At 48.9% G+C, this 70,107-nt stretch overlaps 2 protein-coding genes and 1 pseudogene across 10 annotated transcripts; 1 reads left to right on the forward strand and 2 right to left on the reverse strand.

The window, feature by feature from the left end:
• The first annotated feature begins 13,416 nt into the window (after positions 1-13,416).
• Positions 13,417-38,872, forward strand: APBB1 (amyloid beta precursor protein binding family B member 1). Of its 9 annotated transcripts, none has more exons than XM_070074330.1 (15): positions 13,792-13,902; positions 15,705-15,808; positions 21,206-21,943; positions 28,574-28,764; positions 28,864-28,920; positions 29,006-29,076; positions 29,187-29,250; positions 29,681-29,830; positions 30,201-30,328; positions 30,727-30,841; positions 30,990-31,074; positions 31,345-31,428; positions 37,753-37,868; positions 38,035-38,211; positions 38,294-38,872. In XM_070074330.1, exons 3-15 carry the CDS (start codon positions 21,220-21,222, stop codon positions 38,459-38,461), a joined length of 2,130 nt encoding a protein of 709 aa, XP_069930431.1. In that variant the 5' UTR covers positions 13,792-13,902; positions 15,705-15,808; positions 21,206-21,219; the 3' UTR covers positions 38,462-38,872. The 9 variants fall into 9 exon arrangements, with proteins under 9 accessions (XP_069930430.1, XP_051707222.1, XP_069930428.1 ...); XM_070074334.1 differs by having other exon boundaries at positions 13,794-13,902; positions 28,589-28,764; XM_070074329.1 differs by lacking the exons at positions 13,792-13,902; positions 15,705-15,808 and adding an exon at positions 13,417-13,567.
• Positions 38,873-38,999: 127 nt separating this feature from the next.
• SMPD1 (sphingomyelin phosphodiesterase 1) lies at positions 39,000-43,376 on the reverse strand. The gene is made up of 6 exons (XM_002708758.5): positions 42,869-43,376; positions 41,652-42,424; positions 40,607-40,778; positions 40,286-40,362; positions 39,922-40,067; positions 39,000-39,759 (listed from the first exon to the last, which is right to left on the reverse strand). Exons 1-6 carry the CDS (start codon positions 43,172-43,174, stop codon positions 39,350-39,352), a joined length of 1,884 nt encoding a protein of 627 aa, XP_002708804.3. The 5' UTR covers positions 43,175-43,376; the 3' UTR covers positions 39,000-39,349.
• A 16,421-nt stretch (positions 43,377-59,797) lies between these two features.
• LOC100359267 (neugrin-like) lies at positions 59,798-61,175 on the reverse strand (annotated as a pseudogene).
• Positions 61,176-70,107: the final 8,932 nt, after the last annotated feature.

A 70,107-nucleotide genomic window follows, 5' to 3' on the forward strand; every position in this document is an offset into this window, starting at 1 on the left:
GACCTTAACAGACATTTTTCAAAAGAGGAAATCCAAATGGCCAACAGACACATGAAAAAATGCTCAGATCCCTAGCCATCAGGGAAATGCAGATCAAAACCACAATGAGATTCCACCTCACTCCAGTTAGATTGGTTTACATACAGAAATCAACCAACAACAGATGCTGGCGAGCATGTGGAGAAAAAGGGACACTAATCCACTGTTGTTGGGAATGCAAACTGGTAAAGCCACTATGGAAGACAGTCTGGAGAATCCTCAGAAACCTGAATATAGCACTACCACAGGACCCAGCCAGCCCACTCCTTGGAATATACCCAAATGGAATTAAAGGGGTGAAAAAAGCCATTTGCACCTCAATATTTGTTGCAGCTCAATTCACAAAAGCTAAGACATGGAATCAACCTAAATGTCCATCAACGGATGACTGGATAAAGAAACTATGGGATATGTACTCTATGGAACACTATACAGCAGTAAAAAACAATGAAATCCGGGCATTTACAACAAAATGGAAGAAGCTGGAAAACATCATGCTGAGTGAAATAAGCCAGTCCAAAAGGGACAAATATCACATGTTCTCCCTGATCGATGGCAACTAAACGAGCACCTAAAATGATACCCATTGAAGTGAAATGGACACTATGAGAGACAATGACATGAGCAGCCCTTGTCTAGACTGTTGAGGAACAACTTACTATTTTGTTCCTTTAGTATTTTTGTTGTTGTTGTTGTTGTTGCTCGGTTTGCTCTACACAAGACCACTAGTTGAACTCTGCAATCAATGCACAACCATTCTTAAGCGTTTAAAAATTAACAGAAAATTGATATCTGTGAAACATAGGAGTGGGAATAAGAGAGGGAGGAGATATATAGGACGGCACATACTCACTCAGACCTACCTCCAAAAGTGGAACTAGAAATGTGCCAGGGGATTTCAACTCATCCTTACCAAGGAGGCAGGTACCAAGTCCAGCACACTTGGTAAAGTGATAAGTATAAATACACAACTGATCAAAAAGATAGGGTAAGTGTCGAAGAGATTACACAAATAAGACCAGTGTAAGCAAATAATGAAAGATAGAATCAAAAGGGAGAGAATGATCCTGCGGGGGAAGCAGGACACACAGCAGACTCATAGAATGGCAAATGCCCAAAACAGCACTCCTGCCTCAGAATCAACCCTTGGGACATTCGGATCTGACTAAAAGGTCCATGAGAGTCTCACAGGCATGGAAAGCCATGACACGGTGGCAAAAAACAATCTAAATGAAGGATTCTGGTGAACAACACCCCAGCAGAAGGATCAGGCCATCAAGGAGAGAGGCGCTTTTCTCTGAAGGGAGGAAGGAACCTCCACTGTGATATGGCCTGGACTAAACAAATTCAGAGTTGGTGAACTCAAGGGGCTTCCATAGCCTAGACAGCTCATAGCAAGTCTCGGGTGATTGCTGACATCATAAACAAGAGTGCCAATTGTTAAATCAACAACGGGAGTTACTGGGTTCATGCTCCCCACGTAGGATCTCTGTCCTTAATATGTTTAACTATGAAACTCAAAAACAACACTACTAGTCGAACAATACCCTATATCTGGTTCGGTTGTGTGAGTGCAGCCTGTTGAAATCCCTGCTTAGTATATACTAAGTTGATCTTCAGTATATGAAGGTAATTGAAAATGAAACGTGATGAATGGCGGGATGGGAGAGGGAGTGGGAGAGGGGAGGGCCACTGGAGGGAGGGAGGTGGGGGAGGGAAGCCACAACAATACAAAAGTTGCATTTTATATTCTACCTAAAACTATTGGTTGAACTCTGTAATTAATACACAATTACTCTTAGGTGTTTAATTAATGCTATAACTAGTACTCAAATAGTACTATACACTTTGTGTTTCTGTGTGGGAGCAAAATGTGGAAATCATTACTTAATATATGCTAAATTGATCTTCTGTATATAAAGATAATTGAAAATTAATCTTGATGTGAAGGGAAGGGGAGAGGGAGTGGGGGAGGGGAGCGTTGTGGGTGGGAGGGAAGTTACGGGGGAGAGGAAGCTATTGTAATTCATAAGCTGTACTTTGGAAATTTATGCTCATTAAATAAAAAAAAAAGTGGCCCAGGTGCTTGGGCTCCTGCACCCACTTGTGAGACCTAGGTGGAGCTCCTGGCTCCTGGTATTGGCCCGGCCCAGCCCTGGCCATTGGGGCCATTTGGAGAGTGAACCAGCAGAAGGAAGACTTCTCTCTCTCTGTACCTCCCTCTCTAATTCTGCCTTTCAAATAAATACATAAATCTAAAAGAAAAAAAAATGTTGTGGGGAGGTTTGGAGACACATAAAAGGAAAAGCGTAGTTACCCAACAATCAGGAAGCTACTAGCTATCTCAGTTACAGAAGCAAAAGAGAGAAAGGCATTACCCAAAGATCAAGAAGCTGGAGCCCACAAATCACCACTGATGCTACTGGAACCACCTCCACTTTCGCTAGGCATGGACCACTGCTACTGATGTTGCCAAAGGCATTGCCAGAAATGGAAGGGCTTTTCCCTTCCTCCTACCTTCAGACCAAGCCAGAACCCTGCTGACAGTGAGTCTGAGAACTGAGGCTTTCAAATTGCTACCCTTGATAGAACAGGGGCAGTATAGAAAGAATAGTGGATATAGAAATTAGTACCAACTAGCAATATCTGCCACATGTATTCTATTCAACGTAACTCTTGGTTGCAAGTGGTAAAACCCAACTTAAAATGGTAAAAACAGGGGCCAGTGCTGTAGCGTAGGGGGATAAGCCTCCACCCCGCGGTGCCAGAATCCCACATGGGCGCTGGTTCATGTCCTGGCTGCTCCTCTCCCAATCCAACTCTCTGCTATGACCTGGGAAAGCAGTGGAAAATGGCCCAAGTTCTTGGGCCCCTGCACCTGCATGGGAGACCCAGAAGAAGCTCCTGGCTCCTTGCCTTTGGATCAGCTCAGCTCCAGCCATTGAGGCCATCTGGGGAATGAACCAGCGAATGGAAGATTTCTCTCTCTTTCTGCTTCTGCTTCTCTCTGTAATTCTACCTCTCAAATAAATAAATAAAATCTTTAAAAATAAACAAAATGGTATAAACAAAAATGGAATTTACTGACTTATGTAGCTGAAAAATCCACCTTTGACTTCAAGCCAAGCTGGAAATTGTTAAATTGGTGTTAGGAAGCATCTGTTTGTCTACATCCCTGAGCTCTGCTTTTTTTGAGTTGGCTTCATTCGCTGGAGGGCCAGCCTTCTAATGGTAAGATGTCTATCAGGCTTATACTAGCACCTCTTGCCCAATAATTCCAGGAAATTTCATGGATTTGCTTTCCACTGGCAGAGAAATAATGCTGGGCATATAACAACAATGGCAACAACACAGATATTCACAACAGGATAGCATTTATCCTTGTTTTTCTTCTTCCCCATCCAACACTCCATCCCTCCCTGAGCTAAAGACTTTGAAAATATTGATATTATTAGACATGGAATATACCTTCCCAGCTTCCATATTTTAAATTACCTATTAAACTCCTGCCCTTACCTCTATCCCTTCTCTCTACAAGGTTAAGTCATCCAGTTCTTCCAAGTGAGCTGTGATCCCCCCCATTGTCTCCAGCATCTCATTCACTCATCTTCTTTATCTTAAAATGCATCTTCTCTACTGTTGTTTTTGGTAATTCATAGCCATGTTTGAGTCTCAACCATCTTAAAAAAAAAAAACGATAAAAAGAAAATTTGTGGAACTGAAAGATAAACTTCATTTAATTTTTCAATTTTAAGTTATTGATATTCTTTTTGGTTAACAAATCACTAATTGTACACATTTATGGAATACAACTTGACATTTGATAAATGCAGAATGATTAACTCAAATTGATTAATATATCCATTACCTTGCTTACCTATTTTTTATGGTGAGACAATTGAAATTTATTCTTGGTTATTTTGAAATATACAACACATTATTATTGTAAGGTCCCGGGTTTCAGCACCAATGTAAGGCCACCACAAAACACACCAGACACCGTAAGGGGAAGGGTTTATCGGGGAAAACCCAGAAGGCCAGAGGGAAGGGGTGAGGAAGGAAAAAGAGAAAGGAGAGTGTAAAGGAGAGAGAGACAGAGAGGAGAGGAGCTATCGAGGAGAGGAGAGAGCAGAGAGGAGCCGAGAAAGAGAGGGAGAGGAGAGAGGGGAGTGAGGGAGAAGCCAAAAGAGAGCAGAGAGACAGCGAAGGAGGGGGAAAAAGAGAGAAAGAGAGAGAGAGAGCAAGAGACGAGAGGAGAGAGAGAAGCAGAGAGAGAGCCACGTGTTCAAGAACAGGTCCTTTTCAACTTTGCCAGAGGGCGGGCAGGGAAGCAGGAGCAATGAATCCCATTAGGATGGGGGTGGAGCTTGACAGTGGTGGTTGGGCCATGTGGCCACCTGGCTTCCAGCAATGGCGGCGGGGGCTAGAGCCTAGGATGGTGTCAGGGTATAGATCACGCCATAAATAAGACTGTGCCACTTTCCTAACATTCCCCCCTTTTGTTTTTTATAAAGCAGGAGTTGTATGGGATTACATTTGTCCCAAAAGTCAAGGAGGGGTAGAGGGACAATGAACTGTCTTTAGAGCTACTTCCTGCTGATATGGGGTGACGAGGCACTCTTCGCTGGCATGGGGTGATGTCTCAAGCCGCTGTCTCTTGGGTGGGGAGCCGAGTATATCCCTGTAGCAGCATTTGGTTGACTGCCTGGTTGCCGAAGGCCTTGGTTTGTTCCATTGTCACCTGCTGTAAACACTTAAGCAGACATTGTAGTATAAAAGACAGGGTGAGAATAGCAACCAATGATCCTAAGAGTGGCATTAACCAGGTAATGAGAGGATTTCATAAAGGAGAGGAAATGAGGGGGGAGGTCTCTGGACCCTTGTGGGGACTGTTTGATGGATGTGGTTTAAAGCTGATCCCAACCAAGACTGGGAGAAAGGCCACTCAACTTTTGTGAGTAGAGGAGTTTGTCTGCAGAGAAATTCTGAACAATCATACAACGTTAAGTGGAGGAGAGGTACATCAATATACAGAGGTTGGGGGTAGAGTCACTGATGTTAGAGTAGAGGCTATGATTACAAAGGAATGAGGCCCAAGTGGGCTAGATACAAAGGACAAAGTAATTATCAGAGGACCTAACAGAGGTTCTGTCTAAGCCACGAATAAGTTCTCCAATTGAGAGGCAAACATAAACTGACATAAGAGGCTTGATAATAATCTGGTGGGCTTTGAGGCCTTGTATGTTATGAGGCCCAGACTCATCTATGTCTTCACATGAGGTACATCCTAAGGGAGGTATGAACCTCCTTGGGGAGGCACCCTGTTGACATCCATTACCTCTGGCCTGGGAGGAGAGCTGACCAGGTAAAGGCAGGTGGCATCTCTAACAGGAAATTTATAGTTCTGCTTGCAATGTTGCTGACCCTACTTGGTCATCCACTCAGCAGCAGTGGTCACCTTGGAAACTGGGCTGAGTGAAGAAGGGCTTTTCAGTTTGGAGCCAACGAGATCTGTGGCTCTGACCTGAAGTCTTTTGACTCCAGGGCAGTTTCATTTCCAGTGATCCAACTCTTGGCTGGCAGAGCTGCCAGGGCTCTTCACAAGCTGACTTCTGCTGAAGCCCAGGCTTACCACATTGAAAGCCATTGCAGTGGACTGGCCTGTTGGGTCTCCTTGATGGCAGATCACTGCACAGAGCTACATTTAATAGGCCTGCCACCTACCTTTACATTTCTTCTGATGCCTAGCTTTCTTTTCCTCCTGGTTTTTATTAAAGCAGACCAGAGGATGCAAGTCAAGGGGGTGCACAAGTCCCATGTTTAATCTTCGGTGGCCTAAACTAGAAATCTGTAGTCACAGGCGTGTTTTGTAGTGGTTTTTCTGAGGTAGACATGCCCATGAGAAAAGCCATGTCCTCACTTAAAGCTTTCCCTTTTTTGGTCTGAAAGAGAGATTTTGCCTGTTTACTGTGCCCATGGAAAAGTAAACCTGGCTGTGAAATTATAATTTAAGCTCTCATTTTGGCTATGCTATTACAGAAAATGTTAGCCATCCCTTTTCTAAGATATAAAGATCAAATTTTGTATCCTGGAGAGTCCTTCAGAATAAAATTAGTGTCCTACCTCAAAGAGAATAGAGAAATGGGAGAACCAGTCGGGTTTAGAAAAGAGAAATGTGGGAGCAAATCCCAGATCACTTACTGACAATAGCAATGTCAAGTGAAAACTTAGCAAACAATTTCAACTATTAGATAGCAACTTAGGAAAACATTCACCAGAAGGTCCAATGCCTTCTATAAATTTTAAGAATACATGTAGGCCGGCGCCGCGGCTCACTAGGCTAATCCTCCACCTAGCGGTACCGGCACACCAGGTTCTAGTCCTGGTTGGGGCGCCGGATTCTGTCCCGGTTGCCCCTCTTCCAGGCCAGCTCTCTGCTGTGGCCAGGGAGTGCAGTGGAGGATGGCCCAAGTGCTTGGGCCCTGCACCCCATGGGAGACCAGGAGAAGCACCTGGCTCCTGGCTTCGGATCAGCGCGGTGCACCGGCCGCAGCGTGCCGGCCGCGGCGGCCATTGGAGGGTGAACCAACGGCAAAGGAAGACCTTTCTCTCTGTCTCTCTCTCTCACCGTCCACTCTGCCTGTCAAAAAAAAAAAAAAAAAATACATGTATTTAGAAACATCTCTTAAATATCTAACATGGTGTAGCTTGTTAAACCAGCAAATTTAAGCACAAGCATATAAAATGTTTTTAGTTTCTTTCTACCAACAAATTTAAAACATCTGATACAGACATTCAGGTCACATGAATCAAAATGTATCTTTGATCAACTTTAGCAGTTTAAATTTATGAGCAATCTTTTATCTATAAGCCAATTAAAATAAAGCTCTTAATAAATTTTCCCTTGTAGACATACAATATGTATACCCATATAACATAACAAAAAGAACAATAAAGCAGTTTCAGTAATTGCTTTTTTTTAAAAAAAATCTTTAACTCCTTTTTGTAAATTACCAGATGATTCAAATTACTTTCTGCTCTTAGTAACCTCAGTTAACCATACTTTCTCTCAGTTGGTACCTGTAATACATTATTGGCTTCATCTGGTTACAGAACAATCCCAAAGTACTGAATACAATAGATGTGGCTGGAAAAAGTCCATCGGAACCTATACAAAACTGTAGATAGCAAAAGACTTTAAATAGCCATGTTTAAAATTATAAACTCATTAACCCACAAGAGGTACTTGCTTACTTCACACAGTATTTTTGAAAGCACCTGTAGGATTTTACAAAGCATTTAACTCTTTAGGCCTCTGGGCCTTTCTCATTAAGATAACCATTGCATCTAGTAACACAAGATCATTAGACTTTTAATTCTCAGACATTTGTATCAATATCATTTTATATTGTAGAAACTTAAAATTTAGCACTACTTCACATCTTGACAGTACTTCTAATATAGTCCAAATAGCCTGATTAGTTGGTGTCTCTACAAGATGAGAGACATATATATGTCCTTCAATTTTTTCCAGTTGGACCCAAACCAGAAAAACCAAAGTCCAAATTTACTGGAAATTTCAGAGTCCAAATTCTTTGGAACTTTGATTTTTTGAATGCCTGTCAAGGATGCCAAGAGGGCTTAAAGTATCTGGTTGAAATAAGATTCTTTAACATCATGACATAATATAGACCAAATCTGATCATTGTTACAAGGTGATTATTCAAAGGTTTGAAAATAGGCACATATTTAGATAACCCATAGTTCTTAATAAAAAACTCAGCTATTTTCAAACAATTAGAATTACTTAAACTCATTACTTTAACAGAGAATCAGATTCTAATTCTATGTCAAAGAGAAATAGATTAGTATACTTGTGATTTTTCCCATCTGCCAGTGTCCTTGATTTACATATTGAAATAACCTGTTAAAAATCTCCAAATTAAGATAATATTTTTAAGGGAAAGTGTTTATTGGGGAAAACCCAGCAGACTGAAGGGAAGGGGCGAAGAGGGAACAAAGAGAGAGAAGGAGTGTGTAACAGAGAGAAGGAAAGAGAGAGAGGAGAGGAGCTAGCGAGGAGAGAAGAGAGACGAGAGAAGAGAGAGAGTGCAGGAGAGAAGAGAGAGCAAGAGAGAAGAGAGAAGCCAAGAGAGAGCCACGTGTTCAGGAACAGGTCATTTTAAAACTTTGCCAGAGGGCGGGCAGGGAAGCAGGAGCCACGAATCTCATTGGAATGGGGGTGGAGCTGACACCAGTGGTTGGGCCATGTGGCCACCTGGCTTCCAGCAATGGTGGCAGGGGCTAGAGCCTAGGATGGTGTCAGGGTGTAGATCGCACCATAGATAAAACTGTGCCACTTTCCTAACAATTATTATTATATAGTCACCTTGTTGTACAACAGATCTTAAAACCTATTTATCCTGGGGCTGGCACTGTGGCATAGCAGGTAAAAGCCACTGCCTGCAGTGCCAGCATCTCATATGGGCACTTGTTCTAGTCCTGGCTGCTCCACTTCTGATCCACCTCTCTGCAATGGCCCGGAATGGCAGTAGGAGATGGCCCAAGTCCTTGGACCCCTGCACCCATGTGGGAGACCTGGAAGAAGCTCCAGGACCCTGGCTTCAGATTGGCCCAGCTCTGGCCATTGTGGCCACTTGAGGAGTGAACCAGCAAATGGAAGACATCACTCTCTGCCTCTGCCTCTCTGTAACTCTGCCTTTAAAATAAATAAATAAATAAATCTTGAAAGAAAAAAACCTATTTATCCTTTCTGTCTTGAACTTTGTGCCCTTTGATCAACAACTCCTTCTTCACTGTTCCATCTCCACCCCTTAGTCATGAGTATTCTATGATCTACTTCTATGATTTCAAATTTTTCTGGATTCCATACATCAGTCATACGATGTGGTGTTTTCTGTGCCTGACTTCCTCCACTTAGCATAATGCCCTCCAGGTTCATTTATTTTGTCACAAATGACAGTATCCCCTCCCCCATTTAGGGCTGACTAGTATTTCATTGTGTATATATACTGCATTTTCCTTATCCATTCAACCACTGAGGAACACAAATTGCTTTTGCATATCTTGGCTATTGTGAATAATGCTACAACAAATAGTGGGGGTATAGATATTCCCTCAACATATTGGTTTAAGTTCCTTTAGATTTATACCCAGCAGGAGAATTCCTAGACCATATGACAGTTCTATTTTCAGTTTTCGGAGGGAAGTCCTTGATATAAAAACAGAATCTTTAACCTCATAAACTTCTCAGCAACTGTCCATTCTTTGTTCCAAAATTCTAAAGAGGGTAGGTGGGTTCTGCACTTATTGTACTTCCTCTTTCTCTATTTGCTTAGTTCATTGCATATGGCTTCTACCTCTATTTTCTGCTAACACAGATTAATTCATAAAGATCCATGATGTCCATGTTGCCAAATTCAAAAGATACTGGGGCCAGCGCCCTGGCTCACTTGGCTAATCCTCTGCCTGCGGCACCAGCATCCCATATGGGCACCGGGTTTTAATCCCGGTTGCTCCTCTTCCAGTCCAGCTCTCTGCTGTGGCCCAGGAAGGCAGTGGAGGATGGCCCAAGTGCTTGGGCCCTGCACCCACATGGGAGACTGGGAAGAAGCATCTGGCTCCTGGCTTCGGATCGGTGCAGCACCAGCCTTAGCGGCCATTTGAGTAGTGAGCCAACGGAAGGAAGACCTTTCTCTCTATCTCTTCTCACTGTCTATAACTCTACCTGTCAAATAAATTATATATATATAAAAAAGATACTTTTTTGCCTTGACTTTATTGGAAATATTTGCTACATTTGCTGCTGATGATCAGGCTTCTTCCTTGAATCTCTCTTCTCTTAGGTTTCTTTCATGATACCACTCTCTCCTGATTCTTCTCTTACCTGTTTGTTTCTTGTCAGTTTTCTTCCTGACTTATTTTCCTTTGCTGGCTCTCTGCACATTGGCATTCCTAGAGCTCAGTTCTCAGCTCCTTTTTCTTCTCACTCTCTGTACTGTTCTTAGTGGTTTTTTTTTTTAAAGATTTATTTATTTATTTATTTGAAAGTCAGAGTTACACAGAGGAGAGGCAGAGAGAGAGAGAGAGACAGAGAGAGAGAGAGAGAGAGGTCTTCCATCCGATGGTTCACTCCCCAGATGGCTGCAACAGCCAGAGCTGTGCCGATCTGAAGGCAGGAGCCAGGAGCTTGTTCTGGGTCTCCCACATGGGTGCAGGGCCCAAGGACTTGGGCCATCTTCTAGTGCTTTCCCAGGCCATAGCTGAGAGCTGGATGGGAAGTGGAGAGCTGGGTCTTGAACGGGCGCCCATATGGATGCTGGCGCTTCAGGCCAGTGTGTTAACCTGCTGCACCACAGTGCCAGCCCCTTTAGTGTGTTTTAGAACAGCTCTGATGAAGAAGACTGTTGAAGTTCTTCTCAGGCTGTGAATCTGACTTAGGAATTCTACTTTATGTCAATGTGTGAAGATTTTTTTGTTAAAGATTTTCTTTTATTTATTTGAGAGGCAGAGTTACAGACAGAGAGAGGGAGAGACAGAGAGAAATGTCTTCCATCTGCTGGCTCACCCTCCAAATGGCCACACCACCTGGAGCTGGGCTTATCTGAAGCCAGGAGCCAGGAACCTCTTCCAGGCCTCCCATGTGGGTGCAGGACCCAAGCACTTGGGCCATCCTCTGCTTTCCCAGGCCATAGCAGAGAGCTACATGGGAAGTGGAGCAGCTAAAACTAGAACTGGTACCCACATGGACGTCTGCACCACACGTGGAGCGTTAGCCCACTTTGCCACAGTTCTGGCCCCAATGTGGGAAGATTTTACTCCTTACAGATCTTCTAAATTAAAAACCACCACCCAGAAGAAGGGAGGCCTATTAGATCAACTACCCACAAAATTGCAATATCAGACCCATACTTATATGTGGTGAAGGACAGATCTGCCTTTGCTCCAGAAGTGTTTCTGTGTTAATGGTGATGACTCCTGCGGCCTTTCATATAGCAGACTTGAGTATCAACTGCCTGATAATGCTAACTGGCTGGTCTAGCAAACCAAATTGCCATTCCATTTGGTAAGTGACTCTGGAGCGATTTGCTTTTAATTCGAGTTTTACCTGATACATACAAAGTAATAATTTTAAAAATCGCTGCCTCAAGTGGAGCCACATTGACCAGAACCATGCGTAGCATCTAAGGTGGTTCCTAGGCTGTTGGTTGCTCCTTTGCCATACACAGCATCAGAAGTGAGGAGAGCAGGGAAAGGATAGGTGAGGAGCATAGCTGGATTCTCCATTTGTCCTAGGATTTTCCAATCTAAGAGGAAGTCAGGAATTCAGGAATACTGCCTGTGGGTCAAACATATCAGGAAGATGTCCCCGTGCACTGCACATCTTCCTTTTGGCATCCTAGCTAATTAAACTCCTCTCCAGATCCTGGCTGCACTGTCTCATTCCCACGTATTGCCTGAAGGTATTTTCCTGAGTACTGCAATCTTTCTGCCCAGTAAGATTGAGAAGACAAATATTTTGATAGGTTACCTGTAAATTGGTGCTGTATCTGAGGTTTTTTTTTTTTTCATTTCCTCAAGAAAAATCTGGAAGCCATTCTTTTCTCCACAATTCCTTAGCTAACCAATCACTAATTGCTGTAAATTTTGCCTCCTGGATATTTATTGAACCTATGCAGTTTTCTCCGTCCCTAGTCCCACCAGTCCAAGTCATCACCTACCTCACCATTCCTGCTTCCTCTCTGGTCTCCAGGTTTGCTTTCCTCCTATTTATACTCCCTCAGAAGTCAGAGTGATCTTCTAAAATGCAAGGGTGAACATGCCATTCTTCTACTTTAAACTGGTCAGTGATTTTCCATTGCCCTTAAAATAAAGGTCAAAAATCCTTAGCCTAACAGAAAAGGCCCTCCTTGATTTGGCACCTTCCCACCTTTCCACTCTGCTCTCACATAAATACCAACCATCCCGTGCTGCTTCTGCTACTTGGAATCATTTGCTTTTCCCTCATCCGACTTCTGCTTCTTTCATCCCTTCCCCTCACTTAAGTGTCATTTCCAGCAAAAGCTTCCCAAACCTTCCAGGCCAAATGAAGCCCACTCAGGTAGTGGCCTCTGCATCTCCTTCAGGATATCTGCCACATTTCTAATTACCTGTTTCCTCTGTTCAATTTCAAGCTGCACAAAGACAGGAACTGAGTCTTGTTTCTTTGCATGTCCTTAGCACCCAGGACAGTACCTCACACATAATTATTGCAAGAGAACACACAAATAAAGGCAACTTCCTTCTGGGTAATGCTTGCTCATCCTTCAAGAACCCAGGTCAGATCTAATCTCCCCCGTAGGTGGGTTACACTGAAATCCAATTCATCTTTGGATCCCTAGGGCCAGGCTGGGGGTGGGAGGGACATGGTTCATATATCATAGCTGATTAGCTGATTGTGAAATTGTAATAAACTCTTGACCATGACTTGACAGTTGTTGAAACTGAACAATGAATATATGAGGGATCATTACACACGTCTGTCTCCTTTAGTGTATATTTGGAATTTTCCATAATAAAAAGTTAAGACTTGTATATTCACTTTAAGTCAAATGAAAATCTATCCAAAGATGACATTGAAGCAGCTAGTGCGAATTGGCGGTGGGGGAAGGTGGGGGATGAATAAATGTTGGGGATTCTTTCTTGTTCTAGTAGTGAATGTCTTTAGAAGGCCAATAAAAGGGGATGGAATACTGAATTTAGAGGTGGACACCTTTAGTTTTAGATGCTTCGAAGGCATCTCCAGTCAATTGTTTAACATGTTTACTACTTCAACAAATTAAACCCTCCTCCTGAGGGGGGTGAGCCGCAGGAGGATTTCTGGATGCTAACAGCCCCTCGTTCTCCGGGATGCCCCCTAGGTTCCTGAGCTGACCCTGGCATCTGACCCACTGCCCAGGGAGGGCTTGCAGCAAGGCCTGCTCCCCACCATGCCTTCCTTGGCATTTTCCATTCACCACGTCCCCCCTCTGCCGTCCTTCTTATGAATGGCTACGGGGAGCTATTTGTTCTTGACGTCTGCGAGGCCTTAGCGTCCCAGCTCAACGGCCAGCAGCAGCGGTAGGGTGTTAAAGAAACACTTGTGTTCAGTCTGGTTTCAGCATTGATTGTTACTGCGGACAAGTCTCTGTACCTTTCCGAATCCCAGCATCTGCCTTTGAAAAACGAGGCTAACCACTGTGGCGATTCCACAGGGGTGATGTGAAGATAGATGCCCGCGAACGGTTTAACACAGAGCTTGGCACCGGATAAGTGGTCAATAACCACGAGCTATTATTATCACCAGCGCCGCGTCCTCCTCGCCGCCCCACCAGGACGTCAGGCAGTGCTGCCGCAGGAGCCCGGCCGGCCGCCTCCTCCGCGCCCCTCCCGCGGCCGCGGCCCCCCCACGGCCTCTGCCTCTCGAGCTCCAACCTCGTCGGCGCCTCGCCCCGCGGCTGTGTGGGGCCAAAGCCCTGCAGCTCGCAGGGTGAGTCTGTGGCATCGTAGTGGACTGTGGTGTTGGGGTCGGCAGGGGTCCCGGGGAGCCGGGTGCAGGGACGTGGGCTGGCGTGGGGGTGTGGAAGGGTGGAGCCCCCCAAGGCAAGCTGCTGCAAGTGCAGCTCCGCTGGGACTCGCGCGCTCGTGCCCGCGCCGGGCCCAAGATGGCGCCCCTCCCCCCCGCGCGCCCCCGCCGCTCGGGGCGCGGCCCCGCGGCCCGCGCGCTCCTGGGCGGGGGATGTTGTGATGGAGAAGCCGCGGCAGAGCCCGAGTCCCGCAGCCTGAGCCACCTCCACCACCTGGGTCTGGGGCCTCGCCGCGCAGGTAGGAGCTCCCCCTGCCCGGGCCCAGCCCCTGTGGCAGGATCCCGACCCCAGAGGCAGGCGACGCTGCAGCCCCTTCCCCGCGGCGGCCCAGGTCCCCCGGCCAGGCCCCATCCCCCTCTCCCCCGGGGCTGCCCTCCCGCCGCGCGCCTTCAGGACGCCCTCCCGGCCCCCTCGCCGGATCCACCTCGGTCTTCACACCACCCCCTCCCCGGCCTTTCCCTTCCTCTCCTCGGAGCTAACCAGCCGGCGAGTATAGGGGACTCGCAGCGAGGGGCCGATGGGGGGAGGGGAGGTCTAGGGCTGGGCCGGGGACGTGGGGTGGGGTGGGGAGGCGGCCGCAGGGATTCCAGCGGGGGTCCTGGGCCGGGGATCTGTCAAGCGGCATTCCGTTGCCCTCGCTACCGAGGGGTGTGCCTTGGGGCCGGCTGTGCGTCCAGCTCAGGCAGGAGGCCTAGCACTCAGGAGCACTCCCTAGGAGCGCTTTCCCAGTGCCTATTCAGAGGCTATTCTGAACCTGTTTTGAATCTGCCTGTGCGTCTCTCATGTTCTAGGCTCCCCCAGCTGTAGACCCAGCTTTCTCCGCCCTTCAAAGCCCAAACCTAGTCCACACTTCCTCTCTTCCCATTCATTCTTAAAACCACTCCAGGCTGTCTTGGGTGCCTGCCACCCACTGTAGCTGTCCACGTCAAGGTCACCCGACACCTGCGTGTGGCAAACTCCAGTGGGTGCTTTCCTGGTCCTCCCCTTACCTTTTAGTAGTATTTGGTGCTGTGTGGGAATTCCCTCTCCTTGAAGCATTTTCCGGGTTTCTCTCCCACGGCATTATCCACTCCATCTCATTTGCCCCCCTCTCCTCCTCTCTTTAGATGTTGGTGAGGCTCCACATTCTGTCCTGAGCTGTGTTTTCTCCCCGAGTCTTTTATTCACTCCCAAGGCTCCAAATTTCATTAATATGTGGATGATTCTCCAATTCATATATTTGGCCCAGACTTCTCTCCTGAAATCCATGCTTATATATATATATATATATATATATATATATATATATATATATCCAGCCGTCCTCTTGATGTACAACAGGAATTCCAAACCCGCAGTTCTCCAGTGATCTTCCCTGGATCTTTCTGTATCCTGCTTCCAAATCTGTTCTTCCTTCAAAGAGTAGATATTGCTACTTTCCTATCAGTTACCCAAGCTGGGCAACATTAACCTTTCTCCCTCATCCCTCCACATCTGATTTCCCTAAGTTCTACCACATCTGCTACTTAAATATTTCTTAAATCCATTAGTTTCACTTCATTCGCACTGCTGCCACCCTTTTTCCCCTTGACAGCTGTAACAGCATACCCTTCCCTACCTTCCCTAACCATTCTCACCATAGCACCCAGAGTAAGCCTAATAAAAAATGCGTCTGCTCAGCTTTTCATTCAACAAATAAGATTTGAGCATCTGATACATACCAAGCACCACACTGGGCACTGAAGATATAATCAGGGAAAAATAGAACAGATCCTTTTGCCTGTACATCTGACAATCTAGGAAGGAAATTAAATAAGCATAGCATTACAAATGCTGTAAATGCCATGAAGGAGAGATGCGTGGTGCCTTAAGAGCACACAAGAGCAGAAGCTAACCTGGCCTGGGAGACAGGGACAGGAGGTCAAGGAGGGTATCCTTGAGAAAATGACATTTGAACTAAGATGGGAAGCAGAGGTAGCAGTTAAAATAGGCTAAGAGAGTAAGGAGGGGGGAGTGGAAAAGTCCTACAAAGAAGGGAAATCATGTGTAAACCCCTTGTAGCAGGCATTAAAAGAAGGCCACCGAGGCTGGAGAGCAGAGTGACAAAGCTGGGGCCCGGAGAGCAGAAGACAGGGGCCAGACTGAGCAGGACCTCTTAGAGCAGGGTAAGAGTTTTGTTCTTCGAGGTTTGTCCTTGGTGTATATTGTTGATAGTAACAGGAGTGCAGATGAAGTCCAGAAGTTTTTGTCAGAAAGAAAATGACAGATACCTGGGGATGAGTTGAATAGAGAGTGAGCTAGTAGGACATGTCAAGGATGGTCCCCTTCCTTCTGGTTTGCGTGACAGGATGGGTGGTCATACCATCTCATGAGCCAACACCCTGAAAGAGGACCCTTTGAGATTGGCAGTGAGACACATGAGTGCACGAATTAGTTCAAGGGTCTTTGAGACATCCAGGTGATGTTGAGTAGACAGCTGAATGTCTGTATCTGTAGCTCAGATGAGGGATCTGAAATGGAGAGGTAAATTTAGAAAAAAACCAATGTGTAGGTGGCAACTGAAGCTGTGGGTATGAATGCATACCTACATAGAATAAAGGATGTGAAAGAGAAAAGGGCATAAGAGCAAGTTGTGAGGAACTCCAGTATGTAATGGCTGAGAGAGGAAGATGAGCCAGCCAAGGAGTCGAAGGAGTCAACAGTCAGCAGAACTGCAGGGAGAAAACCAAGAAATGTAGAGTGCACAGGATGACAGCTGGATGAAAGGCTGTGGGGTCAAACGCTGCCGAGAGTGCAACCAAGATAAGGTCTGCGAGTGTCTGCTGGATTGCCTGGCGTAGGCATCGTGTTGAGCTGGGTGGGAGCCGTTACCAAGTCATGTCAGGCATGGAAGCTGGACTGGGAAGGACTGAGCAGCGAGGGGGAGGTGAGGAGATGCCAACGTGAGTAGAGACAAATCTCAAGCAGTTTGCCTATACGCAGGAGAATATAGGGTGGTAAATGGATACTTGTTGGGTCAAGAAGCACTTTTTTTTTTTTTTTTTTTGACAGGCAGAATGGACAGTGAGAGAGAGAGAGAGAGACAGAGAGAAAGGTCTTCCTTTTGTCGTTGGTTCACCTCCAATGGCCGCCGCGGCCAGCGCGCTGCGGCCCGCGCACTGCACTGATCCGATGGCAGGAGCCAGGTACTTATCCTGGTCTCCCATGGGGTGCAGGGCCCAAGCACTTGGGCCATCCTCCACTGCACTCCCAGGCCACAGCAGAGAGCTGGCCTGGAAGAGGGGCAACCGGGACAGAATCCGGCGCCCCAACCGGGACTAGAACCCGGTGTGCCGGTACCGCTAGGTGGAGGATTAGCCTAGTGAGCCGCGGTGCCGGCCTCAAGAAGCACTTTGTTTACAAGCTGGAGATAGTGGATCCGTTGAGAAGGCGAGGGTGATTATGTTGAAGAGCACATGAGTAAATGGTGGTGTAAAATTCCTGCAAAGACATGATGGGAAGGATCCAACTTACAGGGGAAACGACTGGGTTAGGAAGAAGGAGAGACAAGGGAAGGCGCCGAGGCTGCTGAGTCTGTTTGAGGATATTTCCCCGCTGAAGACCTCCCTCCCTCTGTGAATTGGAAGGGGAGACTCTTCTCAGAGAGGAAGGGGAGCTGAAGGGAAGGCTCCAAGGACAGTAGTGTTCTAGTCTCAGGCAGGCCTTCACTCATGTCTGGGCTACAGTGAGCCCCAGGCTCCTCTTCTTCCTCTATAAGCCTCAATCATTTATTCAACAAATAGGAAGTGCTTGTGGGTGCCAGCACAGCTCTAGATATTGGCATTACACTGCATTGTAGTGAATTGTTAAATGCCCAGGTTCACCTAGACTGCAAGCTCCTCCGGGGGAGGAGCCATTTCTTTAGCGTTCATCACTCCACGCCATGCCTAGCATGGTGCCTGACATGTAGTAAGCTGTCAGTTTTGAAGACTTTGAGCAAGGCTCACTCCCTACCCTTGTGGTCTGATACCAGCTTCTTCAGGCTTAGAAGCCATTCTTTTTATTATTTATTTATTTTTAAAGATTTTGTTTATTTATTTGAAAGGTAGAGTCAGAGAGAGGGAGAGATAGACAGAAAGGTCCTCCATCCGCTGTTTCACTCCCCAAATGGCCACAATGGCCAGAGCTGAGCCGATTCATAGCCAGGAGCCAGGAGCTTCTTCCAGGACCTGGGCCATCTTTCACTGCTTTCCTGGGCCATAGCAGAGAGCTGGATCAGGAGAGGAGCAACCGGGACACGAACCGGAGGCCATATGCGATGCCGGCACCACAAGCGGAAGCTTAGCCCACTGTGCCACAGCACGAGCCCCAGAAGCCACTGCTTTTAGTTCCTGCCCAGCTCCCTATCTTGAGACAGAACCCATTGGGCTCTTTCTATCCTTTGAGATGCTGCAGGTATTGAGAGGGGAGAGACTGGATTGTGCTTCTTCAGGTGAAATTGGGCAACTGGTCATCCTTTTGATCTTAAAACCCAAGGACATGGCAACCAGACTGCCTCAGGCTCGATACTCAGGTGTTGGCACTTCGAACAGAACTTCCCCATTTTCCACCCAGAACTCTCTGCCCTGGCCAGCAGCCTGGCAGGGCCGCCCTTCGCCACAGAGGGCTTGTGAAGGAGGACACAGTGAAGGTCGACCAGGCCTTTCACAGTCCCAGGCACACAGAGCATATGCTGTTCTTGGAACACACCTCCTAGTGTGAAGGTTGGTTGATCCCAGCCTGACAAGAGAAAGCTGGCTGCGTCCACCACTGCTTCAGAGAAGGGCTTGTCATTTCCAGGGTCCTCGGAGCTTGGCAAAGCTGCGGGGCTTTCATTTCCTGCAGCAGTCTTTGAGACACGTTAAGCTACTGCGTTCTTCCTTCTCCTAGACCTCAGCCCTTCTCTGCCCAGGAATCCAGTTCCATATTTCTTCCCTCTCAGGAGCCCCTCACCTCCAGCCCCAAGAGCCCCACAAGCCACTTCTGAGCAACCTGGTTCCTCACCCTCCCACCCCTGGGTCTGTCTGCTCCATCCCTCCCTTCCCTCCAAAAGATGGCCCACTCTGGCAGACACACAGCACAGGTCCCTGGTGATGAGAATGGGAAATTGAGTAAGGCACGGCCTCAGGTATTCTGATGGAATGCAGTAATGGGTGCTGTGAGACACAAAGGAGGGAATAGTCACTTGAGGGTAGAGAAGGCCTGCTTAGGAGCTGAGTTGTGAGACATAAGCAGAGGTTCTCACAGAGGCAGACAGGATTTCAGGCCAAGGGAGCAGTGTAAACAGAGACCCAGGCTGCAACAATGTGTTCATGTGTTTGGAGTATAATACATGAAGGAAGCAGGAAAGGGGACAAGCTCTGGGATTGGCTCAAGGGGGCTCTTGAGTGTCCTGTAAGTGAGCTTAGATGTTATCCTAAAGTGGTGAGCCCTTTAAATTTTTGAACTGGGGAGTGACACAATCTGGTTTCCATTTTTGGAAGATTACTGTGGTTCTGGGTGGAGGCAGAGCTGTCTATTTTTCTCTTTACTTATTCCACTGACCATGAGCTTTCCCATAGCCCAGGTGGAGCTGCACTGAATAGACCAACAATTGCACGTGAGGCAGACACATGAGCAGAAGCCCTTTCTCACTTATTTTACAGATATGCATGTAGCATTGTACTAGGGTCTGAGATAGAAAGGCGAGCTGTGGCTCCTGCCTCAGGACCATGCACCACAGCTAAGAAATGGGAGAGCCTTACTCAGGCAGCAATGGGAAATTGAGTAAGGCACGGCCTCAGGTATTCTGATGGAATGCAGTAATGGGTGTGCTCACTGCTGAGCACTACCCTGGGGAGCCAGAGAGAGCTGGGGCTACGGGCAGTTGGGAAGAAAGACCTCCCCCGCGAGGGAAGAGGAAAGTAGGGACCTCTAAGGTGAGAAATTGAGGTGCAAGAACACTGCAGTGGGAGTCAGAAAGAAAGAACTGCACTATTCCAGGGTGGTCAGTAAGGGAGAGTTTGTTTTGGGAAGAAGGGCCAGGTAGGAAGAGAGAACTCTGAGTGAGGATACCGGGAGAACAAAGTGACAGGCAGTGTCCGATGGAGAGAGCACAGTGAGGCTCAGCATGAGCGAGGAGGGCTGGTGGTTGGTCAGGGAGAAAGAACTGGGAGGTAGGGGCCAGTGTGGGTGCAGGGAGCACATACTTTATGCTGGGGGTTTGGGAAGGAGAGCAACAGAGCAGTGGAGGGTCAGGGAGAATGAGGAGGATGGGCTGGGGCCGTGGGGCGGGATCCCTGCGGCAGAGGGACTAGAAGCATGGGTTGTACTGAAGCCATGGTAGAGAAGGTGATCCACAAAGGCTTCTTAGGAGGGAGTTCAAGGAGGAGATTAGGGCAGGCTGTCATAGAACAGGAGAACACTGCACCTGCAGGCCAGGTAGAGTTTGCTTGGTACACGGAGAACAATGCTAAGTCACAGACACACAACCAAGTGTTTCTGACATTGGCAGGAGAGTTGTAAAAAGGGGTCCTGGAGAAGACAGGAGGCAGATTCATATATTCATTCAGCACATACTTACTGAGTTCCTTCTCTGGGCCAGGACTGTGCTAGGCACTAAGCATACTGTGTTGAAAACAAGAGAGAAGAAGTACTCACTCACGTGGTCATGAGAGAGAAAACCATTAACAGAGTAAATCATAAAAGTTAGCTTGTCAGATGGTGCTAGGGAAGAGTTTGGGGATTGCTGAGGAGTGGGAGTGGAAGCCTGCAGTTTTAAAGTGGATACTAAGGGAAGGCCTCCCCAAAGACGTGACATTTGGGCAAAGCTGACAGGCTGGGGATTGCAGATCAAAGGCTTTTCCATGACCCAGGCATGGGGTGTTATAAGGGTGAGCAGGGAGACTGATGCCCATGGTAAGAGGCTTCATAGAAATCGTCACCAAAATGTGGCTTCAGCCCACTGAGGGAGCCATGGATTGGAGCCAAAGGTCCTTCCTCTGTGGTCTGCCTTCCCCTCTCCAGGCCACACAACCCCTGGTGTGGGGTGAGTTTGGGAGCTGGTTGAGCTCAATGATTTATGATGACAGGAATACAGCCTGAGGAGCTCACAGCCATGGGGCTTCGGATAGCACTGTGGCAGGAGCAAAGGGGCAGTCAGTATCCTGTGTCCAAAATGTATGAGCCAGTCCCGTGCTAGCTGTGTCCCTGGTACAGTACGCCCCGGTTAGAGGAGATGGGGGTTGGAAACACACAGAGAGCCATTGTGCTGGTGGGAATGAAGGCAGAGCAGGCGCCAGCTGTGCTATCCCAGGAAGCTCAGGGCTAGGGAACTTGGGAGATAGGGTAGTCTGCAAACATGGCTTGGGTTGTAATGGGGTTGATGATGTGGGAACAGAAGTTGAGCCCAGTAATTCTCATGGAAAAATGGCTTATGAGACACAGAGTTGGGTGTGTTGGCCTGGGTGTGGGGAGATGTTGGTCAGGACACAGCCCAGGCCAAAAGCAGAGATACTCTTGTGCTGCCCTCAGGCTCAACATGGTCTCCCCTCCCCACTCCACAGGATCGGCCAAGGCCATGTCTGTTCCATCGTCATTGAGCCAGTCGGCCATTAATGCCAACAGCCACGGAGGCCCTGCGCTGAGCCTACCCCTGCCCTTGCATGCTGCCCACAACCAGCTGCTCAACGCCAAGCTGCAGGCCACAGCTGTGGGACCCAAGGACCTGCGCAGTGCCATGGGGGAGGGTGGTGGGCCTGAGCCAGGCCCCGCCAATGCCAAGTGGCTAAAAGAGGGCCAGAACCAGCTCCGACGGGCTGCCACAGCTCACCGTGACCAGAACCGCAATGTGACCATGACCCTGGCAGAAGAGGCAAGCCAGGAGCCTGAAACAGCACCCTTGGGGCCCAAAGGCCTAATGCACCTGTACTCTGAGCTGGAGCTCTCAGCCCACAATGCGGCCAACCGAGGGCTTCGAGGACCAGGCCTGATCATCAGCACCCAAGAACAGGGGCCAGATGAGGGAGAGGAGAAGGCAGCAGGGGAGGCTGAAGAAGATGACGAGGAAGAGGACGAGGAGGAAGAGGAGGAGGAGGACTTGTCTTCTCCTCCAGGGCTGCCTGAGCCCCTGGAGAATGTGGAGGCCCCCTCTGGGCCCCAGGCCCTCACAGATGGCCCCCGGGAACACAGCAAGAGTGCCAGCCTTCTGTTCGGCATGCGCAACAGTGCAGCCAGTGACGAGGACTCAAGCTGGGCCACCTTATCCCAGGGCAGCCCCTCCTATGGCTCCCCAGAGGACACAGGTACCTTGTGCAGCTTGACAGGATGTGGGAGGGCATGAGGGCAGTGGCCACAAGCCACCGTGGGTGTGGGTTACGATGTCCTTGGTCCATAGCAAGCCATTCCCAGGTTTCTTCTTTCAGAGGGCAATTGGCCAGTTCAGTAGCTGTGTGCATCTTGCATGCCCTGATGGATGGATCTATCCATTATGCATATGCCATCATGTTGGGGAGGTGCGGGCCAGTCCATTTATTGGGCACTTACCAAATTGCTGGCTCTGCTCCCCATTATTGCAATTAATCCTCATCATAATGCTGTGAGATCCTTTCTATTATTATGCCAGTGTTATAGATGATTAAAAAATGGATCCAAAGAGATCTAGTTACTTTCTCAAAATCACAGACAGTATGAGATACAATAGAAGTGAGGTCAGAAAGTAGATCTGGATCCAGGCCCAAGCTGTTGGTCTCTTATTCCACTGCCACCAATGCATGTAATACTGTGCACCAAAGTACACTGGGGACATTCTGCTTTGTTTGGACAGGCCAGGTCTGGAGTGGGCAACCAGGACCTCCCCACAGAAGTCCAGGGATGCTGTGTGCCTATGACCCCATGCCCTGTGCAGAGCCCCACACTGACCATTGCAAGGATGCAGTTTTGTCAGAAATAAGATATTGGCTACAACTTATGAAACAAAAGAAGAATGAACATATGCTCATTTGTGGGGAGGCAGGGTAAATATTAAGATTCCAAGGATAAGGCCGGCGCCGCGGCTCACTAGGCTAATCCTCCGCCTTGCGGCGCTGGCACACCGGGTTCTAGTCCTGGTCGGGGGGCCGGATTCTGTCCCGGTTGCCCCTCTTCCAGGCCAGCTCTCTGCTGTGGCCAGGGAGTGCAGTGGAGGATGGCCCAAGTGCTTGGGCCCTGCACCCCGTGGGAGACCAGGATAAGTACCTGGCTCCTGCCATCGGATCAGCGTGGTGCGCCGGCCGCAGCGCGCTGGCTGCGGCGGCCATTGGGGGGTAAACCAATGGCAAAAGAAAGACCTTTCTCTCTGTCTCTCTCTCTCACTGTCCACTCTGCCTGTCAAAAAAAAAAAAAAAAAAAATTCCAAGGATAGATGATAAAATGTGTCTCATTTAAGTAAATGGAGTCTCCATATTTGCTGATGTAACATGGAACTACAGACAAAGTTGGGGAGCAAAAGACAGAGGTAATGGGCTGTAACCACAAACTCAGAGTTCTGTGAATAGGAGTAGAAGTGAAGATTAGGAAAGACTCTCATGGCACCAGACAGCAGACACCATACCAACCTGTTTCCAATCTGGTATCTTTGTAAGGAGCTTGTAGTTCAGATGAGCCCACGCTACATACCATCCCCTTTTGCAAAACTTATTATGTACATTTTTAGACATCTGCAGAAATAGAGGGAATAGAACAATAAGTCTGATTTTACTCCATGATCCAATTTCAACAATTTTTGATACAAGATCACTTTAAAAAAGTTCATGGAAAATGCATATTTTGAAGTAACTATGCATGGTTTCCAAAATATTTTGCCCCAAAAGAAAATTATCTTTTAACTCCATTTTCCCCCAATTTCTATGTCCGCTCCTGAGCCTCAGCCCTGGTTATTTTGAAACAAAAATGTTTGTTTGTAGATTTACACATGCACTTCTAAAAGATGAAATAATTTTAAAAACACCTCAGTACCATTGTCATACCTACAAAAATTTGACAGTAATTCTTTAACATAATCAAATATACAACCAATGTTTATTACATTCTTCTAGTGTCTACTAAATATCCACCTTTTTTTTTTAAAAATTTTTTTTTTTTTAATTTTTGATAGGCAGAGTGGACAGTGAGAGAGAGAGAAAGGTCTTCCTTTGCCGTTGGTTCACCCTCCAATGGCCGCCGCTGCAGCCGGTGCACCGCGCTGATCCGATGGCAGGAGCCAGGATCCAGGTGCTTTTCCTGGTCTCCCATGGGGTGCAGGGCCCAAGCACCTGGGCCATCCTCCACTGCACTCCCTGGCCATAGCAGAGAGCTGGCCTGGAAGAGGGGCAACCGGGACAGAATCCGGCGCCCCGACCGGGACTAGAACCCGGTATGCCGGCGCCGCAAGGTGGAGGATTAGCCTATTGAGTCACGGCGCCGGCTCCTAAATATCCACCTTTTAAAACGTTTGAATTGTGTGAATCAGTATCCAAATCAGTCCATGATTTATATGGCTCTTAAAGTTCCTTTTGAGCTGTAAGTTCTCCCTATATCTATCTTCAGTTTTTATTTCCAGTTATTTTGTTTTTGTGTTAACAGAAGAAGCCATACTGTTTGTCCTGGGGTTTTCATGGTTTGGATTTTTCAGATTCTCTTCCTGCAGTGTTATTTCACATGTTCCTCCTGCCCTGGATTTCTTGTGAATTGGTTATTTCTAGAGCTGTGATCAGGTTCAGATTTGAGGGTTTTTGTGTTTTGTTTTTGCAACAACACTTAATAGTTGGTACAGAGAACTTCAACCACAGGCAAAGCCTACTTACCTCTCTTTTTGTGATTTTATGGCCTTTGATGGTCATTGCCTGCACTCTTTTTAAAGGGAATAGCCTTTACTCCACTTCAGTAGGTCATTTTTAGAGTGGGGTTTGGGGGACATGTCTCCATGGAACCATTTCAATGGTAACTGAGAAATTGATATTGAGTCAAATATCCCAATTTCTAATTGTTAGCAATGAATTATGGGATTTTTAAAAGATTTATTTTATTCATTTGAAAGGCAAAGTTACACAGAGAGGGAGAGAGACAGAGAAGAATGAGAGAAATCTTCCATCTGCTGGCTCACTCCCCAAATAGCTGCAACAGCCAGGGTTGAGCCAGACTGAAGCCAGGAACCACAAGCTTCCCAGGGGTCTCCCACATGGGTATAGGGGCCCAAGGGCTTGGGCCATTCTTCCGCTGCCCTTCCAGTCACATTAGCAGGGAGCTGGATCGGAAGTGGAACAGCTGAACTCGAACCTGCCCCGTATAGCATTCCAGGATTGCAAGCAGCAGCTAACCCATTACACCACCATGCCGGCTCAGAGTGACAGGTTTTGAAAAGCACTGTGCAAGCTACACAACATCCATCTGGACTTGCATCAGTCTGCAGGCTGCTACTTTGCAACCATAGTGGGTGTGAATCAGAAGCCAAAGACACCTTGTTGCCCAGTAGCTCTTGAGGTGTCACTGTGGTGTCTGTGGCTACACTTGTGAGCCTCTAGGAGCATGAGTATGGAACTGCGAAGGGTATGCTGGGCACAGGCAGTGACCCCAGCTTAATCTTGGGAGTGGATAGAGGATTCTCAAGGACCAGGTGCTAGTGGAGACTATGGGATTGAGGGTAGAGCTGTGGTGCCAGCTCCAGGAAGGGGTTGAGTCACTGCTCACTCGGTCATGAATGTGTAGAATTGCTATGATCATGATGGCCACAAAGCATGTGCAAAAATATTTTCTCTTTCTCATGCTAGGATTGCCATAAAGTATTGACTGAATGCATAAATTCATGAATGCGTGAATTAAATGAGTGAATGATGAGTGAACTTCACTGCCTTTGCTGGGTTCATACTTGGCTAAGCCTTGTCCCAAGTGCTAGGAATGTATACTACTTGGGAAAAAAAATTTTTGCCTTTTTGACTTTCACAGTCTGGTGGGGAGATAGAGAAAACAATGGGTAGTTATAATCAGTGATGAACTCCAGGGTAGGGGAGGTGCAGGAGGGGCATCTGAATCTTCCTGTGTGTGTGGTAGGGGAAGAGAGGTGTAGATTCATTTTGAGATGTGACTTTTACACTGATGTCTGAAGGTCAGGAGGAGGTAGGCTGGGCTGGGAGAGGATGAGCGGCAAAAGAGAGAGAGAAGAGGGGAGTGGTCAGAGAGAAGGGGGAGGGGCAGACAGTTAGGGAATCCTAATACACAGAACCTGTAGAGGAATAAGGACATCATGAGGGCTATGAGAAAATAATCAAGTATATTAGCTAGACAGTAACTTGATTAGGTTAGCATCTCAGAAGAATCACAGGTTGTAGTGTGCAGCCCAGACTGGAGGAGACTAGACAGAGAAAGAGGCTGTTACAATGATACAGATAAAAAAAGAAGTAGCCTGGATCATGGTAGTGTTGTGGAGTAGAAATCAGGGCAGAGTGTTAACTGAACCAATGATTCCTGAGAAAATAAGTATACCTGGTCTGGCCATTAAGCCATTCGTAGATGGTGGAATGATCCATGGGCATTCGGATTTGTGAGTGCCTGCATGAATCCGTGCAGGAGCAAAGGTGTGCATTCTGGAATAAATGCATGTGTGTGGAAGCCAAGGCCCCGGTGGGCCGTGCTTCAGGGAGACATGCCAAGCTCCAGAAGGGCCTCCCAGATGGTCAAGGGGGGAGATGCTGCCCCTCCAGGACAGATCGGAAGGATGAAGCTCTTTGAAGCAGGAAGGTGCAGGCTGACAGGGAAGGCAGATGGATCGGTGTGTGTGATTCAGTCAGGAGATACAGGGCTGGCCCCCAGATTCCAAAAGTCTCTGACCCTTCATAAAACAGGCTGTGGCTGTGGAGGGCAGGAGGCCCTGGGTGCTAGTGTTCCTGGAAGGTTTTAACAGGAGAGCCCTGCAATGGAGGGTCTCTGGGGAAAAGAACAGGTTCCCTGAGCCTTAGCCAAGTGTCAGATTCTCATTGGAGACCTTATTCCCTAGGACCAGGGAGGAGAGCCGTGGGGGGAGGGGAGGCAGTGATAGCTGCTGGAAGGTGGATGGAGACTCAAAGAGCCCCCCCCCCCCCACTGGGTGTCTGGGCCCACCCCCCTCATTTGGAAGCTGAGGAGGGTGAGGCACACCTTGCTTGAGTAACTCTCATCAGGTGCATCCACCTTTGGGTAACCACACCCACCCCTAGCACCTCTGTGCCTGGTTGCCCAGCAGCCTGGATCTTGGGACTGCCTGTCTCTCAGTGCTGCCTCTTGGACCAGTCAGGATTCCTGGTTTCCCTGGTAACGGGAAGCACGTCAGCAGTCTGGGCGCTCCCAGCCGGTCCTGGTGCTGCGGTTGCCGAGGAGACGCTGCAGCCTAGCTGGGCCCTGGCAGGTGAGGGGGGTGGTGCTGGGAAGCCCCAAGCTCAGCCTCGAATTTGCTGGGGCCTAGGCCCTGACGGCCCACCCTGTATTTAAACTGCTGGGCAGGTCCTGGGGCAGGGGTGGGATCCCTGGGGACTTTGAAGCCACACCCTGTTTATGCTGAGCGGTAGAGGCTCCACAGGACCCAGGTGGCTGGGGTATTCCCGCGGGGCTGAGTCTCCCGGTTTCCCCAAATCTGGGCTTGACTGTGGTGCCAAGGTGACTGCTGGAGGGTGGGATGGAGATTCAGGATTGGGGGAGGGGAGCAGGGTGAGGAAGATGAGGTGTGTTTAGAAAGGGCTGGGGTCTCATGAGCCCCCCCCCTTTCCTCCTCACTTCCCCACCCCGAGGAGGTTCCCTCGTGTGGTGGTCCTGGCCCCTCCCTAGTGAGCTCCGCGTGGGAGGATCTTGCCTGGCAGACGCTCTGCCCTGGTGAGAAGGGGGTGGGATGAGCTTTTCTCTGCAGCCCAGCACCAGGCTGTGAGCCCAGCTGGCCAGGCTGGAGGGGCTGTGAGGAGGGAGGGTGGAGACAGGAGGGGCCGGGAATGAGCGCCATGTTCTCCCAGGACTTTTTCCTGGCCATCATCCTGCAGGACAGCAGCCCAGGTGAGGGGCAGCACAGGACTGGGTGTGTGTAGGGGTGCAGCTGGCAGGGAAAGCAGAAGTGGAGGATGCATGAGCTGGGATCCAGGGATGGAGTGGTGTGGCTCTGCCGGCAGAGGAGGGCCGGGTGTCACAGATGTGTGTTGTGTGTATGCACGTGACAGGTTTGTCTGCATCTCTGTGTGGCAAGGGTCAGGGCATGAGTATCTGCCGTGTGCACACATGTGGCAGGCGTTGACACTTGCTGGGTGTCTAAGTGTGTGCCCGCCTATTTGTGTGAAACCCACATGTGTGTTGGGGTTGTTGTGGTGTGTTATCCACACAGAGCTGTGTTTGAGGGCCTGGTGTTTATGGCTGTGTGTGCACATACCTCTGACCATGGTGTCTGCAGGGGTGCGTGGCTGAAATTGGTGTATGTGTTTGCCTCAACACACACTTGTGCACTTGTATGTGACTCCTGCCATCTGTGCTGACATTCTTGTGTTTGTGGCCGCACAGGTGTGTTGTGGGGCTTGTGTGTGTTGTGTGTCTGTGTGCACATGCATGTGTGCAGGAGCTAGTGAGTGTGTACCTTTGTGTACCCTGAGACATGGGTTTCTATGATATGTGAGTAGAGGTTAATTTGGGTCACCTATCTCCTTTACTCCCTCCCCTCTTTCGTCCTTGCCTTCCTCCTTCCTCTGTGTGGCCCACATTAGGCAGTAGCAGGGCTTGAGAGGAGACCTGAGCCATGTTGCCTCCTCCTGGTGGCCCTCCAGTTGGTGATTCCTATCTGTTGGCCCTGGGAGGAAGCAGGGACCATGGTGTGCTGGAGCCCTTTCTCTTCTTTTCAACTATGGGCTCTCATGGATTGGGGCTGGGCATAGGTGAACACTGTGCACTTGTTGGGTGGGCTGACCCTCACAAAGCCTCCCACTTGGCAGATTCCTTCTGGAACCCCAACGCCTTCGAGACGGATTCCGACCTGCCGGCTGGATGGATGAGGGTCCAGGACACCTCAGGGACCTACTACTGGCACATCCCGACAGGGACCACCCAGTGGGAGCCCCCTGGCCGGGCCTCCCCTTCACAGGGGAGCAGCCCCCAAGAGGAGTCGCAGGTGAGGCTCAGGCTGGTTGTTCTCTGGCTGGGGAGGAGAGGATATGTGCTGCCAGAACAGGATGAGTCAACCTGTTACTACTCCCATCTCTCCCCTTAGCTTACCTGGACAGGCTTTTCCCATGGAGAAGGCTTTGAGGATGGAGAATTCTGGAAGGTAGGTGAGGGGACCTGTTTTGATGTGGTGACACTTGAAGAAGGGGCATCATTTTTTGTCCTGATTACTCAATCCCTTTCCCAAGGATGAGCCCAGTGAGGAGGCCCCCATGGAGTTGGGACTGAAGGAACCTGAGGAGGGGACACAGAGCCTCAGGTGAGTTGCCAGATGCAGTGGGCTGGCAGTGGGACGGATCTCTTTGGAAGGGGCCTTGGAACAGTTCCGTGTATGGGGGCCTGGTGCCAAGTGTTACCATCTGCTTCCAGCCCAGATCCACTGCCCCAAGAGGAGGAGAAACTGCCCTCACAGAATGCCAACCCGGGGATCAAGGTTCGTTCAAGATCAACACCCATTCTGCAGGCAGAGACACACCCCCCCACCATGTGCAGGACAGCCCCTCATGCTGAGTTCTAGGGGTGTTTTGGTCTCAGGGCAGCCCCCTAGGTCCTGAGATGTGAATTCAGTCTCAGCACAGAGCTCTGCTTCTGAGCTGGAGGCACCTACTTAGAGTTTTTAACTCAACCAGCCCAGTGGCCTGCCAGGGGGCCTTTCTAGGCTTGGCACAGATGCTTCCTTGGACCAGCAGGGGTCTCCCGTGAGATCTCCCTCTCCCTAACTGCATCCTGTTTGGGGAACTTTTCCATAACTCTCCTCTGCTCCCTGCTGTGTACAGGAGTCAGGAACTCCTGTATCCCATGCTGGAAGCTCCTGCAGTTTCAGCTCAGACCCGCTACCCTCGACCTCTCTTCTGTGTCTGCAGTGTTTCGCCGTGCGCTCCCTAGGCTGGGTGGAGATGACTGAAGAGGAGCTGGCGCCTGGACGCAGCAGTGTGGCAGTCAACAATTGCATCCGTCAACTCTCCTACCACAAAAACAATCTGCATGACCCCATGTCTGGGGGCTGGGGGGAGGTGAGGGCCTGAGTCCAGGCACGGTGGTGCTAGTGGTGCCTTGTGAGTGAGGAGTGCTGAGAGCTGGGAGGTCTGACCTGCCTAAAGAAGGGTTAGGGGAGACAGCCTCAGCCCACCCAAGTGGCAGCAGCCCTGCTAATGGATATGTGACCCCACTGAAAGGTGACTGCCCAGCATCAAAGGGGATGATGAAAGGAATCATGTGAGCAGGGACATGTGACCTCTACCAGAGCTCGACCTGCACAGCTGGCAGTCTGACATCAACACAAGAGCCCCAGAGCAGTGGCCAACGTCCCCTGAGCTGCAGGTGGCAGAGATCAGCCACCTTCCCTGCTGGGCTACCACTGAGTGCCTCTTCCTGGGCCTGCAGGGCAAGAATCTGCTGCTGCAGCTGGAAGATGAGACACTGAAGCTGGTGGAGCCACAGAGCCAGGCGCTGCTGCATGCCCAGCCCATCGTCAGCATTCGCGTGTGGGGCGTCGGGCGGGACAGTGGAAGGTGGGAGCAGGGCCTGGGGTTCCAGGGTGGGGGGGTCCATCCAACAGTCAAGATTCCTCCTCCCTAATGCTGTTCTTTGCCTCTCTTGTGCTGCCGGACCCAGAGAGAGGTACTATACCTGTCTCCTTTGTCTGTGCCCCTTCCCACACTTGGAGCAGACACCTCATAGCACCCATGTTGCCCTATCCTGCCCTGCCCCTCCCTGCCTGCTGTGCTGGCCCATTACCCCCACCTCAGCATGCCTGCCTGTCTACCCTCCCTCTGGAAGGCAGCACCCACAGCACCCTACGTGAGGGTAGATGCCTTGGAGGAGCTGTAATGGGCAGGGAGGATGGAGTGGGGACCAGCATTGGCCCTGGATGGCAGTGGGAGACACTGAGGTGCCCCTCCCCCAACAGGGACTTTGCCTACGTAGCCCGAGATAAGCTGACCCAGATGCTCAAGTGCCACGTGTTTCGCTGTGAGGCACCCGCCAAGAACATCGCCACCAGCCTGCATGAGATCTGCTCTAAGGCACGGCTCCTTGTGCTCCCTGGACAAGCTGCCACCTTTGCTCTACAAGGGTGTGGGTGTGGTCCCTGAGTGGGGGTGGGGGCTCTAGGGGCATCCCAGCTCTAATAGACCCTCCCTCGCTCCTCCCCTCCACGACTTCCTTCCTCAGATCATGGCTGAACGGCGCAGTGCCCGCTGCTTGGTAAATGGACTTTCCTTGGACCACTCTAAACTCGTGGATGTTCCTTTCCAAGGTCAGTGTCAACCCCACCAGGCCCAACTCAGCTATGTTGGCAGAGTTGGAGCCACCTGAGAAGAGACACACATGCTCCTGAACAGACATGATTGAAAAATGAACACATGGAGACTGAACACTTTGGATTAAATAAGTGGGGAGAGCCAAAGAGACACAGCGGGAGGAGGTGCTTGATGGGGGATAGCCAGCCTCTGTCCTGGTTGTGGGGCTGGGATGGGGAGTGAGTCAGATCTGTGACCACAACTGAAGCTCCTCTTCTTCCCTGCAGTGGAATTCCCAGCACCTAAGAATGAGCTGGTACAGAAGTTCCAAGTCTATTACCTGGGGAATGTGCCTGTTGCTAAGCCTGTCGGTATGTGTGTCCTCCTTTACCTTGACCCCAGAGCTTTCTGCCAGCCCTCTGTGTGTCTGTGGGGCTTCTACAGGACCGTTCTCAAGTCTGGAGTATCCTTGCCCGTCAGTGTGTCCCCTCTCCCTGTACCTCTCTCTCAGCTTCATGCTGTGTCCTGCTGCGGCAGTGGTCAGTGGGCCTTCCCTGAGCATCAGTCCTATGACTGGTGGGGAGCCTGGCACAGAGCGAGACACGACCCCTGCCTCCTATGGGAGAGCTTCCATGGGGTCAGGATGCAGGTGTTAGAAGGTGGACAAGGCAGGCCGGCACCGCGGCTCACTAGGCTAATCCTCCGCCTAGCGGCGCCGGCACACCGGGTTCTAGTCCCGGTCGGGGCGCCGGATTCTGTCCCGGTTGCCCCTCTTCCAGGACAGCTCTCTGCTGTGGCCAGGGAGTGCAGTGGAGGATGGCCCAGGTGCTTGGGCCCTGCACCCCATGGGAGACCAGGAAAAGCACCTGGCTCCTGGCTCCTGCCTTCGGATCAGCGCGGTGTGCCGGCCGCAGCGCGCTGGCCGTGGCGGCCATTGGAGGGTGAACCAACGGCAAAGGAAGACCTTTCTCTCTGTCTCTCTCTCTCACTGTCCACTCTGCCTGTCAAAAAAAAAAAAAAAAAAAAAAAAAAAAGTGGACAAGGCAGCTGCCAGAGCTGGGTTCAGTGTTCAGTATTCCAGCACCAACTTCAAGCTGTGAGCATCTAGAGAAGAAAGAGTGCATAACTAGCACAAGCTTTACTGTTGTGAATTTTGTCCTTCTGTTACGTCATGACAGCCAGGCAGGGTGGGTTATGACATGTGAGGGCATTTTTGAAAACTGATGGAAAATGGGGGTGGGTGCTGTGGTGCAGTGGGTGAGGCCAGTGTTGGTAAGCTTGCAGTGTTGGCATCACATATGGGCGGCAGTTCAAGTCCCAGCAGCTCCGTTACTGATCCAGCTCCCTGCTTATGGCCTGGGAAAGCAGTGGAAGATGGCCCAAGTACTTGGGCTGCTGCACCATGTGGAAGGCTTGGATAGGCCCAGCTCCAGCTGTTGTGGCCATCTGAGGAATGAATCAGCAGATGGAAGATCTCTGTCACCCTCTCTCACTCTCTGTAACTCTGCCTTTCAAATAAATAAACAAATCTTTTAAAAAAGAGAAAATTCATGGAAAATGGAATTAAAAGATATGCATACCTTTTATCTATATGCAAATCCCCACATTTTAAAAATAATATTAATTTTTCATGAACTTTTTGAAGACCCCCATTATCCATGAACTTTAAAAATTGTTTGAAACATTTTTTAAAAAGATTATTCGACTGGAAGAGTGATGGAGAGGTGGGGATATGTCTGTAGAGAGAAAGAGCTTCCACCTACTGGTTCACTCCTTAAATGCCCATAACGACCAGGGCTAGGCAAGGCCAAAGCCAGGAACCAGAAATTCCATCTGGGTCTCCCACATAGGTGGCCGGAACCCAAGCACTTGAGCCATCATCTGCTGCCTCCCAGGTGCATTGACAGGAAGCTGGGTTGGAAGCACAGATAGCCAGGACTTGAGCCAGTCACTCTGATATGGGAAGTGGACATCCCAGTCAGTGGCTTAGCCCACAACACCCACCCCTTTCCGTGAACTCTTTGAAGTGTGTAGATGAGGACCCGTGCAGAGACTATCTGGCTCACTCGTATTTCCAGCATTTTGTAGTAGTAACTGTCATAAAATACCTTGAAGCCTACCATGTACCAGTCTCTGTATGAAGCACTGGGAAAACAATGACCACGGTCATTCTTTCATAGCAATTCAGTCGAAAAGCAAGCAGGAATTGGTCAAATAATCATATAAATTGTGGTTATAAACTGAGTCACTCATAGAAAAAAAGTAGCAAGATGTAACAGAGTGACTTCATATAGCTTGTGGATGTTGCAGGGGTGGGGAGTGGAGACTATCAGAAAAGACTCCCCTGTGATAGTGATATTTGAACTGAGACTTAAAAAAGGAACAGAAGCTAATGTCTTAGAGTGAGACAGAGGTAGGGACAGAAGAGGCAAAGGTCATTCCCGGCAGTGAACAGTGTGGCAGGGGTCTATTGTGGGAGGTACTTCGGTATTTGGAAGGTGTTCAGAGAAGGCCAGTGGTGCCAGGTGAGGCTAACAATGGGCAGCAGTCACACTTGAGGAACCCTCTGGGCAACCTTAATGAACTGGTCTTCAGCCTGTGGGCAGCAAGGAACTATTGAAAAATGTTTCTGGAGTGCCCTTGACATAATCAGATCTGCATTTTATAAAGTTCATTGACTGTTTCATGGAGAAAGATGTGAAAATAGATGTGGGGAGCTCAGTTAGGAAGACCTTCTGGTGGTCATGGCCAGTAATGAGAATAGCTTGGTCACTGGTAGAGCTGAAAAAGAGTGTAAGGATTTAGCTGATGCTTAGACAACTAAGGTCAACAGGCCTTGGTGACTGAGTGCATGTGTGCAGGGTGTGGAACAGAGGCACTGAGTGACTCTTAGTTTTACGGCTTTGGGAGCTGGCTGAAAGGTAGCAGAGGCTGGAAGAGGCCGATTGTGTGGAAACTGTGGGTTCAGTTTGGACATGCGGAGTTTTAGGTGCCTTTGTGGAAACTCAGTGACAAAGTCCAGTTGACACTGGATTCACAGGTGCCGGTGGAGAGGATGGCCTGGGTTGCAGACAGAAGTTTGGACATTACTGAATAATGAAGCAACCACAGCTATAGGTGTGGAGTAGATTGACCCTGGAAAGGGAACATCCTGAAGCAACAAGGGAGAGGAGGCCAGGCCTCGCCTTGAGGTCCTCCCACAGTTAACAGTTGATTGGAGGAGAATTGAAGTGCCAGGTGAGAGGGCAGGAGAGAGGAGAGGAAGAAGCCACATCAATAGATGATTGGGTGTCCTATTAAAAGACACTTTTGAACTTACAAACACATGTTTGCCGACTGAATGAATGAATGAATGAATGAGACTTTCCTTAGATTACAGAGCTGGGAAATGGTGTACCTAGGACTCAAGCCATGGTCATCTTCAGTTCTCTTCTCTTGCCCTCAAACCAGGATGATTGTAATGACCAAAATCTTACTTTCAGAGAGGGAACCCTTCCTGAAAGAGGTGGGGGTTGAACTGGGATTTCACAGGAATGCTTGGATTTGGAGAGAAGAGTGGGTATTCCAGTTGTAGTAAATGGCACTGCCAAAGACTTGGAGCTGGAGGTGAGGAAAGCATGCTCAGGGCACAAAAGGGGGGCTTGGCTGACCCCCACACCTTTGCTTTTGTTCCCGCCTACTTCTCACCCTCAGCTTCTAAACCCTTGTTGACTCTTCTAGCTGTTATCCCTACTCCTGCACCTGCTCCTTCCCAGTAGCCACTCCACACAGCTAAATGAGCTGCCTGTGGCCGTTGACTGCCTCTCAGCATCATAGGTCTGCCCTATTTAAGCCCAGGACTTGTGCATCAGTGGTTTCTCAGCTCACTTCCTGCTCTATCCTGTACTCCCCCTTCTCTCTTTAAAGATTGACTTATTTATCTGAAAGGCAGATTTATGGGGGCAGGGAAGAGAAATCTTCCATCCACTAATTCACTTCCCAGATGGCTACACCAGCTCGGCCTGGGTCAGGAGGAAGCCAGGAGCCTGGAATTTCATCCGGGTCTCCCATGTGGGTACAGGGCCCAAGCACTTTGGCCATCTTTCCCTGCTTTCCCAGGCACATTAGCAGGGGGTTGGATCAGAAGCAAAGCAGCATGGACTTGAACTGGTACCCGTATAGGATGCTGGCATTATGGGTAGTAGATTAACCCCACAATGCCAGCCCCCCTGCTCACCTTTTAATCTCCTTGTTTAACCTTGGCCCCTCCCAAAGCTGAACTGTTCATTCATTAATCAGTCATTCATTCAGTAAATGATTACTGAGTGCCTGACTGGTGCCAGGTATTATGCCACACCTTGATATACATTAGTGAATGAAACAGGTAGAGATCCCTGCCTTCGGGTAGCTTACAGTCTAGCAAGGAGGGACTGATAATAAAGTAAATAAATTGTAGAGTATGTTAGAAGGCAAAGCTGACATAAAAAAATGCACAGCAGAATAAGAGGGCTTGGAGAATGGAGCTGGTGGTCAGAGTGTAGGTTTCAGTCCTAGTTACTACCAAATCTGACAGTCCTTTTCTAGATCCCATTGCTTCATTGTTTTTGCCACTTGATGCTGATCCTCCAGAGATTCGAAGGCCAGGTTCCACCCATACAGTTCCATCTGCATACTCAGCAGTTTGACTTTGATGTGTTTCCTACATTCATGAACTCTGAGATTTCCCATTGCCATGGCCTAAATATCATAAACATCATACCAGTCTTCCTGGCTCTGAGGCAGTCTAACCTGACCCATCACTTCTGTCTGCATTGTCATCCATCTAGTAGACTGCTGTAAGGTTTTTAGCAAGTTGGATGCATTTGCCTATGCTGCCTTGAGGGTGATTTACTCATGCATCCAGAATTTTTTTTTAAAGATTTATTCATTTATTTGAAAGGCAGAGTTACAGAGAGAGGAAGAAGCAGAGAGATATTTTCCATTTACTTGTTCACTCCCCAAATGGCTGCAACGGCTGGAGCTGGGCCAGACCAAAGCCAGGAGCCAGGAGCTTCTTCCAGGTCTCCCATGTGGGTGTAGGGGCCCAAGGACTTGGACCATATTCTACTGCTTTCCCAGGCAATAGCAAGGAGCTGGATTGGAAGCAGAACAGCTAGGACTTGAACTGGTGCACATATGGGATGCTGGTGCTGCAGGCAGCGGCTTAACCCGCTATGCCACAATGCTGGCCCCACATGTGGAATTTCTTCAGCAGATAAGCCCTGTGTTAGGATTGGGAACATGGAGAAGAATTAATCTCTGTCTTTGAGATGGTCACAGGCCAGTGAAAAGGATCTCCAGCAGTTACAGGATGTTGAGCTGAGTTGTCTCAGATTTGTTTTCTCCCTGCTGTGTAGCAGGGAAGGAGTCCCAGGCAGATCAAGGGTAGAGCCCTGCAGGATGAGAATCCAGAGTGTCCCAGACAGTCAAGGAGAGGAAGCGTACTCCAGACAGAGGCTTTTCTCTCAGCTGTAGTCTGTGTCCCTTGAGGGCATCCTCTTCTGTTGCTTTGTATTCCCCGTCTGCCTCGCAGGCCATTTGCCAGGTCCAGATGATAATAAATGCTACATAAATGATTTGGAGCTCAGGGAGCAGTAATATGAGGCTTGACAGCTCTGAGGAGGCCAGTTTTTGGAGGGCTTACCTACTTGGGGGTGGAGTTTGGCCTTGATCCAGCCAAAGGTCAGATGAGCAAGGCCATAATGGAGGAAAACTTCCAAGGAAGACGTTTGTCCTCTGCCTGCAGACAGTCGGCACAGTCTACTTCCAGTAGGAGCTCAGGGGCATTGAAAGGCACAGGAGTTCTCAAGTGGACCACAGAGACGTGTGCTTTTGGCATTGACGTTGTGAGCAGACACAGTAGCTCACACTGTTAGCTCGGGAGTAGAGCAGGAACTTGAGCCTCTGCCCAGCTGAGTGCAAGCAAAAGTAGGGAGCATGAGTGGAAATGTTTAAGAGCAGTTTGAGGGAGAGGAGGCCATTGTGTTACCAGGCAGACTTGACTGATCTACAAGTCAGGAACTTTGGGTTTCCAGACATTCTTGAGTAGAACTAAGATTCTGAAAACACTTCTCATTCTAAAAACTATGAATACAGAGAAGAGGTAGGGAAAGATCCCTGTTCTATGTGATTAATATCTATTATCGGATCTTTGTCAACTTCAGTTTCCTTATCTGTAAAAAGGCACTAAAATAATCTTCAGTGAAATTGTTGTGCCAGCATAAGATGATCCACTACAATTACTTAGCACAGTGTAACACAGAGTAAATACTTCTCAAATGGATTTAAAAAAAAAATCAGGATTTGGGAAAGGATTGGCCTGGCACATCTGGGAGTCATTGTTGTGGCATGAAGTAGCATGTGACTGAATGTGGGTGAGCTCTGGAAAGCAAGATACCAGAAGGTTCCAATTGAGGGGTTGGGGGTGTTAGTCAGTTTAAGAGGCTGGGGAAAAAGGCAGATTTAGTAAAGAAAACCAAGCCTAGGATTCAATATTAAAAAAAAAACTAGGCAAATGTCAAGTCAGTGGTCACGGAGCACCCAGGAGGAGGTGCCCAGGCGTCAATCTCCTCAGGGCTGTGGGGTGGTGAAGTGGGGACAGAGTAGGGCTGGAAGGTCTGGGGTAGAGCTGGGATATCTTCTCCCTACCCACAATGCTCTGTGTCTCTGTCTTCCAGGCGTAGATGTGATCAACGGGGCCCTGGAGTCAGTTCTGTCCTCCAGTAGCCGTGAACAGTGGACCCCAAGTCATGTCAGTGTGGCCCCTGCTACCCTCACCATCTTGCACCAGCAGGTAAAGACCTGGCGTAGGAGAAGGCATGGTTTTGCCTGCCTTGGAGGACAGCCTAGGGGTGAGAGGAAGAGCTGCTAGTAAGACCGGCATGCCTCAGTGGCACACCGAGATTCGGGGTTAGGGGGGTAGGAGGGTGTTCCTTTTTGACTGGGCTTCCTCTCTGCAGACAGAGGCAGTGCTCGGAGAGTGTCGGGTGCGCTTCCTCTCCTTCCTGGCTGTGGGCAGAGATGTCCATACGTTTGCATTCATTATGGCTGCCGGCCCAGCCTCCTTCTGCTGCCACATGTTCTGGTGTGAGCCCAACGCTGCCAGCCTCTCAGAGGCTGTGCAGGCTGCGTGCATGGTAAGCAGGAGGGGTGGGGACATGACGCCGTGATCCCATGGGGGCAGGCCGCAGAGTGACAGACCCACCTGCCTCTTTGCAGCTCCGCTACCAGAAGTGTCTGGACGCCCGCTCCCAGGCCTCCACCTCCTGCCTCCCAGCGCCCCCTGCTGAGTCCGTTGCCCGGCGCGTAGGGTGGACTGTCCGCAGGGGCGTGCAGTCGCTCTGGGGCTCCCTGAAGCCCAAGCGTCTGGGGGCCCATACCCCATGAAGAAGCCCCCTCCTCCCTCCACCTGTTTGTGTTGGGCCCCAGGGAACTCAGGGGCATGGGGCAGGGAGGGGTCCTAGAGGCTGTTCCTAGGCCTCAGGTCCCCCCCACAGCTGCCCCTCTCAGTAGCTGAAATTCCCCACCTAAGGGCTGGGGAGGGAGAGATCTGATCTCTTCAAGGAAGTGATCACACTGGATTGATGACAAGAGGAGCAGGAAGCAAGGCCAGCCCTGGGCTCTCTATCCCATGTTTCAGTTGGAGCAGGAGGAACTGGTCCAGGCCATGGCCCCATCCTTGTAGGGCCCAGCAGGGGCAGAAGGAGGAGGGGACTGGTCGAGGCATGGGTCCCCTCTCCCCTGCCCTGTGGGCACCTCTACTGTACTGATATCACTAATAAAGTCTGTCTGCGCTGCTGTGTGTGTGTTCCTGTACCTGCACTTCACCATCACCCCGTTGCTGACCCCTCAGTCATGACCCCACTCTCCAGGCCCCCTTGTCCCGGCCTCGTGGAATGAAGAAACTGGGGCAGTCACACAGGGATCCGGAGTCCCAGTCTCCTATCTTTATTTTTAACAGCCCAGCAACATCAGGTAGCAGCAGCAGTGCAGGGCTCCTGTCTGGTGTGCCCAGCACAGAGTCAACCTAAGCCTGAGCTCCATGACCATGAACAGGTGGCAGCCGCAGGGCAATCGGATGGCGAGCACGGGCAGAGCAGTCTCCACCCATATCCAGCTAAACCAGCTCCAGGAGAGAAGGGCCAGTTTCTCCGGCGTACTTCCGGCCGGGGACGGGCTCCACCGCACATTCTTGCAGAGCTGAATCTCAGCGACACTGGGGCTTTCGCTCCTTTCCTAAGACGTGAACTTTCCCAGCTCTGGGGCCTGGGACCCTTAGCAGAACAGTGGCCGCGGCCACAGGCTCTGGACGTCTTGGTGACGCTCATCCGGCACCAGGTGGCGGCACAGAGCAGGGCTGTCCGAGCGGGCGGAGAGCTGCGCGCAGAGTGTAGTGAGGCGGCAGGGCGCGCGGCAGGGCTCCGAGGGCGGGTGACCCTTATGGTAGAGAAACCAGAAGGTCTGGAAGAGTCGTGTGTCACCCCGCATGCGGTACACTAGGTCGTGCCAGGCGGCAGGCAGCGCGTTGGGCAGCCCGTAGGTTTCTCGAGCCCTATAGAGGCGTTGCCAGTGCGGCGTGGCTCCCGGTTCATTTGCCTGTGTCAGGTTCAGGATGTAGGTCTCATGGTCCAGGACCACGTGAGAGCTCCCGGAGTAATTGCCATCTATCTGGTAGACGCGATAACCTGCAAGGAAAAGAGGGCTGACTCCAGGGGAAAGGAGATAAAAGGCAACTCCAGGGAGAGGCTGCACATCCTGCCCACCCCTTGCTGCCCTATGCCTGACCTGGCTCAGAACTCCTAGCCCACCAACTCCAGGTTAAAGGAGGTTCCCTTCCCCTCACTCACCAGGATTAAGGCCGATGTAGGTGGTGGCACTGGGTGCCAAGAAGGCTACAGCCAGCGGCCGGCTGAGAGTCTCTTCATCATAGAAGACCTCAAACTCGTCCACATGAGTGTGGCCAAAGAACTGACCAGCCAGAGTGCTCTCATACCTGGCCAGAAGACACCAGTTACGGTCTGAAGCGTCTGGGGAGGGGAAGGAAGAGATCTGGGGAGACCGGACGCTGTGTTTCTGCAGCCTGTTGGAGTCAGTAGCGGAGCCACCCAGTGGGGCAGCAGGGAGGGGGAGATGCCCTAGGGAACGCCCACCTTTGACTTTCCATCCCCTCCCCCTTCCCCCAAACCCCCTTTCACCACCTCTTCCTCCTACCTGGCTACAATTCGATAATAATTCCAGCTCCAGCTTTTCAGGCAGTGCCCTGGGGGAATGTGGCCAATGATGTGCACCTGGGGGTGGGGAGGGGGCAGTTAATCAGGGGGTTGAGGAGTCCAGACAGAGCCAGCCAGAGAGAAGGGGGCTACATGAAAGGGCTTATGATAATGACCCTGAATGGAACCCCCGGGGACACTGCTTTGGGAGTGCCTGGAAACCAAGCCTCTCTGCTTGCAGGTGCTTCAGCTCAACAGAAGCCTGCTCTCCCCTCACCCCTGGCAGCCCCTACTCCACTGTGTTCCCACCACTGCCCCTCACTTTGTCTCCTCGATCCTCAGCAGCCTGAAGCTCCCCCACCAGCCACTGGAGCTGTCCGGCGGGATCTGTGGAGTTGATCAAGAGCCAGAAGTTCTCACGGGAACAAAAATTCATATTGAGAGAGATGAGGCGGAGACCCGGGCGTGGGGAAAGGGCATAGAACCCCCCAATTCTGAAACAAAGGGAACATGAGGGATGTGAACACTTGTTCATAATCCTGGTTCTGGGTGCCCGGTCCGGTGCTAGGTATTTGGGTGGAGGGCAGAGGCATATGTGACATCATCCCCACCCTGAGGAGCTCACATGCTAGCAGAGATTGAACAGTACTGATGATAGGGCTTGTAGACAGAGAAAAACAGCTCGGAGGGCTAAGGGTTCTGGGAGTCTGGCAAGGTTAAAAACGAGCTAGAGGGCTGACGCTGTGGCTTGGTTAATCCTCCTCCTGCGGCACTGGCATCCTATATGGGCACCGGGTTCTGTCCTGGTTGCTCCTGTTCCAGTCCAGGTCTCTACTGTGGCCCGGGAAGGCAGTGGAGGATGGTCCAAGTGCTTGGGCCCCTGTACCCACATGGGAGACCAGGAGGAAGCACCTGACTCCTGGCTTCAGATCGGCGCAGCACTGGCCGTAGCGGCCATTTGGGGAGTGAACCAATGGAAGGAAGACCTTTCTCTCTGTTTCTTTCTCTCACTGTCTATAACTCTGTCAAATAAAAGAAAAAAAAAAAAAAAAAAAAAAAACCAGGAACTAGAGTAGGAAGCAAAGGCTATTCCAGAAGATGACCAGGGCTTGAGCAAGTTGGGAAAACCTGGGGGAATTAAAGAGGAGGGGAGAGAGTTTTCCAGAGTCAACATGAGCAGAGCTGGGGCACGCAGAGGTTATGCTGTTGCCCTTGGAAGGAGGGCAGCTGGAGCTAAGGGTGGAGAGGGAAGGAGAGGGTCAGGGAAGCTCTGAGGACTCGAGCCTGAGCTAATGGCTAGGATCCCTCCTCCCTTCACTTTCATCCACCTGTCTTCTCCTTCCTGGATTTTTATGGACCTTAAATACCTGAGGGTGCGAAGGGCTTCAGCAGGTAGCCAGGGCTCCCATGCCTTGGCCATTGCCTCATAGAGCCAGCGGGAGGAGTGGTTGCCCTCTATGAAGGGAGGCGGGAAGCTGTTGACAGGTGTGCTCTCATGGTTGCCCACAGCAGGGTACACTGGCACTGGCCCCAAGAACTTCCTCACGAGGGCTGTGATGGTGTTCAGGGCCCGCAACTGGTCCTGACGAGACTGCTGCCAGACGTCATGGGCGGGGATGTCCCCTGTCCAGTACACCATATCAAACGGGCCTGCTAGGCCCACCCCACTCAGCAGGCTCTCCAGGGTCCGCAAGGGCAGGTCACACTTGCTGTACTCGCCCCAGTATCCAGCACCTGGCCGAGAGGCAGGGGGCAGGCCAGAGCCGCGGCGGCAACACAGTGGGTCTGCACAGTCAGGGTCTGTGCCCTCCAGGTAGTCATGATCCCAGTGCAGGTCAGTGAGGAAGAGGATGCGGCTAATGGGGGCGCCTGGGGCTGGAGGGCTGGGCGGCTTGGGGGGTGGCTTCGGCACTGCAGGCAAAGAGATGTTCCAGGAGGAGAAGATGTCCCAGTGCCCGCAGCTGGAGCCCAAGAGCAGGCCACAGGCTTCCGAGGGGCTCAGCACCGAGCGCGTCCACACCTCTACCACGTCGTCCTCAAAGAGGTGGACGGCCGACTGGCACACAGCGGGCGGTGCTATCTTCAGCAGATTACACACCTTGATGGCCACAGAGCCCACCCGTGCCACATTGGGCTCCTTCTGTGGAGGGAGCAAAGAGGGGGTGAGACACCAGAGATACAGTAGGGGAACCTGGCCGACACCTCTTGGGTCTCCATACCCTAACGGGGGCTGGGCTGGACTCAGTGCCACTGAAGTGCCTCCCAGATATGCACAATGCAGGCAGTGCCAGGCCAGTGCTTCCTCCTTGACCAGTGGCCAGCAGCACGCTTTTCAGGACCTTCGTTTGGCCAGCTGGCTTTCTCAGTCTTCACTCTTTCCTTACTTCACAAAGCTCCCACTGGGACGGTGGTGCCGTGTAGGCATGGGTTTCCCCACTGGGGAGCAAACAGTCAAGGCTTGTAGATGCCACCTTCTCCATCCATCAGGGATGCATTCAGACCCTGGGGCATCTGCTTTCCTCCCAGTCCTCACCCCCCAGGGCTCCCACCTGGCCTGCCCCATCTCAGCCCCTTTAGCACTCACCTTCAGCCCGAAGTTGATGGCGGTGAACAGGGCTTTGCACACGGGGCAGGTGAGGTTCCACCACCCCAGAGCATTCCGGAGCTGGGGCGCTATGCCATTGAACCGTGCAGGATGGCCGTGGGCAGGAAGAGGGTGGGCTTCCGCGGGGGCCCCAAGAAACAGGGAGTCACCCAGAGCCAGGGCCAGCGTCAGGCCCAGGCCCATCCAAAGGAGTCCTCGGTTGGGGGCCCCCAAGGACCTGTCCAGTCCCCGCCCCCAGCCAGATCCGGAGTGGCTTTGGACCGGTGACACTCCGTGGCGGGGCATTGCCAGGGTTCCTAGACAGGGCTGGCTCGCCTGTCCGACCCTGGCCGGCCCTCAAGGCCCGGGAGGCGCTGGGGACACCCGATTACTCTTCTCTCTAAGTCGGCTGATTGCTCAGCAGTCAGCCGCAAGCAGCTCCGCCCCTTCCTCTTCCTCTTGTCAGCAACAGCAACAGCTGATCCCGGCGGCCGCCGAGAGTCCTGTCAACTCTGCCGGGGCGGAGCGGCGTGGCTCGCCCGGGCCCGCCCCTCCCTCGCCCCTCCCTCGCCCCTCCCTGGCCCGGACCGCGTGGGCGTGGGGCGGGCCCTTGCTCCCTGCGGTTAACCAGGGGCACCGCCTGGCAGCCACAGCCGCACAAAACCGCGCCAGCTTCTGCGCTTGTGCTGTGGCGCTGCATCTGTGTGGCTGGGGGGGGGGGGGTGCTTCCGAGGCTCCTGGGGGGCTGCACTGCCCAGATGTGCACTCAGACTTCTGCCCTTTGCGTGGTGGGAGGCGGGAGGAGGAGCAGGGCCAGGCGAGGATCCTCCAGGTGAGTGTGCAGCTCCCGTCAAGGGGGCTCCTCGCATCCTACCTTCTGCCCCTGCCGCCAGCTCCCTGGAATCACCTTGACAGCCCTTGAGTCACTATTGATCCAGCATTCTCCAAATACACGGGAACTCTCGGCTCATCTAAGGCTTCGGACGGTAAAATGACCTAGGAGCAGTAGAGACCATACAGCAGCGGTGGCTGGGAACAAGAGCTTTGTTCTCCACCGAGTATCCGAGTATCTGTAATAGTAACAAAGCCAACATGTATTGCCTTCTTTACGATGTGCCAAAAACTTAATCCAGGCACCTTCTAATTACTCTTCAATTCTGACACCTCTAAGAAGTAGATGTAATATTGTTAACCCCGTTTCACAGATGGAGAAACCAGCACAAGGGAAGTTCTGCGCAGAACAACAGTTAAAACTTATGCTGTTCAACTTCCACAAAGCTGTCAGTTCTTTCCTTTGAGAATTTCTTCCAGGTGACTCCCCGCTCTCCACCCCACAACCCAGTTCTGTGGGCATCATCAAGGAATTGGGTTCCTGCTAGGTGGGAAACATAGCTTTAGTTCCCAGCTGCTGGCTGTGTCTGTCCTGGCCAGTCCTAGCCTTTGTGGACACTTAGGGGAGTGAACCAGAGATGTGAACTCCATCTCTGTATCTCAAATAAATAATAAATTATAATTAAGGTACAGTAATCACAATAATTATTAACACATATTTTTAAGATTAGAGCTGGATTTTTTCATCTTTTTTTAAAAAAAGATTTATTTATTTACTTGAAAGTCACAGCTACACAGAGAAAGAAGGAGAGGCAGAGAGAGAGAGAGAGAGAAAGGTCTTCCATCTGCTGGTTCACTCCCCAATTGGCCACAACTGCCAGAGCTGCACCCATCTGAAGCCAGAAGCCAGGAGCCTCCTTCAGGTCTCCCATGCGGGTGCAAGGGCCCAAGGACTTGGGCCATCTTCTACTGCTTTCCCAGGCCACAGCAGAGAGCTGGATCAGAAGTGGAGCAGCTGGGTTTCAAACTGGCACTCATATGGGATGCTGACACTTCAGGCCAGGGAGTTAACCCACTGCACCATAGTGCTGGCCCCCGTAGTGCGGTATTTTCATATAATCTATGCAATTCTCTCCCTCCCACATATTTGTGTGCTTTAAGTCACCATACCTAACACAATGTAAATGCCATTTAAATAGTTGATGTACTGTATTGTTTAGTGAATAATTGTTGTGGGTTAGGTTGAGGTCTAAATCCCTATTCCAGGCTCTTGTGCCTTAGAGAAGCATTCTAAGTACAGGCACAAATTCTACAGGTAAAACAACAACGGAGAAAAGATTACCTCAGATCTTTGTCTCACATGGAAGAATTTCCGAGCAGACAAGGCAAAAAGAAAAGCAAGATGTACTGAAAAGCAAGATTTACTGGAGTCAGAGACCTCCAGCTAGAGTAGCCTGGAGGGGGGCTCCAAGAGAGGAAGAAAACCCAATGTGGCTGGTGGTACTGGGGTTTTAAGCACAATTTTGGGGAAGAAAAAAACTTATCAACTTGACATTTAGTTACAAGGCAAGGACAAAACCCACCAAAAAGACCTGACTGCAATATTATTTGCAGAGGGGTGGGATAGGTAATTTGTTTTTACAGTGAACTGTGAGCTCAGAAGGATGGAATCAGCACTCCCTTGCTATTTTCATGGTAAAATTGGAAGCTTCCAAGGAGTGGGCAGGCACTTTTGACCTTGCTAATGATAACTTTTGGGGGAAGAAAGCATTTTGCACCCACAAATTCCACTGGGACTAACCTGACTGCCTATTAAATCCTCTGACTCCTCATGCAAATACAACTGGTAGCTTTGGGATCCGCAAGGAGAGAAGGCCTATACTTCCGGGAATGGAGAGTCCCTACCCACACTTCCGGGGAAGAAAAGTCCTTGTCAAGGTCCCCACAGGTGCCTAAAGGTCAACCAATGAGGATCAGACCTGCCTCAACCTTTAACCCCCACACCCTATATCTATAAAAGGAGCCCTCCCAACCTCTGTTGGGACCGGTGAACCTCGCCCAGGAGCGGAATTCCAATAAAAGCTTGTAAATTAATTGATTCACATGCCTGGGAAGATTTGTTACTTGCTGGACACCTTGCAGCAACATACAGAGTGATAAAGTTTATTTAAAAGGTGAGGAAAACGCATATATACCCATGGGCATTGTTCAGGAAGAGTGGGCCCAGAAGGGATGGGGTGGGGTGGGGAAGAAGGTGTTTCAGTACCCTGCCTCTGCAGAGGTTTCCAAGAGCCCTCTCCCTGACACCAGGCTTCTTCTGAGCTTAGAAAGGGGGATGGTTACGTGGTAGTGCCCCCAGGTCAGGGGAAGTACATCCTGGGGAAGGGGTCATTTGTCTGGCAGGTGGCTGGACAGGATTACATAGAGTGAGGAAGTTTGGATTCTGTAGTGACAAAAAATCTGCACATGTTCAATACAGATGCAGTTAAAAAATATCTTCAGTTTGTGGTTGGTTGAATCCATGAATGTGGAGCACTTGGATGTGCGGGGCTGACTATTATCATTATCCACAAGATTCCACAGCTACCTAGTAAATGTTGGAACTGGAATTTGAATGCAGCATCCTGGCTTGATGCTCTGCTATGTGGAACTTCAGCAATGGCGTAAATTATTATAAGCCAGAGGCATTTTAGATTCAACAGATGTAAAAGAAACCTTCTTGAATCTTCCTTTACGTGACAAAAAGCAGAAACTTTCATGAAATGAGGACTGTCATAAATTTTCCATCTGGGGAGACTTCTATCCCAGGAGTGAAACCAAGGGTAAACCTAACTTAAGTTTTACGCTCTTCAGTTGATGGCCTTGTAAGACCACTCAGGTGGAGAAAAACACAGTCACAAACTTTCTTTCTCCTTTGTTCTCTTATTAGTTTTTAAAGATTTATTTGTTTATTTGAAAGGTAGAGTTAGAGAGAGAGAGAGAGAGAGAGAGAGAGGTCTTATGTCCGCTGGTTCACTCCCCAGGTGACTACAGTGGCTGGAGCTGGGCTGATCTGAAGCCAGGAGCCAGGAGCTTCTTTTAAGTCACCCAGGCAGGAGCCCAAAAACTTGGGCCATCTTCTCTTGCTTTCTCAGGCCATAGCAGAGAGCTGGATTGGAAGTGGAGCAGCTGGGACTCAAACTTATGCTCATATGGGATACTGGCACTGCAGGTGGCAGCTTTACCAGCTATGCCACAGTGCTGACCCCTGTTTTCTCTCTCTCTCTCTTTTTTTTTTTTTGAAGACTTATTTATTTGAAAGGCAGAGAGAGTGAGACAGATCTTCCATCTACTGGTTCACTCCCCAAATGGCCGCATCTTCTGGGGCTGGGCCAGGCTTGAAGCCAGGAGCCAGGAACTTCATCTGGGTCTCCTGCATGGTTGCAGTGGTCCAAGGACTTGGGCCATCTTCCATCGCTTTCCCATACTCTAGAGCAAGGAACTGGATTGGAAGTGGAACAGCTGGAACTTGGACCGGCACTCATATGCGCACTGGCCCCTCTCCTCTGTTCTCTTAAAAACTCATCTGTCTTTCCTAAAGAAATCTTATTTGTTCTTGCCTAAGAAGGCTTTCTCTCCCTTCCTTTTCTCCTAAATTAGGTGTATAAGCCTCTAACTTTAACTGTTTGATGAACCAACTCCTTTTTGGTTGGTCTTCTCTATGTACAGATAAGCCCCTTTCTGCTGTTAATCTGTCTTGTGTCAGCCTAGTTCTCAGGCCTTGGGCACTGAAATGAAAAGGGTATTGGGAAAAGCTTTTCCTCCCAGACAACCACCTCTTTGTCATAACTGTATGCCTGAATCTGTGATGTCTGGGTCTGCAAAGTCTGGAATTTTGGCAGAAGGGACCAGGGGGAGGTGGGGCGTCATGCAGAAAGCACGGGGTGTGAAGGAGCCTGGTACATTTATTCTGAAGCGAAATTTCTCCCTTCCACTTCCCTGTCTGGGCTTTCAAGTAGCCTCTTTTCTCCTTAACTGTTAATGCTCTGAATCTGCCTTTCTTGATTGGGCATTGATGATCCCCAGGGTCCAAATTCTACTTGTCCTCCAAGACCTAGCTCATATCCAGTCTCCTTGATAATGTTGTTCGAGGTTGCTGCCTGCGCTCTCATTTCCGCAGTCCTGCATGACACAGCATTTTCATATATGTCATTGTTTTGATAGAACCAGCACTTGCTGCAGATCATGTGCCCTTTTCCTTCCGTAAAAGCAGATACGTAAACATTAGCCTATGTGTGTAGGGGCCAAAGAAAAAATGGGAATGTCTGCACAGTAGACTGAGGAAAAATGTAGAAGTAAGCCAGCCTTACATATCTAAAGTATTGACTCTTGTGCAGTAACCTTGTTGGGTGGGTCTTTGTGTGGCTATCATAATCTACATAGCAAAATTCTTGTCATTGTTCAATAACCTGGTTGAGTGGGTCCCAGCCCTCTGCCTGGGAACAATTTAGGGGAATCTCATTTGCCCTACACCAAGAGGGCTATTGTGAAGTTCTTTAAAGATTTATTTATTTATTCAAGAGGCAGAGATACAGAGAAAGGGAGACACAGAGAAAGGCTTTCCATCTGCTGGTTCACCCCCGAATGGCTGCAATGGGCAGAGCTAGGCCAATCCTAAGCTAAGAGCCAGGAGCTTCTTCCAGGTTTCCCATGTGGGTTCAGGGGCTCAAGCACTTGGGCCGTCTTTCACTGCTTTCCCAGGTCATAGCAGAGAGCTGGATTGAAAGAGGAGCAGCCAGGACACAAACTAGTGCCTATATGGGATGCTGGCATTGCAGACAGAGGCTTAACCCATTAAGCCATAGTGCCGGCCCCTATGGAAGGAATTTTAACAATTCTATACCCAGGAAGCCCACCATCCATCGAGACATCCCAGACTAGGAGTGAGGAAGAAGGCCCATACCCAAATCCTTAAAACTGTCTGAGATGCCCACCTGGACTGTTGGATATACTCTCCTCATTATTTCTTTCTGTAAGGTCACCACAAAACACACCAACACCAGAGTAAGGGAAAGGGGTTATTGGTGGGGAAACTCAACAGACCAGAGGAAAGGGGCGAAGAAGGAAAAGAAGGAGAAGGAGAGCATGAGAGAGAGAGACAGAAGAGAGAGAGAGAAAGAGAAAGAGAGAGAGAGAGAGAGAGAGAGAGAGAGAGCGCCATGTGTTCAGCAACAGGTCCTCTTAAACCTTTCTAGGGGGCAGGCAAAGAAGTAGGAGCAGCAAATCCCATTAGGGTCGGGTGGAGCTGACATCGGTGGTTGGGCCATGTGGTCACCTGGCTTCCAGCAATGGTGGGAGGAGCTACAGTCTAGGATGGTGTCCAGGGCGTAGATCGCACCATAAATAAGACTGTGCCATTTTACTAACACTTTTCATTAAATTTTGCTTCAATATTCACTTGCCCTTCTTTGTGCCTTTATACTTCATCGTGTTATAAGACAATGATTTAGCGCGGCTAGGAACAACTACCCACTCCTGCTTCACTTCTGGGTAGACTGTCAAAACTCTCTTTTCTTGACAAGGATGGTTGTTATTCAGGAATTAGGTCCTGAGACAGAAGACTAATATGTGAGAAATTTACCTGAAGGTATTCTTGGAATAAATACCCATGAAAGGAAATGGAAGGGAACAGAACTGGGTAGGGGGACAGGTTGATCTGTGATACTGTCTCAGACAGACCTCATGGGGCCCTAAGAGAGTTCTGAAACTGGGTGGCCCTGCAGAGCTGTCAGAAGTGAGGCGAGAGGACTTGCTTCATAAATCCTCGTAGGGGGCTGATAGCTGAGGACTTTCTGCTGAGACCACTCTGAGCAGCTGAGGGGATGGGAGATGCAGGTGGCAAACCACAGCATCCACCATAGTGTACATTTCATGTCAGTTCTGAGAGCAGCCACTCTGGCATGTTAGTGAGTTGCTCTTCAAGGTGGACACTTAGAAGAAAAAACCGGGAAGAATTACAGCTCACTGCAGGGGATCTCCACCCATTCTAGTTTTCTTCATGCTTAGCTAGTAACTCTGCTGATTTCAGGGACTTATTGGATGATGTGACTCAGAATTTCACCCTTGAGGGATCTGAGCCTCTAATTTCTCTGCCTGCCTTAAACCATGGCTGCTTTATTTGTGGTTTTACCATCAAAATAGGGCAGGGGAGTACCAAGAGGCACCCAAATGCATCAGCTGAATACAAAACATAGTTCCCTATGTCCTCCTATTATGTAACAACTTCTCTACTTCCTCTTGATAATCAAGACCAACTCTGCAGCCAAGATGCCGATGACTTCTTGCTGGCTGGACCCTCCACACAAGGAGCCTGAAGTTCCTCAGTACCAACCATACCCCTTCCTGTGTTAGAAAAGTATCCCCTTTGGAAACTGGAACCTCTAAACTGGCAGAGCCTAGGCTTATAGGGTAGGAAGCACAAAATCCCCAAGTGGGTCACTGGTAAACAGGGTCACGCCTTCTTCCCCCTCTTGCTGCTGCGTTTGCATGCTTTGCCTATTGGAAACACAGTCCTGACAACACAGGTTGTTGGTTTAAAGTGCATCCTGCCAGCTGGGAGTTGGCACCCTGTCCTCTCTAGGTGTCCTCATTTCTAACAGGGGCTTGAGGTGTGTGGCCACCAGCTTGCTCCGTCACTGAATCAGGCTAGCAGTTTCTGGGCAACACGATGTGTAATATGATCAATTGATCCCATGGTCGTGGACCCATTTTATACCTCCTTTGCTGACAAGTGGTTCAGCATGATAGGAACAACAAAATGAGATCTTACACCCATTGTTCAGACACACTTGTAAGGCCTGGGATAGCAGTGATGATGAGACTAAGTGTGCACGAGACACAAACCTCTTCTTGAACTATGTATATATTCTCACAGAACAAATTGTTTCATCTTTTAGGGTGTACTATGGTTTGAATAGGCTGTGGCTCCCTAGCTTGCATAGGTCTTTAAACCCCAAAATCAAAAGTATATGGCACTAAGAATGGAGAAACTAAATCCAGTTATGGTGTTTAGGCAGAGCACCTGGTAGGAAGTCTTTCAGTAGCTGGGGCATGTCTTTGGAAAGTGGTTCTCATAAGGCAGTTGGTTATGTAAGCCTGAGTTGGGCCAAACTGCTGTCTCTGCTTCCTGGCTCACTGTGTTCCTCTGCCCATCCTCCACCATGGCCATCCTCTGGCCTCACCAGATGGCCAAACCAATGGGCCCAGTTGATCTTGGATCATGAACTCAAAACCATGAGCCAAACAGTCTTTTTCCTTTGTAAGTAGCTAGTTTCAGGTATTTAGTTATAGCGATGAAAAGACGATTAACACAGGGTAGAAGGAGTCCAGCATGGTCAACTCATCAACGAGAGGGTGAATGGCCTCCTGGAAGTACGGGCTCATGCAGGAGTTTGGCTATTGTTTTGCTTTCCCTTGCTTTTGGCAGGTTAGACATTTGATAGTGGTAAAAGCTCTGTCAGCCTCGGTAGGTGAGAAACCATGCTAACGAGCTTTTACTGGTGGACTTCCCATGGTTGTGTGCTGCCACCTAGCTGCTACTCTGGGTGGGGGTTGGGGGGGATGTCCTTTATTCCCTATTGTTAGCATGAGTCCAGCTCAGCAGTGAGATTTCCTACTGTCAGCCTTGGCCAGTGCAGGAGAGCTATTACAGAACTTCTCAAGCAGACCGAGCCTCCTCTCACCACAGAGTCTTCATTGCTTACATAAACTGTGTATCCGCCAGGTGATGCAATGGGATGTAGTTATTTGATGGGCTTACATATATATATATATATATATATACACACACACACACACACACACACTATACACCCACTTTTCTAAGGTGTTTGATTCTTTCTGTCAGTTATGGCGTTTCTGCCTCACTGAGTGAGCTGCTTAGCTTTTCAGTGTCAATTAATTACTTTTGACTTTTTGCTATTTTTTCCCCAGAGTGTTGATTGAGCTTAGCCACAGCCACTCAAACTTCCTATCCTTCTAGTTACTATTTCTCCCACATTTCTCAAAAGTCTGAGGCATCAACTCAATGAATGTGTTCCTTTCCACCATTATATTGCCCTGGTTTTCCAGTGCCTGTCTGAGTGCCACCTAACCAATGGACGTCTTCATCAGCTCCTAAATTGCACCTCAGTGTGTGCTTTCTCAAAGCACTTCCAGTACCAGCTGTCTCAGGTTGGGTTGTGCAGGACCCTAAGACAGAGAGCCACTTGTAAGAGATTTATTAGAAAGTGCTTTTGGTTGGGGCCTGCGCTGTGGCGTAGTGGGTAAAGCTGCCACCTGCAGTGCCAGCTTCCCAAATGGGTGCCGGTTCGAGTCCCAGCTGCTTCACTTCTGATCCAGCTCTCTGCTATGGCCTGGGAAAGCAGTGGAAGATGGCCCAAGTCATTGGGCCGCTGCACCTGCATGGGAGACCCTGAGGAAGCTCCTGGCTCCTGGCTTCAGCCCTGGATGTTGAGACCTTTGGGGAGTGAATCAGCAGATAGAAGACCTCTCTCTCACTCTGTCTCTCTCTATCTGTAACTTTGCCTTTCAGATAAATAAGTAAATATTTTAAAAAAATAGCTAAGGCTTATACAACCACTGCCACCATGGCAATGATAAATTAGTGGTTAGACTTAGAGAGTGATTGGCAGAGGGTTAATATGGGTTGCTGGGTTGGAACAGAAAACTTCCTAGTTAACTTGGGATAATTGACCTTAGGATATTTGTGTTCCACTATGTTGGGAAACTTGTATATATTCTGTACTCTTGAGCTGCCTAAGAAACTACAAATAAAATCCATAATGCCAAAGTGATGGGAAATATCTCCCTCTTGTGGAATTTTAAAGAAGTATCAGAAAGCTAGGAATCTGAGTTTAAGGGCACAGATACAGAAGAAATTGTGTCTTTAGACAGGCAATTTCAATGCAATAAAACAGTACATCTAATGATAGAGGCTGTGGTTAAAGAGAACTTTGGGATTCAGGATACCTGGGTTAGAATCTTGGTCCTGCCAGTCACTAGATGTGTTACCATGGACACAACAAGTCTCTCTCTCTCTCTTTAAGGTTTATTTATTTGAGAGTTAAAAAAAAAAAAAAAAGAGGGGAGAGAGGAAGAGATCGCCCATCTGCTGGTGCACTCCCCAAATGGCCACATCATCTGGGACAGGGCCAGGTAGAAGCCAGGAGGCAGAAGCTTCATCCAGATCTCTCACGGGGGTGCAAGGGCCCAAGCACTTGGATCATCTGCTGCTTTCTCAGGCACATTAGCAGGGAGCTAGCTGAACTGGAAGTGGAGCAGCTGGAAGTCGAACCGGTGCCCATATGTGATGTCAGCACCACAGGCAGCAGCTTAACCTGCTGTACCACAGTACCAGCCCCCACTGTTTTTTTAAAGACAGGTTTATATATTATTTATTTGAAAGGTAGAATGAGAGAGAGAGAGAGAGAGAGAGAGAGAGAATCTTCTGTCTTCTACTCACTTCCCAAACAGCTGCAATAGTGAGATTTTGGCCAGGCCAAAGTCAGGAGCTAGGAACTCCATCCTTGTCTCTTCCGTGGTGGCATGGGCCCATTCTCCTCCTCCTTCTTTTCCTCCTCCCCTTCCTCCTCCGCCTCTTTAAAACTGAAATTATTTATTTTATGTACAAAGAGCTAGCATTACTTTCCACAATGCTGATGTTTTGGAGAATTCATTCAGGGAGAATGACTTAGTTTAATTACTAAAACCAATGTCTTTCACTTACTGATGGAAATACTGGTAGCATATGTTGAGGCTGTATAACTGGATCAGAATGTGCCGGTTTGAACATATGTGGCAAAGGAATGCAACAAGGCAGTAGGCACTTATGTTGTCTTCTGTTGCCTTCCAAGGTACATTAGCAGATATGCTAGATGAGAGACAAAGGGAGACTCTTTCATCTGCTGGTTCACTCCTCAAATGGCCACAAGAGCAGGAGCTGGGCCCATCTGAAGCCAGGAAGCTCTTCCAGGTCTCCCACGTGAGTGCGAGGGCCCAAGGACTTGGGCCATTTTCTGCTCCTTTCCCAGGCCATAGCAGAGAGCTAGCTGGATCAGAAGTGGAGCAGCTGGGACTCGAACCAGTGCCTATATGGGATGCCAGCACTGTAGGCGGCAGCTTTACTCGCTATGCCACAGCACTGGCCCCTTCATGCATAGTTTTACAATTCTAGCTTTCCACTTAATTATTTAATAGTTTCCAGATCTCCCCCAAAATTGTTCTTCCTTAGTCTTTTAGTTCCTTCAACATTATAATCATAGCTGTTATACAGTTCATTATAATGTCCCTTATAACTAACTTGTCTAATTTTCCCATTAATCTGTTTCTATTGCCTGTATTTATTTTCTTTTGGTTTTCAATTAAATGTTCTGTTTTCTTATACCTGGTTGTATATGATAAGTGCTAGGTATTTTTAGTGGAAAATATATGGATGGTTGAGACTCTGAAAGATATTATCTTCCTCCAGAGACAGCTTATATTTACTTCCCCTGGGCCACCATGCTAGGAGCACTGGCAATCTCAGATCATTTACTGCCTTCAGATGTTTGAATGAGGAAGCAGAGCTTGCTTTCTGTCCCCATGAAAACAGTTCTATTCTGAATTCCATAGACTTTTTGTGCATCACTATATATATATATATCATTTAAAAATGTAAAACCTATTCTTAGCATGAAGAATGAGAAAAAATAGTGGCGGGCAAGATTTGGCTCAAGGACTGTAGTTAGCTCATCCGCATCTAGAGAGAGGACACGCAGAAGGGGAAAACATGATGGAAAATGTTCCAAGATCAAGCATAATCAGTTATAGTGGAATATGACAAAGCTTTTGAGCTTTAGAAGGAGAACTGTGTATTACTGTATTCTTCAAGCTTTCCTGAAGGGGAAGAAACTCTCCAGTCTCTAAGACAGACTCTTGGAAGAGCACATCTGGCCTTCGTGTCCTCCTACCTAACCCATGACTCCATTGGTGGAGTGGGGCAAACAGGCTTCCAAAACTGCACTGAGGTTTTATTGAACAACTCCTCAAACCCTTAGAAAACCACAGCACTTGCCACCATGTAATTATGACTTTCATGGAATTTCTGGACTCATTTTATATAAGCTCAAGGTGAGTGTTAAGGTAACTGTCTAAGGATCTGTTCAACCAATCAAGAAAGTGACTTGCAGGGCTGGCTGGCATTGTAGGTTAAATTGCTGTCTGCAGGGCTGGCATCCCATATGGGTGCCTGTTCAAGTCCTGGCTGCTCTGCTTCTGATCCAGCTCCCTGATAAGGCACCTGGGAAAGCAGCAGGAAATGGCCCAAGTCCTTGGGCCCCAGCACCCATGTGAGAGATCTGGAGAGACATAGGTTGTGATGAAAAAGTATAATATCCATGTCATTTTAAGACCAAGGAGAGGTTAAGGAAAATGGGGGTAGAAATGATATTTGAAAATATAATGACTGGTTAGTTTTCAAATTAAAGAAAGGCTTTAATCACATATTGAATAAATAATGTATTTCAAGCATGATAAATACAGAGAAAGTTATACATAGGAACTGTAAAATAAATTTGCTAAAAGTTAATAATTAACAGAAAAATCTAAAAAGGAACTTATGTGGAGAAAAATTCAAGCTGGATCATAGCAAGAGAAAAGAAAATGTAAAGGGAAGGACTGATGAATTTTATTACATTAAGATCAAAAACTGGGGCCAGAGCTGTGGCGCAGTGGGTTAACACCCTGGCCTGAAGCACCAGCATCCCATATGGATGCTGGTTTGAGACCCGGCTGCTCCACTTCAGATCCAGCTCTCTGCTATGGCCTGGGAAAGCAGTAGAAGATGGCTCAAGTCCTTGGGCCCTTACACCCACGTGGGAGACCTGGAGGAAGCTCCTGGCTCCTGGCTTTGGATCGGCACAGCTCCAGCTATTGTGGCCAATTGTGGAGTGAACCATCGGATGGAAGACCTCTCTCTCTCTCTTTCTCTCTCTCTGCCTCTCCTCTCTCTGTGTAACTCTGACTTTCAAATAAATAATAAAAATAAATCTTTTAAAAAAAATCAAAAACTGTTGTGTGATACATGCATCGTGAACAAAATCAGAATGCAAATGGATCACTGAGAATATTCATTTTTAATATATATGAAGCATAAATTATTAACCATCTTCCTACGTAAAGAAGTATTTCAAATTAGCAGAAAGTAGGCAGGGAACTAATGAAAAATGCTCAAACTTAACAGATTCAAAAATGCAGATTGAAACAGAGCATTTCATTTTCACCTATCAGATATACAGTGTAAAAATGATAAAACTAGTTTTAATGAATACATAGGAGAATAGAAGATATCAGTTTTGGTTTAGACTGAATTCAGACAAATTTTCTAGGTGGCAATTTGGTGATGTGTATCACGTATTTCTCAAAAGTTCTAGAAATTTTTTTATGTTCTCACCACAAAAGCATGATAAATATTTGAGGTGACAAATATGCTAATTAATCTAATTTGATCATTATGCCATGTATACACATATCAAAACATCACATTGTACACTGTAAATATGCATAATTATTCTGCCAATCAAAAACAACACAAAAAATAATAAAGCTCTAAATGTTCCTTTAACTCTGCTCAACAATCTTTTAGGATTTTTAAAAGGAAATTATTTCCTTATTTGAAAGGCAGAGTGAGAGAGAAGAGAGAAAGAGATATTCCATTTGCTGATTTACTCACCAAATGGCTGCAACAGCTAGGGTTGGGCCAGGCCAAAGCCAGGAGCCAGGAACTCCATTATGGTCTCCCAGATACTTAGACCATCATCCACTACCTACCTACATGCATTTGCAAGAAGGTGGATTAGAAGTGGAATAGCTGGAACTTGAACTTGATCTGGCTCCCTGATAAGGGATGCTGGCATCACAAGCAGCATTTTATCTGCTGCTCTGCAATGTCAGCCTCTTGGGATTTTTTTTTTTTAAAGATTTATTTTTATTTATTTGAAAGACAGAGTTACAGAGAGAGGTAGAGACAGAGAGAGAGATGTCTTTCATCCGCTGATTCACTCCCCAGATGGCTGCAACAGCTGGAGCTGTGCCGATCCGAAGCCAGGAGCCAGGAGCTTCCTCCAGGTCTCCTGTATGGGTGCAGGGGCCCAAGGACTTGCGCCATCCTTCACTGCTATCCCAGGCCATAGCAGAGAGCTGGATCGGAAGAGGAGCAGCTGGGACTAGAACCGGTGCCAATATGGGATGCTGGTGCTTCAGGCCAGGGCGTTAACCCACTGCGCCACAGCGCCGACCCCTAGCCCCTTGGGATTTTTATCTGAAGAAATGTATACACAAGATTTCAATTTTAACATTAAAAAAACCCAACTGTAAACAACATCAATGTCTAATTTGGGTGGTTTATATTTCCTAAATTTTAAGACATTTGTATATTTCCAAATCAAAATTATCTTATGATTGATGTTAAATGACATCTACAATTTTCAAGTAGAATAATTAAAACAAAGAAAAAGAAAATTATATGAAATGCAAATTTCAGCATCCATAAGTAAAGTTTTATTGGGATGTAGCAATGCTCATTCTGCTTTCCTGCCAGACGGCAGAGTTGAGCAGTTGCTATAGTAGAAGCAGTGGTGATACTGTGACCCCTCAAAGACCAAGGTATTTGTGACCTAGCCCCTTTAAAGGAACAGGTTGCCACCCCCTGCTCTAGATGTGGCAAAATAACAACATTATCTCACAGAAAATTAGGATGTTTCTGGTACTAGGAAGGTACATAGAAGCAAAGGTTAATGTTCAGAGTGGTGATTGTGTGTGTATCTAGGTGTATGCTTGCTTTCAAACAAGTTTTTGGGAATAAAAAAGGAAGAGGGTCAAGACATAGAACTTATGTTATTGTAGTAGCTGGGAACAGAACAGCATTGGGCAGGTAACTCCAATTCCCACCTGGGCCTGGAAACACTGGGGCCCTGGGTCCTGCTGACAGCAAGGGGGTGGTGGCAATGCTGGGGGGAGGTCTGCAGTGAGAAGGTCAGGTCATGAGGGGCTGTTGTATCAGTGTGGGCCCTAGGATAGCCAAGCAAACTGACCCATCCCTGTCAGCCAAGTAGACTTAAAGAATCAGAGTCTGGTTGAAAAAGCAAAGTTAAATTTATTCTTCCAGTCAAACTGAAAGTTTAATAACCAGTCAGTTGTATGAGTGGCTACATGAGTCTGAGTTTGGTTGTAGTTTTTATATTTTTCTTACAGGGTGGGTACATATTTGAGTCATATTTAAACAAGACAGATTTTTGGTAATCGATGATGTTGAAAATTGAAGAATAGCTCATTGGAAATGAAAGAACACTGGGTAACAGTGAACAGACTTGATCATTAAAGTGGTACATTACAATCCCATACTCATTCTCACATGGGATATTCTCCATACTCAGGGAGAGACAAACCATGGGAGCATTAGTCATTCCTCCTGCTCCTCCTTAAGGTACAGTAGGTGTTTCCTTGGTCACAGTCAGTGTTTGTTGAAAGGTCATGTTGTCTGGAAACTAGCTGCAGGGCGTCTTCACAGCAGGGACCACATGCTGACCGACTTTGACCTCTGTAGGATTAAGTTCACAGCTGGTATGAGGAAGTGGCATGGGAGCCTTCCCCTGCAGACCGGTCAACAGTCACAGACACCTCATGTCAGTAGAGTTGACATTTGATATTCCAGTCATTCCTAGGAGACTGCAGCTTCTGTAGGATAAAGGTCACTTATCTGTGTCCCGAGACACTGCTGTACTCCCGCTGTGGACATCCGATGTTCAGTGACTCAGGGTACTTGTTAGTTCCAGTGACCACAGAATCTGGGGGACTCTAACTTGCAAGGTAATGCCTCAGCTCTAAACTTGGGTGGGCTGGACAAGGGGGAGTCCAGGCCCGAAACCTAGAGAACTTTACAATTCTTACCGTCACTGTGCTCTGAAAAAGCTAAACCTTAGAAATATTTTTCAGTCCATAAGCCAGAACTTAATTATAAAACCAATCTGTGTGGTGGTGCATACACATTTGTGTTGTGCATAGAGGGGTAAGCATGGATGGATACCAACCCCCACCACCATAGCTCTGACCTCATCAACACACTCAATTCTTCCTTTCTTTTTCTCCCTGTTTATCTGTCCCTCTGTCCTGGCTTCCTGTCTATTTTAACTCAGGTTCTCTGATCTAACATTGTGAGTCTCTCAGATACCCTCAGTGCTCTTGTTCTTCCTTCTGTCATTTTGTGTGACTGAACCCAAGTCTTAAATGGGCCCAATCACTACTGTTTTCTACTCCTTGAGTAGCTGAAATTGTTATTGAAAAAACTACCAATCGGGAAAATAGTATGACAATAAAGTCATGATCCCTCGCCTCATATGTGCCCTTGGCAATGCCTGGTTATTTTTCCATGTTTCTTTAGTTAGCCATATTTTCTGTAATAAATGTTCGTATCTGATTCCTTTGTGTCCACACCACCCACTCTCATTAATTAATTTTGCTTTTATTATATGGATAATTTAGGAGTCACCCAGACAGAAATTTCCTGATTTTTGTTATAAAATATTAAAAACCGCCATGCTTCTGTAGCCATCCTTTTCCTTTCCCCTTCCATTGCATTCGTTTTTTTCTGTGTTTTCGCTATATTTTTCTACACGTAAGGAAATAATCAATTGACTAGATAGTTCCAGAACTGCTAGTGTTCACTGATCAACCAGGAAATGAGGTTAGAAGGCAAACTTTTCACCTCCTCCCAAATGTATATTACACAAGAATCACAGAAGCTCCTAACACTTGTAACACTGGTTTGCAACAGGGAGCCAGAGCAAGAAGGGTGAGCGCGGGAGATTTACAGGCGTCAGACTGGGAGCAGTGCTCCAGGAAGCTTCACTCTACCTAAACGGCTGCTTCTTCCACTTCCCACTTCCCACTTCCTCTCTCCCAAGGTGGCTAATCCACATGCAGAAACCCAAGCAGTTCCAAATACACTGGCCTACCTGTGTTTCACAAGGCATCTCCACAAGGTAGACACCCGCTCCTCACCCCCCCCCCGGGGGGGGGGCGCGCTCAACTTCTGTACAGCAAGTTCCCATTGCTGTCAAAGAACTCCCACCCGCTCTGCCCTACTTTGCTGCTGAAGTTCCGGTCACCAGCTCCCCCTGCCTTCAACTCTTCGAGCTTCTGACAACTGACTCCTCTTTTTTCTAGGACCCGTGCAGTCAGGAGTGGGGTAGCTCCCTCTGCCGACCCAAGGCTGCAGCATCAGACACAAAGCCCTCCTTCTTCCGGCCCTGGGTTTCTTGATTCCTTATTTTGTCTCCTTGGTGTACCTGTACCAGGCATGTTTGCCTCAATTGCTTTCAAAGCTGTGCTGTGACTCTGACCTTTGGATGAGGATCCATCTCCTGGTACCAGCAAGGACCCTGACACACAGTGGCCTGTAAGGAGTGGCTTGGCTGCATCTGCGGAGCCCGGGAGCCGCGGCAGCACGTGGGCAAGCCCAGCTTGCTTAAGGACTTTTTGATCCTGCTTCAGTTTCTGTTTCTACGAGGGTACAAATTTGCTTTTTAAAACCCTTCGGATCACATCGGTGCTTACATCAAAGCCTTCAGTCAACCTGGGAACTGACCAGGTGTCTGCAAATTCCTTACATAGATACAAGATCTGCTCCATGGCTTTCCACGTCAGGATTCTGGGCAGGGCACCGGGCCCCTCCATTTGCCTCTGAATTTTCTGGAACCAGATTGCTTTTTTCTGTTGTTTCAGGGTGCTGGTGGAGAAAACCAATGGCAGAAGCCACGCGTGGGAGCAAGATAGGTTTTGAAGGGCCTGCCTCCGGCTGAATCAGGGGGCGGCGGGGCCGAGGGTGCCCGCTTGGAACTGCTCTGTGCACCGCTGCCTAACATCTAGAACAGTAACTGCCCACAAGCATGCCGCACTCTCTACACAGATGATGAAATACGCCACTAGCGAGGAGACCTGTGGCTCCAAGGGAGCCGAACACACCTCCCCTGCACCCTGACAAAGACGACACAGGGGCCGCTGCAGACGCCACAGCCGGACCACCCGGCGCCAAGCGGGCGCCAGAGCCCTGCTTCAAGCCGGAGGAGGAGCTGGAAACCTCTCCAGCTCCCGCAGCTTCCCCTCTTTAGGCTCCTAGTCGGAATCGGGGTCCTGCTCGAGGCCCACCGGGCCCGGGCCCGCCACTCCCCGGGTCTCAAACCCACAGCGAGAGACTGCAGTGCAGACATGGCCGCCCAGCAACAGGCTCAGGGTAACCGCCATGTCGAGGCACACAAAGCTTCTGCCTCCATTGCATTCTAACAGCCACAGCTGTACTGTGCCATGTGCATCTACTCTTACCACCCTTTCAGATGGTGAAACAGGTGCAGTGGTGTCAACTGGCCTAAGATCACACAGTTAGCAAGTGGTGGAGACCAGTCCCAATAGGGGAAGTGTCCCTCCCTCTACAAAGAGCTGACCTTTTTATATTGCTCTTTATCCCACCTCATTCATTCTACCAATTTACTATATTGGTTACCTCTCCTCTCTTAGTTAAAACTAAATTCCTCAATAAATGACAGAAAATAACATCAGCTTTAGACACAGTCAACAGTTACTCCTCCCTCATGCAGATACAGCCCATACAGGATTTGTACAATAATAATAGGATCACCAGGACCCCAAGCTATTTTTATTTTTCTCGCCATCCACAAAAAGTGGCTTTCATGTTATGGCTCGTGCTCCCGCATCACATTCACATTCTAGCCAGTGGGAAGAAAGAACGGGCAGGAGAAAGACCGGACCCTCCCCTTTAAAACTATTTCCCCAAAGTTGCACACTGCATTTTTGTCTTTGCTTCTGTGGCTAGAGCTTGGTCATGTGATGCTGCAAAGCTGCCAGAGAGGAGAGAAGTGTCATTTGTATTTCAGGAGGCTGCTTACTCAGTGAAAATCCAGAGATGCTACCACCTTAGAAGATGGGAGACTGGCTGTGAGAGGGCAGTAAGACAGCCATACTCTTCCTTTCTGACACTTCTACTACTCAGCTTAAAAACCCAACAAAGGCTGCTGCTTTAAAACTCAAAATGAGGCAAACCAACAGAAGACAAATGTAAGCCTCTCTGGACATAACCCAGTCTTCTCCATTACCTCTGTTCCTCTGCTCTCAAAAGAGCTCCCTGGAGGCTGGCGTTGTGCCATAGCGGGTTAAGCCACTGCCCTTGATGCTGGCATCTCATGTGGGTGCTGGTTTGTGTCCTGGCTTCCCCACTTCTGAACCAGCTCCCTGCTGATATGCCTAGGAAAGCAGTTGAAGATGGCCTTGGGACTCTGCACTCGAATTCTGGGTTCACCCTGGGTGAACCTGACCCAGGCCTGGCTGTTGTGGCCATTTGGGCACTGAACTAGCTAATGGAAGACTTCTCTGTCTCTCCTCTCTCTGTAACTCCATCTTTCAAATAAATAAATAAATAAATAAATTCTAAAAAAAAAAAAAAAGGAGCTCCCTACCCCCATGCTGCCTTTATCTTTTCATCTCTGTCATGGTGACCCCCACCCATCTACTGAGATGGTTAAGGCACCTGTGATGTCCATATTAATAGATTTATGGCACACTTCTTAGTTTCTGTTTTCTGGTTCTGTCAGCAGAATTGGACACTGTCATCAACACTCTTGGCTTCTCTGATGCCTCAGCCTTGGTGCCCCACCCCTTGTCTATATCTGCTTGGTGTCCTTGCTGCCCCTTCTCATCTAGTTGCTCTCTAGAGCTCTCAGAACTCTGTGATCCGTGGGAGGTAATGCAACCACAAGGTGACGTATGCTGTTCACCCACGGCCTGTTTTGTCCTCCTGTATCTCAAACAGTCACGTGTGGCTCCACAGAGAAAGGTGTCATCAAGCAATTATGTCATTGTGCAAACATCACAGAGTGTACTTACACAAACCCAGGTGGTACGGTCTACCATGTCTAGGTTTTATGCTGCGGGCTATTGTTTCTAGGCAACAACTCTATATGGCATGCTACTGTACTGAATGCTGTAGGCAGCTGTAGCACAATGATAGGTACATCACTAGCTGATAGGCATCTTTCAGTTTCAATCTTAGGGGATCACCTACACACATGCAGTCTGTCACTAACTGAAGTATCATCACGCGGTACGTGACTGTATGTGTATCCCATCCTGGGTGGAGGGACTTTGGCTTTACAAGCCATCTGCTGAACCCATCCTAGCAGCAGCAGAGAGTTCAGTGTAAAGAATGTAATCTGGGCTGATAAGAAAAGCCATGGTTCTGCTCTCAGCTTCAAATCTCACCAGTAACTCTGGATCCTATTTCTGGCACTCACTCCCTAAGCTTGATTTCTTTGAGACTGGCTTTCCTGGCTTTGTGCTATTTCCCCTAAGACCACTCTGATAGAACTCATCTGTAATTCTTGTGTATTCTGCCTTGGTGTAGGGTTTCATGGTGTAGAGTGAGGGGACTTCCTATTAACCAAGGCAGCTAATATAACTAATTTCAGCCTCCATCATTTAAAGGAATAAGGAAGCCCACTGTCTAAGATAAGGCATATTCCATAACTGGACCTTCGATCTATTTACAATCTTATCTCTTGGTTGAAAAGGCTCAGATTCCAACCAGGTCAGTGAGGTGATCCAGAGACTAGCAATAGCAAGAAACTGCTCCCTCCACTAGGCTGGAGGTACAAAGAGAGGCTTCTCCTGGGATCAAGGGCACTCTATGGAAGGTAGAACCGTTGCATGCTTGTCTTCAAGGAGGCCTTAAAGATGTCGTCACAGCAGAGAGAGAGAGAGATGTATCCTGGCTGCTGCCTTGATCCTGACTGCCAATCTTACTGATTTCCTGATTGGCCGAAGTTGTCCAGGAGATCATCTCACATATGATCCTGAGAAACACAGAGTGCAGTTCCCTAGCAATTCAGAGCTGAGCAGCTGAAGAGCCAGGACTGGACCTGAAGATCAGCACACTCCTTCCCCCGTCCTCTCCCCAGAGCACTTATCCCTACTCTGTTCTAGTGTGTCGTTTTGTTCTAGTGTGTCTATTCTCTTCTGCCGTTTCCAGTCCCCTCCCCTCCCCTCTCCTCCCTTCCTCTCCACTCCCCTTCCCTTTCTTCTTTGACCAGGAATGAGTTGCACAAGACTAGAGGCTTTGTTCACTGATGTAACTTGAGTACCTGGAAAATGGTTGGTATATAAGAGGTGTGAAATAGATACTTGTTGAGTGAGTGAATGAATGAGTTTGTTTACTAAGATTCATGAGGACTGGAAATGTTATCTGTTGTGTTCCTTGGTCTATGCTCAATGCTTACCATAGGCTTGGCTGCCAATTGGATTAGTTTCCTACAAAGTGCCATAAATTTGACGGCTTAAACTCACTGAGATTTATTATCTCATGGGCATGGAGGGACTTTTTTTTGGAAAGGTATTTGCTGAGCAGGCTACTTGAGAAAGATGAAGTGGGAGGAATGGATGGGCCTGATGCCAGCTGGCCCTGCTTCAGAGGTGATGGAGAACTCGCCCAGGTGGTGGCCAATCATCTGTAGCTTGATTTCAACTGGTTGAAGGTTTTGCTGTTATGGATGCCCACCACGCCACCCAGTGTCTCACGCAGGATGATCACATCCTGCAGGTGCATCCTCACCACCCCTGGCTTCTCCATGGAAGGTGCCCCTTCTTGGCCTTGCACAGGTGATTTAGCCATGAATGCCTCTTTGGATGCAAGCCCCAGATCAGCTGCTGCAGCCAGGCACTGTACAGCTGCATCAGCTGCTCACGGGATGTGTCCAGCAGCTGGTCAAGGTTCACGCACAGTAGATGAACTTGCAGATTTGCTTCTTTTTCTGCTCCACTTCTGCCATCTTGTAGGCTTCAGGGGGAAAAAAAAAACAAGTTGAAGGTCTTGAATCCTGCCTTGTTCTAGCTTCTGGCAGTTCCAGGTACTCCATGTCTGCATCACTCTGGCCTCTGTTGTCACACAGCTTTCTCCTGTACATGTTTCCTATGAGGACACTTACTATTGGAAGTAAGGCCCATCAGATAATCGAGGATGAACTCAGCTTGAGATCCTTATCTTAATTGCACCTGCAAAGGTCTTTTATCCCAAATAAGGTTACATTCACAGGATCTGGAACATGGACATATATTCTTGAGGGCCATTGTAACCCAGTACAGCATGCAATAAAAACTTGTTGGCTGACCGGCTAGACTGAGTAGTCCCTGCTTCTGTTCTGGCCCCTTCCTACTCTGTCCTCCCTAGTGCCACTTATTTAGAACAAGCAGGTTTTTTTTATTTTTTATTTTTTGACAGGCAGACTTAAACAGTGTGAGAGAGAGACAGAGAGAGTTATAGACAGTGAGAGACAGAGAGAAAGGTCTTCCTTCTGTTGATTCACTCCCCTAATGGCTGCCACAGCCGGTGCTGCACCGATCCGAAGCCAGGAGCTGGGTGCTTCCTCCCGGTCTCTCATGTGGGTTCAGGGACCCAAGCACTTAGGCCATCCTCCACTGCCCTCCCAGTCCACAGCAGAGTGCTGGCCTGAAAGAAGAGCAAGCGGGACAGAATCTGTTGCCCCAACTGGGACTAGCACCCGGGGTGCCAGTGCCACAGGCAGAGGATTAGCCTAGTGAGCCACGGCACCAGCCTAGAAAAAGCAGTTTTAAAAATCATATTGCTCCCTACTTGGCGTTCTTCAGTGGCTTTCCATCCTAGGAGGACAGCATCCATACTCCTTAGCTCAGGGAAAGGACTTCTGTCAGTTGGCCCCTGCCTCCCTGTTCAAGCCTGTCTTCTCCCTTCCTGTCCACCTCACTTTGGGCTCCATATGGCCATGCGGCCTCCCTGAACACCCCAGCCTGCTGTGCACTTGCACATTCAGCTCCGTCTTCTTCAGACACCTTCCCTTTATTGACTCTATGGCAAACTCCTACTCACCCTTCAAATCTCCTCCCAGATGCCTCCTCTGTGCTGTTGTCTCCCACACATCCACACCCACACCCCATTGAACTGATTCCTTCTGCACACAGATGTTCAGTGGAGGTCTGTTCGGATAAGTAAATGAACCCAACTGGGATGGGGAACTATGCCAGGGACTGGAAGACATGGAGAAGGGAAAGCATCGGTGCTAGGCGCATGGGGTAGGTGTCAGGTGCTGATGGTTTGCTGTCTCTGAAAAACATCTGGCTTTTGTGTTACAAGACCCGAGATGCAATGGCAGCCCCATCTCTGAGGGTAGAGGTGAGGTGGTGCAGAGGGATGTGACCTGGCGTTGAAGGGCCGGCAGGTGTGAGGCCCAGGTGGTGGCAGGGGATCTGCCACACTACAGAATCTGGTCTTCTCAGGCCAGAGTTCCTGGGGTGGGACTGATTAGCCCAGCAGAGGCCGCCTTCCTCATGAGATCTGGGCCATGACTGAAGCGGGGACCCAGGAGCATAGCAGAGCAAGGAAAGCCCCTGTGCCAGCGGTTTCTACATTGGCCTCTCTGGAGACAAGGGGAACCCAGACCACCACTCCGCATGTCCACTGGCCTTTGGACAGTGGTCTTTAGTTACCCAGCACAGAAGGTCCTCAATGGGAAGCTGAAGGCTCTGGTCATGGGGGCCTGGTTGGGGGGCTCTGGTTTCTGGGGGTCATGGGACCTATGCCTTGGTTAAGTGGCCTGAGAATGAGGTCAGGTCACTGAGGAAGGGGGCCGAATGAGGTGCTCTCACCACTAGGGTGCTTGGGTGAGGGGTTCTAGTTAGTATGGGGCAAGAGCAAGAGGTCCTGGTCATGACTTAGGGACCCTGGGGTGAGGCTCCGCTCTCAGAGACGCGGAATTAGGGGTGAGTGAGGGGCCCTGGTCCTTGAGGAAATTGACTTGGAGACCACAGTCACTAAGACTTTTGAGTAGAGGGGTCTGATCACTGAAGCCTGAGTCGTGGGGGGGCCAGGGAGGAAAGGCCACCTCCATTAACCTTGAACTGAGATAGGGCAGGATTCTCAGTGCTTCCAGGTCTCAGGCCTGACATGCCTGGCTCTCAATGGCCAGCAGGTGGCACTGTGGCCTCGCCTCATCCGAGGTCCAAATTCAGAGAAGGGGACAGCAGGCAGGCAATCCTTAGGGGAAGCTCTCCGGAGAGCGGCTCAGGTGCAGGCTCCACAGCTTTGGGAGCAGCTGGGCTTCAGGAGGGCAGGGGCTTAGCTGAACCTGACCCAGCTCTCCTGGGTGAGGGCTTCAGGCAGATCCCCTGGAAGCTGAGAATTCCGTGCCATGAGTTAGGAGGCCTTGGACTGTTCTGAGTCTCAGGAGGCAGGTCCGGGTTGCTCAACAGCTCTGGGAATCAGAACAAACTTTACTCCAAATGTGGCCTAACATACCCAGGTGTGCTTTCACCTCTGGCTGCCTCTGCTGTCCCCAACACACCACAGATCCCAGACTAACTGGACACTAGCACTGCCATCTCCCAGACCTCTCTATGTTCCAGGCCCAGTGACAGTGACACAGGATTTGAGTCGGCACCCACTACAGGCAGGACTCAGACAGATCAGGGCCTGATCACAGTCCAGAACCATGTTGCATTCCAGGGCCTTGTCACAGAACCACGTGTGGTCACAGAGCAGAGTTTGTCAATCCTTCAAATAGAGTCACACTCCAGGATCCTTCACATAAGAATCATCTGGGCCTTCCCTATTAATCTCTTTTAAAAAGATTTACTTATTTATCTGAAAATCAGAGTTACATAGAGAGAGAAGAGGCAGAGAGAGAAAGAGGTCTTCCATCTGATGGTTCACTCCCCAATGAGTGGTCAGAGCTGTGCTGATCCAAAGCCAGGAGCCAGGAGCTTCTTCCAGGTCTCCTATGTGGGTGCAGAGGCCCAAGGACTTGCGCCATCTTCCACTGTTTTCCCAGGCCATAGCAGAGAGCTGGACTGGAAGTGGAGCAGCCGGGTCTTGAACCAGTGCCCATATGGGATGCTGGCGCTTCAAGCGAGGGCATTAACCCACTGTACCACAGCACTGGCCCACTATTAATCTTTATATGTTGGCACCTCCAACGGTCTTGTTGCACCCTTGCTTAGCCCTGAACTGTGACAGGATCTTATGCTTCAGTGGGGTTGTGACAAGATATTGGGATGGGACAGTGTTGGGTACATGTTGGAGCCCCAGAATGTGCCTGTATTTAAGGGAGAGCAAGGCTCTGGGCTATGACTTTACCCCAGTGTACAATAACTGGTCCCCAAACCTGCACCTGGGAGTGTGGCCATCACTAACAAGCACTCAGTGTGATTATGGCAGCAAATGCTTTCAGTGACAGAGTATAGGAAGCAGTGCTTCTCCAACATCTGTAGTGACAACACCAGCATTGTTTCCTTCTGCCGCTCTACTCCCCAAATGGCCACAGTGACCAGGGCTGGGCCAGACAGAAGTCAGAAGCCAGAAGCTTCATCCACTTCTCCCACATAGGTGCAGAGGCCCAAACAGTTGGGCCATCTTCTGCTGCTTTGCCAGGCACACTAGCAGGGAGCTGGATCTGAAGTGGAGCAACTGGGACTCGAACCAGTGCCCACATGGGATGCTGGCACTGTAGGCAGCGGCTTTACTCACTACACTATAATGCCAGTCCCCAGTTTCATTGTTAAATTTGCATTGTGAATCTGTTGTAGAGGGACACCTTTGTAAAACACAATTAAATTATTAGAAGAAAATTGAAAAAGTTCATAAAGTTTGAACTCATTTTTTAAAAGTAAACATTTTATTTTTGGAATAATTTGAGACTTAACAGAAAAACTGTAAAGAGAATAGTTTTCTGGCACCCTTTCCCCGCTTCTTCTCATTTGAACATCTTAGATAACCATGATCAATTTGTCAAAACTAACAAATTCACTTCAGTGTTACTAACTAAAGATTTCAATTTCAGTAATTTTTCAGCTAATATCTTTTTTCTGTTTCAGGATCCAATCCAGGATATCACATTGCATTTAGTGCAGTTTTTATTGTTGGATTCAAATGACATACAATTATTCTACTAAATTGCTATAGCACTTTTTAAGCACTTACTCTTAATTTCTGAACTTACTTCATCATGTACTGGAAGCAAGCAGTTTGTAGACTGGCACTGGCCTTTGGGCCACATCTTGGGTGGCCCTGGGATAAAGACTACTTTGTCAGTTTTCCAGTGGTTTGGCAGGAAAGTGAGAGGATGCAGAAACAAAAGGTGCTTACAACAAGGGCTTATGGGTGCAGGGGACAGAAAAATGTTGGCCAAATAGGTGGGCCTTGTCTGCAGCCTGCATGGAATGGAGTGATGGGGACTGGAGGCTTAGGAAATGAAGTTCCAAAAGATGTCCTGTAAGGCGAGGATCCTGCAAATGTGCACTTGCGAGGACTGTGCTGAAGTTTTGGTGCAGCTTTCTGCAGCAAGCAGCAGGGCCTGGTGATGATTTATGTCTTATTCTTCACTCGATTTCCAGCACCTAGCAAGTACCTGGACTACAGTCAACATTCCCAGAGAAGGAAGAAGAGAATAGAACAAGGTGGATAGACTCACACGTTTCATCCTGCCCATGTCATGGGCAAGTGTGTTAAGCCTTAGTGTCTCCATCTATGCAGTGAGTAAATGAACAACCTCAAGAAGGATCCCGAGACTGAAATGAGAATTACGTGGAAATGTTGGTGTGATGTCTGTCATGGAGCAGCAGCTCCTGCTTCCTGCTCGAGGCAGCTGCGCTGGGGTTCAGTTTTCTTGTCTTCATCTTTCTGTTTTTGTAAGGTTCTACTGGTCCTGTGAAACTGGAATTAAGGTTCTATCAGGAGTCACCTGGCCCAGGTCTTGTCACATCTCAGATTGTACCAGTCCCCTCCTCTTTGCTTTAGTGTCTATGCAACCTTCAAGTCTCAAAGGGAAGTCACAGGGAGCCTTCCCTCCCATCACCTCTAGGATTCACAGTTTGCTGTTAAACACATTCCAGGGGTGGGCATTTGGCACAGTAGTTAAGACGCTGCTTGGGACGCCACATCCTGTATCCTAGTGACGGGGTTTCAGTACTGCCTCTGTTCCCCATTCCAGCTTCCTGCTAATGTGCACCCAGGGAGACAGCAGGTGATGGCTCAAGCAGTTGGGTCCCTGCCACCCATTTGGGAGATCTGATTGAGTTCCTGGCTTCTGGCTTCAGTCTCAGCCAGCTCTGACTGTTGTAGGCATTTGAGAAGCAAACCAGCAGATGGAAGATCTTTCTGTGTTTCTGTGTACATGTGTGTGTCTGTCTCTCTCTCTCTCTCTGCCTTCAAATAAGCAAACTAAATAAATAACTCTTACCATACCTCACTGTTGTTGGTTATTTGATTATTAGTACTCTATAGTAATGGCATATACTATGTATGT

This window comes from Oryctolagus cuniculus, chromosome 1, assembly GCF_964237555.1.
Source record: "Oryctolagus cuniculus chromosome 1, mOryCun1.1, whole genome shotgun sequence".
Classification (NCBI taxonomy): domain Eukaryota; kingdom Metazoa; phylum Chordata; class Mammalia; order Lagomorpha; family Leporidae; genus Oryctolagus; species Oryctolagus cuniculus.

What these genes read in the sequence shown, in the direction of transcription:
- APBB1 (XM_070074329.1), top strand. Translation starts at nt 21,220, where the DNA reads ATGTCTGTTCCATCGTCATTGAGCCAGTCGGCCATTAATGCCAACAGC. An exon ending in TGTCTGGGGGCTGGGGGGAG is followed by an intron (nt 29,831 to 30,200) that starts GTGAGGGCCTGA and finishes CTGGGCCTGCAG; the next exon opens with GGCAAGAATCTGCTGCTGCA. An exon ending in CGTGGATGTTCCTTTCCAAG is followed by an intron (nt 31,075 to 31,344) that starts GTCAGTGTCAAC and finishes TCTTCCCTGCAG; the next exon opens with TGGAATTCCCAGCACCTAAG.
- SMPD1 (XM_002708758.5), bottom strand. Translation starts at nt 43,174, where the DNA reads ATGCCCCGCCACGGAGTGTCACCGGTCCAAAGCCACTCCGGATCTGGC. An exon ending in CTGAGGATCGAGGAGACAAA is followed by an intron (nt 40,363 to 40,606) that starts GTGAGGGGCAGT and finishes CCCCACCCCCAG; the next exon opens with GTGCACATCATTGGCCACAT. An exon ending in TATTATCGAATTGTAGCCAG is followed by an intron (nt 40,068 to 40,285) that starts GTAGGAGGAAGA and finishes TCTTCTGGCCAG; the next exon opens with GTATGAGAGCACTCTGGCTG.